General features: G+C 40.9%; 1 long non-coding RNA gene across 1 annotated transcript; it reads left to right on the top strand.

Annotated features, from left to right (window-relative positions):
• The first annotated feature begins 32,398 nt into the window (after positions 1-32,398).
• On the top strand, positions 32,399-33,511 carry LOC134298694 (uncharacterized). Its single transcript, XR_010005806.1, has 2 exons — positions 32,399-32,931; positions 33,018-33,511. It is a non-coding gene; the product is annotated as an uncharacterized LOC134298694 (long non-coding RNA).
• Positions 33,512-72,089: the final 38,578 nt, after the last annotated feature.

The raw sequence follows: 72,089 nt of genomic DNA, 5'->3' as shown, positions 1-72,089 counted from the left end.
ATGAAAACAAGATCCAAATGAACAGAATGCCATGCACTGAGCTTTACAGTATGAACAACTTGCAATGAAAGTAGTATCCACAATAACATAATGCCATGCACTGGGCTTTACAGAATCTACCACTTGCAATGCAATAAGGTTCCACAAACGCCACAATGGATCGTACTGGGCTTTAGAGAATCAACCACTAGCAATGAGAGAAGAGTCCATAATGATCACAATGCTATGTACTGGGCTTTACAGAATCAACCACTTGCAATGCAATAAGTTTCCACAAAGGTCACAATGGTAAGTACTGGGCTTTAGAGAATCAACCACTAGCAATGATTGAACGGTCCATGATGATCACAATGCTATGTACCTGCAATGAAAGCAAGATCCAAATGAACAGAATGCCATGCACTGAGCTTTACAGTACGAACCACTTGCAATGAAAGTAGGATCCACAATGAACATAATGCCATGCACTGGGCTTTACAGTGTGAACCACTTGCAATGAAAGTAGGATCCACTATGAACATAATGCCATGCAATGGGCTTTACAGAATTAACCACTTGCAATGCAATAAGGTTCCACAAAGTTCACAATGGTTCGTACTGGGCTTTAGAGAATCAACCGCTAGCAATGATAGTACGGTCCATAATGAACACATGCTACGTACTGGTCTTTACAGAATGAACCTCTTGCAATGAAAGCCAGATCCAAATGAACAGAATGCCATGCACTGAGCTTTACAGTATGAACCACTTGCAATGAAGGTAAGAAGGGTCCCTAATGATCACAATGCTATGTACTGGTCTTTACAGAATCAACCAGTTGCAATGAAAGCAAGATCCAAATGAACAGATTGCCATGCACTGAGCTTTACAGTATGAACCACTTGCAATGAAAGTAGGATCCACAATGAACATAATGCCATGCACTGGGCTTTACAGAATTAACCACTTGCAATGCAATAAGCTTCCACAAAGGTCACAATGGTTCGTACTGGGCTTTAGAGAATCAACCACTAGCAATGATAGAAGGGTCGATAATGAACACATGCTACGTACTGGTCTTTACAGAATCAACCAGTAGCAATTAGAGAAGGGTCCATAATGAACACATGCTACGTACTGGGCTTTACAGAATGAACCACTTGCAATGAAAGTAGGATCCACAATGACCATAATGCCATGCACTGGACTTTACAGTATGAACCACTTGCAATGAAAGTAGTATCCACAATAACATAATGCCATGCACTGGGCTTTACAGAATGAACCACTTGCAATGCTATAAGGTTCCACAAAGTTCACAATGGTACGTACTGGGCTTTACAGAATAAACCACTAGCAATCAGAGAAGGGTCCGTAATGATCACATGCTACGTACTGGGCTTTACAGAATCAACCACTAGCAATCAGAGCAGGGTCCATAATGATTACATGCTACCTACTGGTCTTTACAGAATGAACCTCTTGCAATGAAAGCAAGATCCAAATGAACATAATGCTTTGAACTGGGCTTTACAATATGAATCACTTGCAATGAAAGTAGTATCTACAATGAACATAATGCCATGCACTGGGCTTTACTGAATTAACCACTTGCAATGCAATAAGGTTCCACAAAGGTCACAATGGTACGTACTGGGCTTTAGAGAATCAACCACTAGCAATGAGAGAAGGGTCCATAATGATCACATGCTACGTACTGGGCTTTACAGAATCAACCACTTGCAATGCAATAAAGTTCCACAAAGGTCACAATGGTTCGTACTGGGCTTTAGAGAATCAACCACTAGCAATGATAGTAGTGTCCATAATGAACACATGCTACGTACTGGTCTTTACAGAATGAACCTCTTGCAATGAAAGCAAGACCCAAATGAAAAGTATGCCATGCATTGAGCTTTACAGTATGAACCACTTGCAATGAAGAAGGGTCCCTAATGATCACAATGCTATGTACTGGGCTTTACAGAGTCAACCACTTGCAATGAAAGCAAGATCCAAATGAACAGAATGCCATGCACTGAGATTTACAGTATGAACCACTTGCAATGAAAGTAGGATCCACAATGAACATAATGCCATGCACTGGGCTTTACAGAATTAACCACTGGCAATGTAATAAAGTTCCACAAAGGTCACTATGGTACATACTGGGCTTTAGAGAATCAACCACTAGCAATCAGAGAAGGGTCCATAATGATCACATGCTACGTACTGGGCTTTACAGAATCAACCAGTAGCAGTCAGAGAAGGGTCAATAATGATCACATGCTACGTACTGGGCTTTACAGAATCAACCACTTGCAATGCATTAAGGTTCCACAAAGGTCACAATGGTTCGTACTGGTCTTTACAGAATGAACCTCTTGCAATGAAAGCAAGACCCAAATGAATAGAATGCCATGCATTGAGCTTTACAGTATGAACCACTTGCAATGAAGGTAAGAAGGGTCCCTAATGATCACAATGCTATGTACTGGGCTTTACAGAATCAACCACTTGCAATGAAAGCAAGATCCAAATGAACAGAATGCCATCCACTGAGCTTTACAGTATGAACCACTTGCAATGAAAGTAGGATCCACAATGAACATAATGCCATGCACTGGGCTTTACAGAATTAACCACTTGCAATGCAATAAGGTTCCACAAAGATCACAATGGTTCTTACTGGGCTTCAGAGAATCAACCACTAGCAATGAGAGAAGAGTCCATAATGATCACAATGCTATGTACTGGGCTTTACAGAATTAACCACTTGCAATGAAAGCAAGATCCAAATGAACAGAATGCCATGCACTGAGGTTTACAGTATGAACCATTTGCAATGTAAGTAGGATCCACAATGAACATAATGCCATGCACTGGGCTTTACGAATTAACCACTTGCAATGAAATAAAGTTCCACAAAGGTCACAATGGTACGTACTGGGCTTTAGAGAATCAAGCACTAGCAATCAGAGAAGGGTCCATAATGATCACATGCTACGTACTGGGCTTTACAGAATCAAGCACTAGCAGTCAGAGAAGGGTCCATAATGATTACATGCTACCTACTGGTGTTTACAGAATGAACCTCTTGCAAAGAAAGCAAGATCGAAATGAACATAGTGCTTTGAACTGGGCTTTACAGAATCAACAACTTGCAATGCAATAAGGTTCCACAAAGGTGACAATGGTTCGTACTGGGCTTTAGAGAATCAACCACTAGCAATGATAGAAGGGTCCATAATGGACACATGCTACGTACTGGTCTTTACAGAATGAACCTCTTGCAATGAAAACAAGATCCAAATGAACAGAATGCCATGCACTGAGCTTTACAGTATGAACAACTTGCAATGAAAGTAGTATCCACAATAACATAATGCCATGCACTGGGCTTTACAGAATCTACCACTTGCAATGCAATAAGGTTCCACAAACGCCACAATGGATCGTACTGGGCTTTAGAGAATCAACCACTAGCAATGAGAGAAGAGTCCATAATGATCACAATGCTATGTACTGGGCTTTACAGAATCAACCACTTGCAATGCAATAAGTTTCCACAAAGGTCACAATGGTAAGTACTGGGCTTTAGAGAATCAACCACTAGCAATGATTGAACGGTCCATGATGATCACAATGCTATGTACCTGCAATGAAAGCAAGATCCAAATGAACAGAATGCCATGCACTGAGCTTTACAGTACGAACCACTTGCAATGAAAGTAGGATCCACAATGAACATAATGCCATGCACTGGGCTTTACAGTGTGAACCACTTGCAATGAAAGTAGGATCCACTATGAACATAATGCCATGCAATGGGCTTTACAGAATTAACCACTTGCAATGCAATAAGGTTCCACAAAGTTCACAATGGTTCGTACTGGGCTTTAGAGAATCAACCGCTAGCAATGATAGTACGGTCCATAATGAACACATGCTACGTACTGGTCTTTACAGAATGAACCTCTTGCAATGAAAGCCAGATCCAAATGAACAGAATGCCATGCACTGAGCTGTACAGTATGAACCACTTGCAATGAAGGTAAGAAGGGTCCCTAATGATCACAATGCTATGTACTGGTCTTTACAGAATCAACCAGTTGCAATGAAAGCAAGATCCAAATGAACAGATTGCCATGCACTGAGCTTTACAGTATGAACCACTTGCAATGAAAGTAGGATCCACAATGAACATAATGCCATGCACTGGGCTTTACAGAATGAACCACTTGCAATGCAATAAGCTTCCACAAAGGTCACAATGGTTCGTACTGGGCTTTAGAGAATCAACCAGTAGCAATTAGAGAAGGGTCCATAATGAACACATGCTACGTACTTGGCTTTACAGAATGAACCACTTGCAATGAAAGTAGGATCCACAATGACCATAATGCCATGCACTGGACTTTACAGTATGAACCACTTGCAATGAAAGTAGTATCCACAATAACATAATGCCATGCACTGGGCTTTACAGAATGAACCACTTGCAATGCTATAAGGTTCCACAAAGTTCACAATGGTACGTACTGGGCTTTACAGAATAAACCACTAGCAATCAGAGAAGGGTCCGTAATGATCACATGCTACGTACTGGGCTTTACAGAATCAACCACTAGCAATCAGAGAAGGGTCCATAATGATTACATGCTACCTACTGGTCTTTACAGAATGAACCTCTTGCAATGAAAGCAAGATCCAAATGAACATAATGCTTTGAACTAGGCTTTACAATATGAATCACTTGCAATGAAAGTAGTATCCACAATGAACATAATGCCATGCACTGGGCTTTACTGAATTAACCACTTGCAATGCAATAAGGTTCCACAAAGGTCACAATGGTACGTACTGGGCTTTAGAGAATCAACCACTAGCAATGAGAGAAGGGTCCATAATGATCACATGCTACGTACTGGGCTTTAGAGAATCAACCACTAGCAATGATAGTAGGGTCCATAATGAACACATGCTACGTACTGGTCTTTACAGAATGAACCTCTTGCAATGAAAGCAAGACCCAAATGAAAAGTATGCCATGCATTGAGCTTTACAGTATGAACCACTTGCAATGAAGGTAAGAAGGGTCCCTAATGAACACAATGCTATGTACTGGGCTTTACAGAGTCAACCACTTGCAATGAAAGCAAGATCCAAATGAACAGAATGCCATGCACTGAGATTTACAGTATGAACCACTTGCAATGAAAGTAGGATCCACAATGAACATAATGCCATGCACTGGGCTTTACAGAATTAACCACTGGCAATGTAATAAAGTTCCACAAAGGTCACTATGGTACATACTGGGCTTTAGAGAATCAACCACTAGCAATCAGAGAAGGGTCCATAATGATCACATGCTACGTACTGGGCTTTACAGAATCAACCAGTAGCAGTCAGAGAAGGGTCAATAATGATCACATGCTACGTACTGGGCTTTACAGAATCAACCACTTGCAATGAATTAAGGTTCCACAAAGGTCACAATGGTTCGTACTGGTCTTTACAGAATGAACCTCTTGCAATGAAAGCAAGACCCAAATGAATAGAATGCCATGCATTGAGCTTTACAGTATGAACCACTTGCAATGAAGGTAAGAAGGGTCCCTAATGATCACAATGCTATGTACTGGGCTTTACAGAATCAACCACTTGCAATGAAAGCAAGATCCAAATGAACAGAATGCCATCCACTGAGCTTTACAGTATGAACCACTTGCAATGAAAGTAGGATCCACAATGAACATAATGCCATGCACTGGGCTTTACGAATTAACCACTTGCAATGAAATAAAGTTCCACAAAGGTGACAATGGTTCTTACTGGGCTTCAGAGAATCAACCACTAGCAATCAGAGAAGGGTCCATAATGATCACATGCTACGTACTGGGCTTTACAGAATCAAGCACTAGCAGTCAGAGAAGGGTCCATAATGATTACATGCTACCTACTGGTGTTTACAGAATGAACCTCTTGCAATGAAAGCAAGATCGAAATGAACATAGTGCTTTGAACTGGGCTTTACAGAATCAACAACTTGCAATGCAATAAGGTTCCACAAAGGTGACAATGGTTCGTACTGGGCTTTAGAGAATCAACCACTAGCAATGATAGAAGGGTCCATAATGGACACATGCTACGTACTGGTCTTTACAGAATGAACCTCTTGCAATGAAAACAAGATCCAAATGAACAGAATGCCATGCACTGAGCTTTACAGTATGAACAACTTGCAATGAAAGTAGTATCCACAATAACATAATGCCATGCACTGGGCTTTACAGAATTAACCACTGGCAATGTAATAAAGTTCCACAAAGGTCACTATGGTACATACTGGGCTTTAGAGAATCAACCACTAGCAATCAGAGAAGGGTCCATAATGATCACATGCTACGTACTGGGCTTTACAGAATCAACCAGTAGCAGTCAGAGAAGGGTCAATAATGATCACATGCTACGTACTGGGCTTTACAGAATCAACCACTTGCAATGAATTAAGGTTCCACAAAGGTCACAATGGTTCGTACTGGTCTTTACAGAATGAACCTCTTGCAATGAAAGCAAGACCCAAATGAATAGAATGCCATGCGTTGAGCTTTACAGTATGAACCACTTGCAATGAAGGTAAGAAGGGTCCCTAATGATCACAATGCTATGTACTGGGCTTTACAGAATCAACCACTTGCAATGAAAGCAAGATCCAAATGAACAGAATGCCATCCACTGAGCTTTACAGTATGAACCACTTGCAATGAAAGTAGGATCCACAATGAACATAATGCCATGCACTGGGCTTTACAGAATTAACCACTTGCAATGCAATAAGGTTCCACAAAGATCACAATGGTTCTTACTGGGCTTCAGAGAATCAACCACTAGCAATGAGAGAAGAGTCCATAATGATCACAATGCTATGTACTGGGCTTTACAGAATTAACCACTTGCAATGAAAGTAGGATCCACAATGAACATAATGCCATGCACTGGGCTTTACGAATTAACCACTTGCAATGAAATAAAGTTCCACAAAGGTGACAATGGTTCTTACTGGGCTTCAGAGAATCAACCACTAGCAATCAGAGAAGGGTCCATAATGATCACATGCTACGTACTGGGCTTTACAGAATCAAGCACTAGCAGTCAGAGAAGGGTCCATAATGATTACATGCTACCTACTGGTGTTTACAGAATGAACCTCTTGCAATGAAAGCAAGATCGAAATGAACATAGTGCTTTGAACTGGGCTTTACAGAATCAACAACTTGCAATGCAATAAGGTTCCACAAAGGTGACAATGGTTCGTACTGGGCTTTAGAGAATCAACCACTAGCAATGATAGAAGGGTCCATAATGGACACATGCTACGTACTGGTCTTTACAGAATGAACCTCTTGCAATGAAAACAAGATCCAAATGAACAGAATGCCATGCACTGAGCTTTACAGTATGAACAACTTGCAATGAAAGTAGTATCCACAATAACATAATGCCATGCACTGGGCTTTACAGAATTAACCACTGGCAATGTAATAAAGTTCCACAAAGGTCACTATGGTACATACTGGGCTTTAGAGAATCAACCACTAGCAATCAGAGAAGGGTCCATAATGATCACATGCTACGTACTGGGCTTTACAGAATCAACCAGTAGCAGTCAGAGAAGGGTCAATAATGATCACATGCTACGTACTGGGCTTTACAGAATCAACCACTTGCAATGAATTAAGGTTCCACAAAGGTCACAATGGTTCGTACTGGTCTTTACAGAATGAACCTCTTGCAATGAAAGCAAGACCCAAATGAATAGAATGCCATGCATTGAGCTTTACAGTATGAACCACTTGCAATGAAGGTAAGAAGGGTCCCTAATGATCACAATGCTATGTACTGGGCTTTACAGAATCAACCACTTGCAATGAAAGCAAGATCCAAATGAACAGAATGCCATCCACTGAGCTTTACAGTATGAACCACTTGCAATGAAAGTAGGATCCACAATGAACATAATGCCATGCACTGGGCTTTACAGAATTAACCACTTGCAATGCAATAAGGTTCCACAAAGATCACAATGGTTCTTACTGGGCTTCAGAGAATCAACCACTAGCAATGAGAGAAGAGTCCATAATGATCACAATGCTATGTACTGGGCTTTACAGAATTAACCACTTGCAATGAAAGCAAGATCCAAATGAACAGAATGCCATGCACTGAGGTTTACAGTATGAACCATTTGCAATGTAAGTAGGATCCACAATGAACATAATGCCATGCACTGGGCTTTACGAATTAACCACTTGCAATGAAATAAAGTTCCACAAAGGTCACAATGGTACGTACTGGGCTTTAGAGAATCAAGCACTAGCAATCAGAGAAGGGTCCATAATGATCACATGCTACGTACTGGGCTTTACAGAATCAAGCACTAGCAGTCAGAGAAGGGTCCATAATGATTACATGCTACCTACTGGTGTTTACAGAATGAACCTCTTGCAAAGAAAGCAAGATCGAAATGAACATAGTGCTTTGAACTGGGCTTTACAGAATCAACAACTTGCAATGCAATAAGGTTCCACAAAGGTGACAATGGTTCGTACTGGGCTTTAGAGAATCAACCACTAGCAATGATAGAAGGGTCCATAATGGACACATGCTACGTACTGGTCTTTACAGAATGAACCTCTTGCAATGAAAACAAGATCCAAATGAACAGAATGCCATGCACTGAGCTTTACAGTATGAACAACTTGCAATGAAAGTAGTATCCACAATAACATAATGCCATGCACTGGGCTTTACAGAATCTACCACTTGCAATGCAATAAGGTTCCACAAACGCCACAATGGATCGTACTGGGCTTTAGAGAATCAACCACTTGCAATGAGAGAAGAGTCCATAATGATCACAATGCTATGTACTGGGCTTTACAGAATCAACCACTTGCAATGCAATAAGTTTCCACAAAGGTCACAATGGTAAGTACTGGGCTTTAGAGAATCAACCACTAGCAATGATTGAACGGTCCATGATGATCACAATGCTATGTACCTGCAATGAAAGCAAGATCCAAATGAACAGAATGCCATGCACTGAGCTTTACAGTACGAACCACTTGCAATGAAAGTAGGATCCACAATGAACATAATGCCATGCACTGGGCTTTACAGTGTGAACCACTTGCAATGAAAGTAGGATCCACTATGAACATAATGCCATGCAATGGGCTTTACAGAATTAACCACTTGCAATGCAATAAGGTTCCACAAAGTTCACAATGGTTCGTACTGGGCTTTAGAGAATCAACCGCTAGCAATGATAGTACGGTCCATAATGAACACATGCTACGTACTGGTCTTTACAGAATGAACCTCTTGCAATGAAAGCCAGATCCAAATGAACAGAATGCCATGCACTGAGCTGTACAGTATGAACCACTTGCAATGAAGGTAAGAAGGGTCCCTAATGATCACAATGCTATGTACTGGTCTTTACAGAATCAACCAGTTGCAATGAAAGCAAGATCCAAATGAACAGATTGCCATGCACTGAGCTTTACAGTATGAACCACTTGCAATGAAAGTAGGATCCACAATGAACATAATGCCATGCACTGGGCTTTACAGAATGAACCACTTGCAATGCAATAAGCTTCCACAAAGGTCACAATGGTTCGTACTGGGCTTTAGAGAATCAACCAGTAGCAATTAGAGAAGGGTCCATAATGAACACATGCTACGTACTTGGCTTTACAGAATGAACCACTTGCAATGAAAGTAGGATCCACAATGACCATAATGCCATGCACTGGACTTTACAGTATGAACCACTTGCAATGAAAGTAGTATCCACAATAACATAATGCCATGCACTGGGCTTTACAGAATGAACCACTTGCAATGCTATAAGGTTCCACAAAGTTCACAATGGTACGTACTGGGCTTTACAGAATAAACCACTAGCAATCAGAGAAGGGTCCGTAATGATCACATGCTACGTACTGTGCTTTACAGAATCAACCACTAGCAATCAGAGAAGGGTTCATAATGATTACATGCTACCTACTGGTCTTTACAGAATGAACCTCTTGCAATGAAAGCAAGATCCAAATGAACATAATGCTTTGAACTGGGCTTTACAATATGAATCACTTGCAATGAAAGTAGTATCCACAATGAACATAATGCCATGCACTGGGCTTTACTGAATTAACCACTTGCAATGCAATAAGGTTCCACAAAGGTCACAATGGTACGTACTGGGCTTTAGAGAATCAACCACTAGCAATGAGAGAAGGGTCCATAATGATCACATGCTACGTACTGGGCTTTAGAGAATCAACCACTAGCAATGATAGTAGGGTCCATAATGAACACATGCTACGTACTGGTCTTTACAGAATGAACCTCTTGCAATGAAAGCAAGACCCAAATGAAAAGTATGCCATGCATTGAGCTTTACAGTATGAACCACTTGCAATGAAGGTAAGAAGGGTCCCTAATGAACACAATGCTATGTACTGGGCTTTACAGAGTCAACCACTTCCAATGAAAGCAAGATCCAAATGAACAGAATGCCATGCACTGAGATTTACAGTATGAACCACTTGCAATGAAAGTAGGATCCACAATGAACATAATGCCATGCACTGGGCTTTACAGAATTAACCACTGGCAATGTAATAAAGTTCCACAAAGGTCACTATGGTACATACTGGGCTTTAGAGAATCAACCACTAGCAATCAGAGAAGGGTCCATAATGATCACATGCTACGTACTGGGCTTTACAGAATCAACCAGTAGCAGTCAGAGAAGGGTCAATAATGATCACATGCTACGTACTGGGCTTTACAGAATCAACCACTTGCAATGAATTAAGGTTCCACAAAGGTCACAATGGTTCGTACTGGTCTTTACAGAATGAACCTCTTGCAATGAAAGCAAGACCCAAATGAATAGAATGCCATGCATTGAGCTTTACAGTATGAACCACTTGCAATGAAGGTAAGAAGGGTCCCTAATGATCACAATGCTATGTACTGGGCTTTACAGAATCAACCACTTGCAATGAAAGCAAGATCCAAATGAACAGAATGCCATCCACTGAGCTTTACAGTATGAACCACTTGCAATGAAAGTAGGATCCACAATGAACATAATGCCATGCACTGGGCTTTACGAATTAACCACTTGCAATGAAATAAAGTTCCACAAAGGTGACAATGGTTCTTACTGGGCTTCAGAGAATCAACCACTAGCAATCAGAGAAGGGTCCATAATGATCACATGCTACGTACTGGGCTTTACAGAATCAAGCACTAGCAGTCAGAGAAGGGTCCATAATGATTACATGCTACCTACTGGTGTTTACAGAATGAACCTCTTGCAATGAAAGCAAGATCGAAATGAACATAGTGCTTTGAACTGGGCTTTACAGAATCAACAACTTGCAATGCAATAAGGTTCCACAAAGGTGACAATGGTTCGTACTGGGCTTTAGAGAATCAACCACTAGCAATGATAGAAGGGTCCATAATGGACACATGCTACGTACTGGTCTTTACAGAATGAACCTCTTGCAATGAAAACAAGATCCAAATGAACAGAATGCCATGCACTGAGATTTACAGTATGAACCACTTGCAATGAAAGTAGGATCCACAATGAACATAATGCCATGCACTGGGCTTTACAGAATTAACCACTGGCAATGTAATAAAGTTCCACAAAGGTCACTATGGTACATACTGGGCTTTAGAGAATCAACCACTAGCAATCAGAGAAGGGTCCATAATGATCACATGCTACGTACTGGGCTTTACAGAATCAACCAGTAGCAGTCAGAGAAGGGTCAATAATGATCACATGCTACGTACTGGGCTTTACAGAATCAACCACTTGCAATGAATTAAGGTTCCACAAAGGTCACAATGGTTCGTACTGGTCTTTACAGAATGAACCTCTTGCAATGAAAGCAAGACCCAAATGAATAGAATGCCATGCATTGAGCTTTACAGTATGAACCACTTGCAATGAAGGTAAGAAGGGTCCCTAATGATCACAATGCTATGTACTGGGCTTTACAGAATCAACCACTTGCAATGAAAGCAAGATCCAAATGAACAGAATGCCATCCACTGAGCTTTACAGTATGAACCACTTGCAATGAAAGTAGGATCCACAATGAACATAATGCCATGCACTGGGCTTTACGAATTAACCACTTGCAATGAAATAAAGTTCCACAAAGGTGACAATGGTTCTTACTGGGCTTCAGAGAATCAACCACTAGCAATCAGAGAAGGGTCCATAATGATCACATGCTACGTACTGGGCTTTACAGAATCAAGCACTAGCAGTCAGAGAAGGGTCCATAATGATTACATGCTACCTACTGGTGTTTACAGAATGAACCTCTTGCAATGAAAGCAAGATCGAAATGAACATAGTGCTTTGAACTGGGCTTTACAGAATCAACAACTTGCAATGCAATAAGGTTCCACAAAGGTGACAATGGTTCGTACTGGGCTTTAGAGAATCAACCACTAGCAATGATAGAAGGGTCCATAATGGACACATGCTACGTACTGGTCTTTACAGAATGAACCTCTTGCAATGAAAACAAGATCCAAATGAACAGAATGCCATGCACTGAGCTTTACAGTATGAACAACTTGCAATGAAAGTAGTATCCACAATAACATAATGCCATGCACTGGGCTTTACAGAATTAACCACTGGCAATGTAATAAAGTTCCACAAAGGTCACTATGGTACATACTGGGCTTTAGAGAATCAACCACTAGCAATCAGAGAAGGGTCCATAATGATCACATGCTACGTACTGGGCTTTACAGAATCAACCAGTAGCAGTCAGAGAAGGGTCAATAATGATCACATGCTACGTACTGGGCTTTACAGAATCAACCACTTGCAATGAATTAAGGTTCCACAAAGGTCACAATGGTTCGTACTGGTCTTTACAGAATGAACCTCTTGCAATGAAAGCAAGACCCAAATGAATAGAATGCCATGCATTGAGCTTTACAGTATGAACCACTTGCAATGAAGGTAAGAAGGGTCCCTAATGATCACAATGCTATGTACTGGGCTTTACAGAATCAACCACTTGCAATGAAAGCAAGATCCAAATGAACAGAATGCCATCCACTGAGCTTTACAGTATGAACCACTTGCAATGAAAGTAGGATCCACAATGAACATAATGCCATGCACTGGGCTTTACGAATTAACCACTTGCAATGAAATAAAGTTCCACAAAGGTGACAATGGTTCTTACTGGGCTTCAGAGAATCAACCACTAGCAATCAGAGAAGGGTCCATAATGATCACATGCTACGTACTGGGCTTTACAGAATCAAGCACTAGCAGTCAGAGAAGGGTCCATAATGATTACATGCTACCTACTGGTGTTTACAGAATGAACCTCTTGCAATGAAAGCAAGATCGAAATGAACATAGTGCTTTGAACTGGGCTTTACAGAATCAACAACTTGCAATGCAATAAGGTTCCACAAAGGTGACAATGGTTCGTACTGGGCTTTAGAGAATCAACCACTAGCAATGATAGAAGGGTCCATAATGGACACATGCTACGTACTGGTCTTTACAGAATGAACCTCTTGCAATGAAAACAAGATCCAAATGAACAGAATGCCATGCACTGAGCTTTACAGTATGAACAACTTGCAATGAAAGTAGTATCCACAATAACATAATGCCATGCACTGGGCTTTACAGAATTAACCACTGGCAATGTAATAAAGTTCCACAAAGGTCACTATGGTACATACTGGGCTTTAGAGAATCAACCACTAGCAATCAGAGAAGGGTCCATAATGATCACATGCTACGTACTGGGCTTTACAGAATCAACCAGTAGCAGTCAGAGAAGGGTCAATAATGATCACATGCTACGTACTGGGCTTTACAGAATCAACCACTTGCAATGAATTAAGGTTCCACAAAGGTCACAATGGTTCGTACTGGTCTTTACAGAATGAACCTCTTGCAATGAAAGCAAGACCCAAATGAATAGAATGCCATGCATTGAGCTTTACAGTATGAACCACTTGCAATGAAGGTAAGAAGGGTCCCTAATGATCACAATGCTATGTACTGGGCTTTACAGAATCAACCACTTGCAATGAAAGCAAGATCCAAATGAACAGAATGCCATCCACTGAGCTTTACAGTATGAACCACTTGCAATGAAAGTAGGATCCACAATGAACATAATGCCATGCACTGGGCTTTACAGAATTAACCACTTGCAATGCAATAAGGTTCCACAAAGATCACAATGGTTCTTACTGGGCTTCAGAGAATCAACCACTAGCAATGAGAGAAGAGTCCATAATGATCACAATGCTATGTACTGGGCTTTACAGAATTAACCACTTGCAATGAAAGCAAGATCCAAATGAACAGAATGCCATGCACTGAGCTTTACAGTATGAACCATTTGCAATGTAAGTAGGATCCACAATGAACATAATGCCATGCACTGGGCTTTACGAATTAACCACTTGCAATGAAATAAAGTTCCACAAAGGTCACAATGGTACGTACTGGGCTTTAGAGAATCAACCACTAGCAATCAGAGAAGGGTCCATAATGATCACATGCTACGTACTGGGCTTTACAGAATCAAGCACTAGCAGTCAGAGAAGGGTCCATAATGATTACATGCTACCTACTGGTGTTTACAGAATGAACCTCTTGCAATGAAAGCAAGATCGAAATGAACATAGTGCTTTGAACTGGGCTTTACAGAATCAACAACTTGCAATGCAATAAGGTTCCACAAAGGTGACAATGGTTCGTACTGGGCTTTAGAGAATCAACCACTAGCAATGATAGAAGGGTCCATAATGGACACATGCTACGTACTGGTCTTTACAGAATGAACCTCTTGCAATGAAAACAAGATCCAAATGAACAGAATGCCATGCACTGAGCTTTACAGTATGAACAACTTGCAATGAAAGTAGTATCCACAATAACATAATGCCATGCACTGGGCTTTACAGAATCTACCACTTGCAATGCAATAAGGTTCCACAAACGCCACAATGGATCGTACTGGGCTTTAGAGAATCAACCACTAGCAATGAGAGAAGAGTCCATAATGATCACAATGCTATGTACTGGGCTTTACAGAATCAACCACTTGCAATGCAATAAGTTTCCACAAAGGTCACAATGGTAAGTACTGGGCTTTAGAGAATCAACCACTAGCAATGATTGAACGGTCCATGATGATCACAATGCTATGTACCTGCAATGAAAGCAAGATCCAAATGAACAGAATGCCATGCACTGAGCTTTACAGTACGAACCACTTGCAATGAAAGTAGGATCCACAATGAACATAATGCCATGCACTGGGCTTTACAGTGTGAACCACTTGCAATGAAAGTAGGATCCACTATGAACATAATGCCATGCAATGGGCTTTACAGAATTAACCACTTGCAATGCAATAAGGTTCCACAAAGTTCACAATGGTTCGTACTGGGCTTTAGAGAATCAACCGCTAGCAATGATAGTACGGTCCATAATGAACACATGCTACGTACTGGTCTTTACAGAATGAACCTCTTGCAATGAAAGCCAGATCCAAATGAACAGAATGCCATGCACTGAGCTTTACAGTATGAACCACTTGCAATGAAGGTAAGAAGGGTCCCTAATGATCACAATGCTATGTACTGGTCTTTACAGAATCAACCAGTTGCAATGAAAGCAAGATCCAAATGAACAGATTGCCATGCACTGAGCTTTACAGTATGAACCACTTGCAATGCAATAAGCTTCCACAAAGGTCACAATGGTTCGTACTGGGCTTTAGAGAATCAACCAGTAGCAATTAGAGAAGGGTCCATAATGAACACATGCTACGTACTTGGCTTTACAGAATGAACCACTTGCAATGAAAGTAGGATCCACAATGACCATAATGCCATGCACTGGGCTTTACAGAATGAACCACTTGCAATGCTATAAGGTTCCACAAAGTTCACAATGGTACGTACTGGGCTTTAGAGAATCAACCACTAGCAATGAGAGAAGGGTCCATAATGATCACATGCTACGTACTGGGCTTTAGAGAATCAACCACTAGCAATGATAGTAGGGTCCAAAATGAACACATGCTACGTACTGGTCTTTACAGAATGAACCTCTTGCAATGAAAGCAAGACCCAAATGAAAAGTATGCCATGCATTGAGCTTTACAGTATGAACCACTTGCAATGAAGGTAAGAAGGGTCCCTAATGAACACAATGCTATGTACTGGGCTTTACAGAGTCAACCACTTCCAATGAAAGCAAGATCCAAATGAACAGAATGCCATGCACTGAGATTTACAGTATGAACCACTTGCAATGAAAGTAGGATCCACAATGAACATAATGCCATGCACTGGGCTTTACAGAATTAACCACTGGCAATGTAATAAAGTTCCACAAAGGTCACTATGGTACATACTGGGCTTTAGAGAATCAACCACTAGCAATCAGAGAAGGGTCCATAATGATCACATGCTACGTACTGGGCTTTACAGAATCAACCAGTAGCAGTCAGAGAAGGGTCAATAATGATCACATGCTACGTACTGGGCTTTACAGAATCAACCACTTGCAATGAATTAAGGTTCCACAAAGGTCACAATGGTTCGTACTGGTCTTTACAGAATGAACCTCTTGCAATGAAAGCAAGACCCAAATGAATAGAATGCCATGCATTGAGCTTTACAGTATGAACCACTTGCAATGAAAGTAGGATCCACAATGAACATAATGCCATGCACTGGGCTTTACGAATTAACCACTTGCAATGAAATAAAGTTCCACAAAGGTGACAATGGTTCTTACTGGGCTTCAGAGAATCAACCACTAGCAATCAGAGAAGGGTCCATAATGATCACATGCTACGTACTGGGCTTTACAGAATCAAGCACTAGCAGTCAGAGAAGGGTCCATAATGATTACATGCTACCTACTGGTGTTTACAGAATGAACCTCTTGCAATGAAAGCAAGATCGAAATGAACATAGTGCTTTGAACTGGGCTTTACAGAATCAACAACTTGCAATGCAATAAGGTTCCACAAAGGTGACAATGGTTCGTACTGGGCTTTAGAGAATCAACCACTAGCAATGATAGAAGGGTCCATAATGGACACATGCTACGTACTGGTCTTTACAGAATGAACCTCTTGCAATGAAAACAAGATCCAAATGAACAGAATGCCATGCACTGAGCTTTACAGTATGAACAACTTGCAATGAAAGTAGTATCCACAATAACATAATGCCATGCACTGGGCTTTACAGAATTAACCACTGGCAATGTAATAAAGTTCCACAAAGGTCACTATGGTACATACTGGGCTTTAGAGAATCAACCACTAGCAATCAGAGAAGGGTCCATAATGATCACATGCTACGTACTGGGCTTTACAGAATCAACCAGTAGCAGTCAGAGAAGGGTCAATAATGATCACATGCTACGTACTGGGCTTTACAGAATCAACCACTTGCAATGAATTAAGGTTCCACAAAGGTCACAATGGTTCGTACTGGTCTTTACAGAATGAACCTCTTGCAATGAAAGCAAGACCCAAATGAATAGAATGCCATGCATTGAGCTTTACAGTATGAACCACTTGCAATGAAGGTAAGAAGGGTCCCTAATGATCACAATGCTATGTACTGGGCTTTACAGAATCAACCACTTGCAATGAAAGCAAGATCCAAATGAACAGAATGCCATCCACTGAGCTTTACAGTATGAACCACTTGCAATGAAAGTAGGATCCACAATGAACATAATGCCATGCACTGGGCTTTACAGAATTAACCACTTGCAATGCAATAAGGTTCCACAAAGATCACAATGGTTCTTACTGGGCTTCAGAGAATCAACCACTAGCAATGAGAGAAGAGTCCATAATGATCACAATGCTATGTACTGGGCTTTACAGAATTAACCACTTGCAATGAAAGCAAGATCCAAATGAACAGAATGCCATGCACTGAGCTTTACAGTATGAACCATTTGCAATGTAAGTAGGATCCACAATGAACATAATGCCATGCACTGGGCTTTACGAATTAACCACTTGCAATGAAATAAAGTTCCACAAAGGTCACAATGGTACGTACTGGGCTTTAGAGAATCAACCACTAGCAATCAGAGAAGGGTCCATAATGATCACATGCTACGTACTGGGCTTTACAGAATCAAGCACTAGCAGTCAGAGAAGGGTCCATAATGATTACATGCTACCTACTGGTGTTTACAGAATGAACCTCTTGCAATGAAAGCAAGATCGAAATGAACATAGTGCTTTGAACTGGGCTTTACAGAATCAACAACTTGCAATGCAATAAGGTTCCACAAAGGTGACAATGGTTCGTACTGGGCTTTAGAGAATCAACCACTAGCAATGATAGAAGGGTCCATAATGGACACATGCTACGTACTGGTCTTTACAGAAAGAACCTCTTGCAATGAAAACAAGATCCAAATGAACAGAATGCCAATGCCTGAGCTTTACAGTATGAACAACTTGCAATGAAAGTAGTATCCACAATAACATAATGCCATGCACTGGGCTTTACAGAATTAACCACTGGCAATGTAATAAAGTTCCACAAAGGTCACTATGGTACATACTGGGCTTTAGAGAATCAACCACTAGCAATCAGAGAAGGGTCCATAATGATCACATGCTACGTACTGGGCTTTACAGAATCAACCAGTAGCAGTCAGAGAAGGGTCAATAATGATCACATGCTACGTACTGGGCTTTACAGAATCAACCACTTGCAATGAATTAAGGTTCCACAAAGGTCACAATGGTTCGTACTGGTCTTTACAGAATGAACCTCTTGCAATGAAAGCAAGACCCAAATGAATAGAATGCCATGCATTGAGCTTTACAGTATGAACCACTAGCAATGAAGGTAAGAAGGGTCCCTAATGATCACAATGCTATGTACTGGTCTTTACAGAATCAACCACTTGCAATGAAAGCAAGATCCAAATGAACAGAATGCCATCCACTGAGCTTTACAGTATGAACCACTTGCAATGAAAGTAGGATCCACAATGAACATAATGCCATGCACTGGGCTTTACAGAATTAACCACTTGCAATGCAATAAGGTTCCACAAAGATCACAATGGTTCTTACTGGGCTTCAGAGAATCAACCACTAGCAATGAGAGAAGAGTCCATAATGATCACAATGCTATGTACTGGGCTTTACAGAATTAACCACTTGCAATGAAAGTAGGATCCACAATGAACATAATGCCATGCACTGGGCTTTACGAATTAACCACTTGCAATGAAATAAAGTTCCACAAAGGTGACAATGGTTCTTACTGGGCTTCAGAGAATCAACCACTAGCAATCAGAGAAGGGTCCATAATGATCACATGCTACGTACTGGGCTTTACAGAATCAAGCACTAGCAGTCAGAGAAGGGTCCATAATGATTACATGCTACCTACTGGTGTTTACAGAATGAACCTCTTGCAATGAAAGCAAGATCGAAATGAACATAGTGCTTTGAACTGGGCTTTACAGAATCAACAACTTGCAATGCAATAAGGTTCCACAAAGGTGACAATGGTTCGTACTGGGCTTTAGAGAATCAACCACTAGCAATGATAGAAGGGTCCATAATGGACACATGCTACGTACTGGTCTTTACAGAATGAACCTCTTGCAATGAAAACAAGATCCAAATGAACAGAATGCCATGCACTGAGCTTTACAGTATGAACAACTTGCAATGAAAGTAGTATCCACAATAACATAATGCCATGCACTGGGCTTTACAGAATTAACCACTGGCAATGTAATAAAGTTCCACAAAGGTCACTATGGTACATACTGGGCTTTAGAGAATCAACCACTAGCAATCAGAGAAGGGTCCATAATGATCACATGCTACGTACTGGGCTTTACAGAATCAACCAGTAGCAGTCAGAGAAGGGTCAATAATGATCACATGCTACGTACTGGGCTTTACAGAATCAACCACTTGCAATGAATTAAGGTTCCACAAAGGTCACAATGGTTCGTACTGGTCTTTACAGAATGAACCTCTTGCAATGAAAGCAAGACCCAAATGAATAGAATGCCATGCATTGAGCTTTACAGTATGAACCACTTGCAATGAAGGTAAGAAGGGTCCCTAATGATCACAATGCTATGTACTGGGCTTTACTGAATCAACCACTTGCAATGAAAGCAAGATCCAAATGAACAGAATGCCATCCACTGAGCTTTACAGTATGAACCACTTGCAATGAAAGTAGGATCCACAATGAACATAATGCCATGCACTGGGCTTTACAGAATTAACCACTTGCAATGCAATAAGGTTCCACAAAGATCACAATGGTTCTTACTGGGCTTCAGAGAATCAACCACTAGCAATGAGAGAAGAGTCCATAATGATCACAATGCTATGTACTGGGCTTTACAGAATTAACCACTTGCAATGAAAGTAGGATCCACAATGAACATAATGCCATGCACTGGGCTTTACGAATTAACCACTTGCAATGAAATAAAGTTCCACAAAGGTGACAATGGTTCTTACTGGGCTTCAGAGAATCAACCACTAGCAATCAGAGAAGGGTCCATAATGATCACATGCTACGTACTGGGCTTTACAGAATCAAGCACTAGCAGTCAGAGAAGGGTCCATAATGATTACATGCTACCTACTGGTGTTTACAGAATGAACCTCTTGCAATGAAAGCAAGATCGAAATGAACATAGTGCTTTGAACTGGGCTTTACAGAATCAACAACTTGCAATGCAATAAGGTTCCACAAAGGTGACAATGGTTCGTACTGGGCTTTAGAGAATCAACCACTAGCAATGATAGAAGGGTCCATAATGGACACATGCTACGTACTGGTCTTTACAGAATGAACCTCTTGCAATGAAAACAAGATCCAAATGAACAGAATGCCATGCACTGAGCTTTACAGTATGAACAACTTGCAATGAAAGTAGTATCCACAATAACATAATGCCATGCACTGGGCTTTACAGAATTAACCACTGGCAATGTAATAAAGTTCCACAAAGGTCACTATGGTACATACTGGGCTTTAGAGAATCAACCACTAGCAATCAGAGAAGGGTCCATAATGATCACATGCTACGTACTGGGCTTTACAGAATCAACCAGTAGCAGTCAGAGAAGGGTCAATAATGATCACATGCTACGTACTGGGCTTTACAGAATCAACCACTTGCAATGAATTAAGGTTCCACAAAGGTCACAATGGTTCGTACTGGTCTTTACAGAATGAACCTCTTGCAATGAAAGCAAGACCCAAATGAATAGAATGCCATGCATTGAGCTTTACAGTATGAACCACTTGCAATGAAGGTAAGAAGGGTCCCTAATGATCACAATGCTATGTACTGGGCTTTACAGAATCAACCACTTGCAATGAAAGCAAGATCCAAATGAACAGAATGCCATCCACTGAGCTTTACAGTATGAACCACTTGCAATGAAAGTAGGATCCACAATGAACATAATGCCATGCACTGGGCTTTACAGAATTAACCACTTGCAATGCAATAAGGTTCCACAAAGATCACAATGGTTCTTACTGGGCTTCAGAGAATCAACCACTAGCAATGAGAGAAGAGTCCATAATGATCACAATGCTATGTACTGGGCTTTACAGAATTAACCACTTGCAATGAAAGCAAGATCCAAATGAACAGAATGCCATGCACTGAGCTTTACAGTATGAACCATTTGCAATGTAAGTAGGATCCACAATGAACATAATGCCATGCACTGGGCTTTACGAATTAACCACTTGCAATGAAATAAAGTTCCACAAAGGTCACAATGGTACGTACTGGGCTTTAGAGAATCAACCACTAGCAATCAGAGAAGGGTCCATAATGATCACATGCTACGTACTGGGCTTTACAGAATCAAGCACTAGCAGTCAGAGAAGGGTCCATAATGATTACATGCTACCTACTGGTGTTTACAGAATGAACCTCTTGCAATGAAAGCAAGATCGAAATGAACATAGTGCTTTGAACTGGGCTTTACAGAATCAACAACTTGCAATGCAATAAGGTTCCACAAAGGTGACAATGGTTCGTACTGGGCTTTAGAGAATCAACCACTAGCAATGATAGAAGGGTCCATAATGGACACATGCTACGTACTGGTCTTTACAGAATGAACCTCTTGCAATGAAAACAAGATCCAAATGAACAGAATGCCATGCACTGAGCTTTACAGTATGAACAACTTGCAATGAAAGTAGTATCCACAATAACATAATGCCATGCACTGGGCTTTACAGAATCTACCACTTGCAATGCAATAAGGTTCCACAAACGCCACAATGGATCGTACTGGGCTTTAGAGAATCAACCACTAGCAATGAGAGAAGAGTCCATAATGATCACAATGCTATGTACTGGGCTTTACAGAATCAACCACTTGCAATGCAATAAGTTTCCACAAAGGTCACAATGGTAAGTACTGGGCTTTAGAGAATCAACCACTAGCAATGATTGAACGGTCCATGATGATCACAATGCTATGTACCTGCAATGAAAGCAAGATCCAAATGAACAGAATGCCATGCACTGAGCTTTACAGTACGAACCACTTGCAATGAAAGTAGGATCCACAATGAACATAATGCCCTGCACTGGGCTTTACAGTGTGAACCACTTGCAATGAAAGTAGGATCCACTATGAACATAATGCCATGCAATGGGCTTTACAGAATTAACCACTTGCAATGCAATAAGGTTCCACAAAGTTCACAATGGTTCGTACTGGGCTTTAGAGAATCAACCGCTAGCAATGATAGTACGGTCCATAATGAACACATGCTACGTACTGGTCTTTACAGAATGAACCTCTTGCAATGAAAGCCAGATCCAAATGAACAGAATGCCATGCACTGAGCTTTACAGTATGAACCACTTGCAATGAAGGTAAGAAGGGTCCCTAATGATCACAATGCTATGTACTGGTCTTTACAGAATCAACCAGTTGCAATGAAAGCAAGATCCAAATGAACAGATTGCCATGCACTGAGCTTTACAGTATGAACCACTTGCAATGCAATAAGCTTCCACAAAGATCACAATGGTTCGTACTGGGCTTTAGAGAATCAACCAGTAGCAATTAGAGAAGGGTCCATAATGAACACATGCTACGTACTTGGCTTTACAGAATGAACCACTTGCAATGAAAGTAGGATCCACAATGACCATAATGCCATGCACTGGGCTTTACAGAATGAACCACTTGCAATGCTATAAGGTTCCACAAAGTTCACAATGGTACGTACTGGGCTTTACAGAATAAACCACTAGCAATCAGAGAAGGGTCCGTAATGATCACATGCTACGTACTGGGCTTTACAGAATCAACCACTAGCAATCAGAGAAGGGTCCATAATGATTACATGCTACGTACTGGTCTTTACAGAATGAACCTCTTGCAATGAAAGCAAGACCCAAATGAAAAGTATGCCATGCATTGAGCTTTACAGTATGAACCACTTGCAATGAAGGTAAGAAGGGTCCCTAATGATCACAATGCTATGTACTGGGCTTTACAGAGTCAACCACTTGCAATGAAAGCAAGATCCAAATGAACAGAATGCCATGCACTGAGATTTACAGTATGAACCACTTGCAATGAAAGTAGGATCCACAATGAACATAATGCCGTGCACTGGGCTTTACAGAATTAACCACTGGCAATGTAATAAAGTTCCACAAAGGTCACTATGGTACATACTGGGCTTTAGAGAATCAACCACTAGCAATCAGAGAAGGGTCCATAATGATCACATGCTACGTACTGGGCTTTACAGAATCAACCAGTAGCAGTCAGAGAAGGGTCAATAATGATCACATGCTACGTACTGGGCTTTACAGAATCAACCACTTGCAATGAATTAAGGTTCCACAAAGGTCACAATGGTTCGTACTGGTCTTTACAGAATGAACCTCTTGCAATGAAAGCAAGACCCAAATGAATAGAATGCCATGCATTGAGCTTTTTAGTATGAACCACTTGCAATGAAGGTAAGAAGGGTCCCTAATGATCACAATGCTATGTACTGGGCTTTACAGAATCAACCACTTGCAATGAAAGCAAGATCCAAATGAACAGAATGCCATCCACTGAGCTTTACAGTATGAACCACTTGCAATGAAAGTAGGATCCACAATGAACATAATGCCATGCACTGGGCTTTACAGAATTAACCACTTGCAATGCAATAAGGTTCCACAAAGATCACAATTGTTCTTACTGGGCTTCAGAGAATCAACCACTAGCAATGAGAGAAGAGTCCATAATGATCACAATGCTATGTACTGGGCTTTACAGAATTAACCACTTGCAATGAAAGCAAGATCCAAATGAACAGAATGCCATGCACTGAGCTTTACAGTATGAACCATTTGCAATGTAAGTAGGATCCACAATGAACATAATGCCATGCACTGGGCTTTACGAATTAACCACTTGCAATGAAATAAAGTTCCACAAAGGTCACAATGGTACGTACTGGGCTTTAGAGAATCAACCACTAGCAATCAGAGAAGGGTCCATAATGATCACATGCTACGTACTGGGCTTTACAGAATCAAGCACTAGCAGTCAGAGAAGGGTCCATAATGATTACATGCTACCTACTGGTGTTTACAGAATGAACCTCTTGCAATGAAAGCAAGATCGAAATGAACATAGTGCTTTGAACTGGGCTTTACAGAATCAACAACTTGCAATGCAATAAGGTTCCACAAAGGTGACAATGGTTCGTACTGGGCTTTAGAGAATCAACCACTAGCAATGATAGAAGGGTCCATAATGGACACATGCTACGTACTGGTCTTTACAGAATGAACCAGTTGCAATAAAAAAGGGTTCCACAAAGGTCACAATGGTTCGTACTGGGCTTTACAGAATCAACCACTAGGAATCAGAGACGTGTCCATAATGATCAAATACTACGTACTGCGCTTTAGAGAATGAACCTCTTGCAATGAGAGAACGGTCCATAATGATCACAATGCTACATACTGGGCTTTACAGCATCAACCACTAGCAATGAAAGGTCCATAATGAACACATGCTACGTACTGGGCTTTACAGAATCAACCACTTGCAATGAAAGAAGGGTCCCTAATGATCACAATGCTATGTACTGGGCTTGAAAGAATCAACCACTAGTAATCAGAGAAGGGTCCATAATGATCACATGCTACGTACTGGGCTTTACAGAATTAACCACTCGCAATGCAATAAGGTTCCACAAAGGTCACAATGGTTCGTACTGGGCTTTACAGAATGAATCACGTGCAATGCAATAAGGTTCCACAAAGGTCACAATGGTACATACTGGGCTTTAGAGAATCAACCACTAGCAATCAGAGAAGGGTCCATAATGATTACATGCTACCTACTGGTCTTTACAGAATGGACCTCTTGCAATGAAAGCAAGATCGAAATGAATATTATGCTTTGAACTGGGCTTTACAGTATGAACCACTTGCAATGAAAGTAGTATCCACAATGAACATAATGCCATGCACTGGGCTTTACTAAATTGACCACTTGCAATGCAATAAGGTTCCACAAAGGTCACAATTGTACGTACTGGGCTTTAGAGAATCAACCACTAGCAATGAGAGAATGGTCCATAATGATCACATGCTACGTACTCGGCTTTACAGAATCAACCACTTGCAATGCAATAAGCTTCCACAAAGATCACAATGGTTCGTACTGGGCTTTAGAGAATCAACCAGTAGCAATTAGAGAAGGGTCCATAATGAACACATGCTACGTACTTGGCTTTACAGAATGAACCACTTGCAATGAAAGTAGGATCCACAATGACCATAATGCCATGCACTGGGCTTTACAGAATGAACCACTTGCAATGCTATAAGGTTCCACAAAGTTCACAATGGTACGTACTGGGCTTTACAGAATAAACCACTAGCAATCAGAGAAGGGTCCGTAATGATCACATGCTACGTACTGGGCTTTACAGAATCAACCACTAGCAATCAGAGAAGGGTCCATAATGATTACATGCTACGTACTGGTCTTTACAGAATGAACCTCTTGCAATGAAAGCAAGACCCAAATGAAAAGTATGCCATGCATTGAGCTTTACAGTATGAACCACTTGCAATGAAGGTAAGAAGGGTCCCTAATGATCACAATGCTATGTACTGGGCTTTACAGAGTCAACCACTTGCAATGAAAGCAAGATCCAAATGAACAGAATGCCATGCACTGAGATTTACAGTATGAACCACTTGCAATGAAAGTAGGATCCACAATGAACATAATGCCGTGCACTGGGCTTTACAGAATTAACCACTGGCAATGTAATAAAGTTCCACAAAGGTCACTATGGTACATACTGGGCTTTAGAGAATCAACCACTAGCAATCAGAGAAGGGTCCATAATGATCACATGCTACGTACTGGGCTTTACAGAATCAACCAGTAGCAGTCAGAGAAGGGTCAATAATGATCACATGCTACGTACTGGGCTTTACAGAATCAACCACTTGCAATGAATTAAGGTTCCACAAAGGTCACAATGGTTCGTACTGGTCTTTACAGAATGAACCTCTTGCAATGAAAGCAAGACCCAAATGAATAGAATGCCATGCATTGAGCTTTTTAGTATGAACCACTTGCAATGAAGGTAAGAAGGGTCCCTAATGATCACAATGCTATGTACTGGGCTTTACAGAATCAACCACTTGCAATGAAAGCAAGATCCAAATGAACAGAATGCCATCCACTGAGCTTTACAGTATGAACCACTTGCAATGAAAGTAGGATCCACAATGAACATAATGCCATGCACTGGGCTTTACAGAATTAACCACTTGCAATGCAATAAGGTTCCACAAAGATCACAATTGTTCTTACTGGGCTTCAGAGAATCAACCACTAGCAATGAGAGAAGAGTCCATAATGATCACAATGCTATGTACTGGGCTTTACAGAATTAACCACTTGCAATGAAAGCAAGATCCAAATGAACAGAATGCCATGCACTGAGCTTTACAGTATGAACCATTTGCAATGTAAGTAGGATCCACAATGAACATAATGCCATGCACTGGGCTTTACGAATTAACCACTTGCAATGAAATAAAGTTCCACAAAGGTCACAATGGTACGTACTGGGCTTTAGAGAATCAACCACTAGCAATCAGAGAAGGGTCCATAATGATCACATGCTACGTACTGGGCTTTACAGAATCAAGCACTAGCAGTCAGAGAAGGGTCCATAATGATTACATGCTACCTACTGGTGTTTACAGAATGAACCTCTTGCAATGAAAGCAAGATCGAAATGAACATAGTGCTTTGAACTGGGCTTTACAGAATCAACAACTTGCAATGCAATAAGGTTCCACAAAGGTGACAATGGTTCGTACTGGGCTTTAGAGAATCAACCACTAGCAATGATAGAAGGGTCCATAATGGACACATGCTACGTACTGGTCTTTACAGAATGAACCAGTTGCAATAAAAAAGGGTTCCACAAAGGTCACAATGGTTCGTACTGGGCTTTACAGAATCAACCACTAGGAATCAGAGACGTGTCCATAATGATCAAATACTACGTACTGCGCTTTAGAGAATGAACCTCTTGCAATGAGAGAACGGTCCATAATGATCACAATGCTACATACTGGGCTTTACAGCATCAACCACTAGCAATGAAAGGTCCATAATGAACACATGCTACGTACTGGGCTTTACAGAATCAACCACTTGCAATGAAAGAAGGGTCCCTAATGATCACAATGCTATGTACTGGGCTTGAAAGAATCAACCACTAGTAATCAGAGAAGGGTCCATAATGATCACATGCTACGTACTGGGCTTTACAGAATTAACCACTCGCAATGCAATAAGGTTCCACAAAGGTCACAATGGTTCGTACTGGGCTTTACAGAATGAATCACGTGCAATGCAATAAGGTTCCACAAAGGTCACAATGGTACATACTGGGCTTTAGAGAATCAACCACTAGCAATCAGAGAAGGGTCCATAATGATTACATGCTACCTACTGGTCTTTACAGAATGGACCTCTTGCAATGAAAGCAAGATCGAAATGAATATTATGCTTTGAACTGGGCTTTACAGTATGAACCACTTGCAATGAAAGTAGTATCCACAATGAACATAATGCCATGCACTGGGCTTTACTGAATTGACCACTTGCAATGCAATAAGGTTCCACAAAGGTCACAATTGTACGTACTGGGCTTTAGAGAATCAACCACTAGCAATGAGAGAATGGTCCATAATGATCACATGCTACGTACTCGGCTTTACAGAATCAACCATTTGCAATGCAATAAGGTTCCACAAAGGTCACAATTGTTCGTACTGGGCTTAAGAGAATCAACCACTTGCAATGATAGTAGGGTCCATAATGAACACATGTTACGTACTGGTCTTTACAGAATGAACCTCTTGCAATGAAACCAAGATTCAAATGAAGAGAATGCCATGCACTGAGCTTTAAAGTATGAACCACTTGCAATGAAAGTAGGATCCACAATGAACATAATGCCATTCACTGGGCTTTACAGAATTAACCACTTGCAATGCAATAAGGTACCACAAAGGTGACAAAGGTACGTACTGGGCTTTAGAGAATCAACCACTAGCAATGAGAGAAAGGTCCATAATGATCACATGCTACCTACTGTTCTTTACAGAATCAACCACTTGTAATGCAATAAGGTTACTCAAAGGTCACAATGGTTCGTACTGGGCTTTACAGAATCAACCACTAGCAATGAGAGAAGGGTCCATAATGATTACATGCTACCTACTGGTCTTTACAGAATGAACCTCTTGCAATGAAAGCAAGATCCAAATGATCACAATGCTTTGAACTGGGCTTTACATTATGAACCACTTGCAATGAAAGTAGTATCCACAATGAACATAATGCCATGCACTGGGCTTTACTGAATTAACCACCTGCAATGCAATAAGGTTCCACAAAGGTCACAATGGTTCGTACTGGGCTTTAGCGAATCAACCACTAGCAATGATAGAAGGGTCCATAATGAACACATGCTACGTACTGGTCTTTACAGAATGAACCTCTTGCAATGAAAGCAAGATCCCAATGAACAGAATGCCATGCACTTAGCTTTACAGTTTGAACCACTTGCAATGAAAGTAGGATCCACTTGCAATGCAATAAGGTTCCACAAAGGTCACAATGGTACATACTGGGCTTTGGATCCAAATGAAGAGAATGCCATGCACTGAGCTTGACAGTATGAACCACTTGCAATGAAAGTAAAAAGGGTCCCTAATGATCACAATGCTATGTACTGGGCTTTACAGAATCAACCACTTGCAATGAAAGGAAGATCCAAATGAACAGAATGCCATGCACTGAGCTTTACAGTATGAACCACTTGCAATGAAAGTAGTATCCACAATGAACATAATGCCATGCACTGGGCTTTACACTGTGAACCATTTGATATGAAAGTAGGATCCACAATGAACATAATGCCATGCACTGGGCTTTACAGAATTAACCACTTGCAATGCAATAAGCTTCCACAAAGGTCAGAATGGTTCGTACTGGGCTTTAGAGAATCAACCACTAACAATGATAGAAGGGTCGATAATGAACACATGCTACGTACTAGTCTTTACAGAATCAACCAGTAGCAATTAGAGAAGGGTCCATAATGAACACATGCTACGTACTGGGCTTTACAGAATGAACCACTTGCAATGAAAGTAGGATCCACAATGACCATAATGCCATGCACTGGACTTTACAGTATGAACCACTTGCAATGAAAGTAGTATCCACAATAACATAATGCCATGCACTGGGCTTTACAGAATGAACCATTTGCAATGCTATAAGGTTCCACAAAGTTCACAATGGTACGTACTGGGCTTTACAGAATAAACCACTAGCAATCAGAGAAGGGTCCATAATGATTACATGCTACCTACTGGTCTTTACAGAATGAACCTCTTGCAATTAAAGCATGATCCAAATGAACAGAATGCCATGCACTGAGCTTTACAGTATGAACCACTTGCAATGAAAGTAGGATCCACAATGAGCATAATGCCATGCACTGGGCTTTACAGAATTAACCACTTGCAATGCAATAAGGTTCCACAAAGGTCACAATGGTTCGTACTGGGCTATAGAGAATGAACCAGTTGCAATGAAATAACGGTCCACAATAATCAGAATTGTATTTAATGGGTTTTGAAGATTGCACCAGTTGCAATGAAATAAGGTTCCACAAAGGTCACAATGGTACGTACTGGGCTTTAGAGAATCAACCACTAGCAATCAGAGAAGGGTCCATAATGATCACATGCTATGTACTGGGCATTAGAGAATGATCCTCCTGCAATAACAGCAAGATCAAAATGAAAGTAATGCTTTGAATTAGGTCTACTGGTCTTTACAGAATTAACCACTTGCAGTGCAATAAGGTTCCACAAAGGTCACAATGGTTTGTACTGGGCTTTACAGAATCAACCACTAGCAATAAGAGAAGGGTCCATAATGATCACATGCTACGTACTGGGCTTTACAGAATCAACCACCTGCAATGAGAGAAGGGTCCATAATAAAAACATGCTACGTACTGGGCTTTACAGAATGAACCTCTTGCAATTAAAGCAAGATCCAAATGAACAGAATGCCATGCACTGAGCTTTACAGTATGAACCACTTGCAATGAAAGTAGGATCCACAATGAACATAATGCCATGCACTGGGCTTTACAGAATGAATCACTTGCAATGCAATAAGGTTCCACAAAGGTCACAATGGTACATACTGGGCTTTACAGAATCAACCACTAGCAATGAGAGAAGGGTCCCTAATGATCACAATGCTATGTACTGGTCTTTACAGAATAAACCACTTGCAATGAAAGCAAGATCCAAATGAACAGAATTCCATGCACTGAGCTTTACAGTATGAACCACTTGCAATGAAAGTAGGATCCACAATGAACATAATGCCATGCACTGGACTTTACAGCATCAACCACTTTCAATGCAATAAGGTTCCACAAAGGTCACAATGGTACGTACTAGGCTTTAGAGAGTCAACCACTAGCAATGAGAGAAGGGTCCATAATGATCACATGCTTCCTACTGCTCTTTACAGAATGAACCTCTTGCAATGAAAGCACGATCGAAATGAATATAATGCTTTGAACTGGGCTTTACAGAAGCAACCACTTGTAATGCAATAAGGTTCCACAAAGGTCACAATGGTTCGTACTGGGCTTTAGAGAATGAACCAGTTGCAATGAAATAAGGTTCCACTAAGGTCTCAATGCTACATACTGGGCTTTACATCATCAACCACTTGCAATGAAAGAATGATCCCTAATGATCACAATGCTATGTACTGGGCTTTACAGAATTAACCACTTGCAATGCAATAAGGTTCCACAAAGGTCACAATGGTACGTACTGGGCTTTAGAGAATCAACCACTAGCAATCAGAGAAGTGTCCATAATGATCACATGCTACCTACTGGTCTTTACAGAATGAACCTCTTGCAATGAAAGCAAGATCGAAATGAAAGTAATGCTTTGAACTGGGCTTTACAGAAGCAACCACTTGTAATGCAATAAGGTTCCACAAAGGTCACAATGGTTCGTACTGGGCTTTAGAGAATGAACCAGTTGCAATGAAATAAGGTTCCACTAAGGTCTCAATGCTACATACTGGGCTTTACATCATCAACCACTTGCAATGAAAGAATGATCCCTAATGATCACAATGCTATGTACTGGGCTTTACAGAATTAACCACTTGCAATGCAATAATGTTCCACAAAGGTCACAATGGTTCGTACTGGGCTTAGGAGAATCAACCACTAGCAATGAGAGAACGGTCCATAATGATCACAATGCTATGTACTGGGCTTTACAGAATGAACCACTTGCAATGAAAGTAGGATCCACAATGAACATAATGCCATGCACTGGCATTTACAGAATGAACCAGTTGCAATAAAATAAGGTTCCACAAAGGTCACAATGGTTCGTACTGGGCTTTAGAGAATCAACCACTAGCAATGAGAGAAGGGTCCATAATGAACACATGCTACGTACTGGGCTTTACAGAATCAACCTCTAGCAATCAGAGAAGTGTCCATAATGATCACATACTACGTACTGCGCTTTAGAGAATATTCCACCTGCAATGACAGCAAGATCAAAATGAACAGAATGCCATGCACTGAGCTTTACTGTTATGATTGAGCCTCATGGCTCTGCTTCTGGCAGACGTGGATGTAAGACTCCTCGAGAGTCAGATACTCTCGAGGAGCGAGAAAGAAAGAGGCTGCGAGATATCTTTGCAGAACCATCTGACGAAGAGTCTTTTAAGGGGTTCACGGAGAGAATGGAGGAAGAGCTGGTTAGCTCGGAAGAGGATGAGATGGATTGGACTCGGGTAAGGAAGGAGTTGGGTGCCACTGGCAATGATGGGATGGAAGATGAATGGGGACCTTCAGGATTAGACCCATGGACAAGCTGGAGGGATGGGACGGGATCCACAGCTGGGGATGCTGTGGGGCGTAGTCAGAGGTGTTCCAGCTCTGATGAGGAAAGTGATGAGGAAACGCCCGGGTTAAGGAGGGCAGCTGATAGTGATGAGGATTTGTAACTGGCATAAAATGAGGCTTGGGAGCAATTGCAAATTGCGTTGGGCAAGGTAATCTGGACGAACGCTTGGGATCTGTGTGGGACGCTTTCCTGAAGACTGGTGTGTTTTCGTGTGCTGATACGTAAGTTGTTTTGGAATTTGGGTTCAGACGGCGGGAGGAATTGTGTGGGCTTTTGTTTGTGCAAAACCTCTGCTTAATCTCAATAGCTTTGACCTTCCGTCGTCTTCTTGACGGACGCCATCTGCTACTCTGGATTTACGGACTGAAAACTGACTACGGGCTCGCTTTCTCCTATTGGACTTGGAAAACTGCAAACGTCTGATTCTGCCTCTCGACCTTCGGAACGAACTGGGACTACGCTACTGCTTCAATCCTTGGCTGCTGAGTTTGTATTGGAAGTTTGCCTTGCTGTGTGAAGGAGTGACTCCTAGTTACTCAAAACATAGTGCTGGCAGCAGAGAAGCATCTGCTGCCAATTAGTTGCATTCTTTTGAACTCTTTGTTTCCCAGCTTCTGTTTGTTTATCCCCAGGCTGAAGCAAGCTGTTTTGATTTTACCCGGATTAAACTCCGGTTTAATCCGGTTTATCTTTTGAACGTTTTTCTTGCCCCTTTTTGTTTTTAAAGGCTAAAGTTGCCTTGCCCTTGTCTTTTACGGGCATTTTGAGTTCTGTAAATCCAATAAACTCTGTTATCTTTGATCTTGTGGCGTTCTGTCCTTGACATTTACAGTATGAACCACTTGCAATGAAAGTAGGATCCACAATGAACATAATGCCATGCACTGGGCTTTACAGAATTAACCACTTGAAATGCAATAAGGTTCCACAAAGGTCACAATGGTTCGTACTGGGCTATAGAGAATGAACCAGTTGCAATGAAATAACGGTCCACAATAATCAGAATTGTATTTAATGGGTTTTGAAGATTGCACCAGTTGCAATGAAATAAGGTTCCACAAAGGTCACAATGGTACGTACTGGGCTTTAGAGAATCAACCACTAGCAATCAAAGAAGGGTCCATAATGATCACATGCTATGTACTGGGCATTAGAGAATGATCCTCCTGCAATGACAGCAAGATCAAAATGAAAGTAATGCTTTGAATTAGGTCTACTGGGCTTTACAGAATTAACCACTTGCAATGCAATAAGGTTCCACAAAGGTCACAATGGAACGTACTGGGCTTTACAGAATCAACCACTTGCAATGAAAGAAATGTCCATAATGAACACATGCTATGTACTGGGCTTTACAGAATTAACCACTTGCAGTGCAATAAGGTTCCACAAAGGTCACAATGGTTTGTACTGGGCTTTACAGAATCAACCACGAGCAATAAGAGTAGGGTCCATAATGATCACATGCTACGTACTGGGCTTTACAGAATCAACCACTTGCAATGGAATATGGTTCCACAAAGTTCACAATGGTACGTACTGGGCTTTACAGAATCAACCACTAGCAATGAGCGAAGGGTCCATAATGAACACATGCTACGTACTGGGCTTTACAGAATCAACCACTTGCAATGGAATATGGTTCCACAAAGTTCACGATGGTACGTACTGGGCTTTAGAGAATCAACCACTAGCAATCAGAGAAGGGTCCATAATGATCACATGCTATGTACTGGGCTTTAGAGAATCAATTGCTCGCAATGAGAGAAGGGTCCATTATGAACACATGCTACGTACTAGCCTTTACAGAATGAACCTCTTGCAATGAAAGCAAGATCGAAATGAACATAATGCCATGCACTGGGCTTTACAGTGAGAACCACTTGCAATGCAATAAGGTTCCACAAAGGTCACAATGGTTCGTACTGGGCTTCTGAGAATCAACCACTAGCAATGAGAGAACGGTCCATAATGATCACAATGCTATGTACTGGGCTTTACAGAATTAACCACTTGCAATGAAAGCAAGATCCAAATGAACAGAATGCCATGCACTGAGCTTTATAGTATGAACCACTTGCAATGATGGTAGTATCCACAATGAACATAATGGAATGCACTCGGCTTTACAGATTCAACCACTTGCAATGCAATAAGGTTCCACAAAGGTCACAATGGTTCGTACTGCGCTTTAGAGAATGAACCTCTTGCAATGAGAGAAGGGTCCATAATGATCACAATGCTACATACTGGGCTTTACAGCATCAACCACTAGCAATGAAAGGTCCATAATGAACACATGCTACGTACTGGGCTTTACAGAATCAACCACTTGCAATGAAAGAAGGGTCCCTAATGATCACAATGCTCTGTACTGGGCTTTACAGAATCAACCATTTGCAATGCAATAAGGTTCCACAAAGGTCACAATGGTACGTACTGGGCTTTAGAGAATCAACCACTAGCAATCAGAGAAGGGTCCATAATGATCACATGCTACGTACTGGGCTTTACAGAATCAACCAGTAGCAATCAGAGAAGGGTCCATAATGATTACATGCTACCTACTGGTCTTTACAGAATGAACCTCTTGCAATGAAAGCAAGATCCAAATGAACAGAATGCCATGCACTGAGCTTTACAGTATGAACCACTTGCAATGAAGGTAAGAAGGGTCCCTAATGATCACAATGCTATGTACTGGGCTTTACAGAATAAACCACTTGCAATGAAAGCAAGATCCAAATGAACAGAATGCCATGCACTGAGCTTTACAGTATGAACCACTTGCAATGAAAGTAGGATCCACAATGAACATAATGCTTTGAACTGGGCTTTACAGAAGCAACCACTTGTAATGCAATAAGGTTCCACAAAGGTCACAATGGTACGTACTGGGCTTTAGAGAATCAACCACTAGCAATGAGAGAAGGGTCCCTAATGATCACAATGCTATGTACTGGTCTTTACAGAATGAACCTCTTGCAATGAAAGCAAGATCCAAATGAACAGAATTCCATGCACTGAGCTTTACAGTATGAACCACTTGCAATGAAAGTAGGATCCACAATGAACATAATGCCATGCACTGGACTTTACAGCATCAACCACTTTCAATGCAATAAGGTTCCACAAAGGTCACAATGGTACGTACTAGGCTTTAGAGAGTCAACCACTAGCAATGAGAGAAGGGTCCATAATGATCACATGCTTCCTACTGCTCTTTACAGAATGAACCTCTTGCAATGAAAGCACGATCGAAATGAATATAATGCTTTGAACTGGGCTTTACAGAAGCAACCACTTGTAATGCAATAAGGTTCCACAAAGGTCACAATGGTTCGTACTGGGCTTTAGAGAATGAACCAGTTGCAATGAAATAAGGTTCCACTAAGGTCTCAATGCTACATACTGGGCTTTACATCATCAACCACTTGCAATGAAAGAATGATCCCTAATGATCACAATGCTATGTACTGGGCTTTACAGAATTAACCACTTGCAATGCAATAAGGTTCCACAAAGGTCACAATGGTACGTACTGGGCTTTAGAGAATCAACCACTAGCAATGATAGTAGGGTTCATAATGAACAAATGCTACGTACTGGTCTTTACAGAATGAACCTCTTGCAATGAAAGATCCACAATGAACATAATGCCATGCACTGGGCTTTACAGAAGCAACCACTTGTAATGCAATAAGGTTCCACAAAGGTCACAATGGTTAGTACTGGGCTTTAGAGAATCAACCACTAGCAATGAAAGAAGGGTGCATAATGAACATATGCTACGTACTGGGCTTTACAGAATGAACCAGTTGCAATGAAATAAGGGTCCACAATCATCTGATTGGTATTTAATGGGCTTTGAAGATTGAACCAGTTGCAATGCAATAAGGTTCCACAAAGGTCACAAAGGTACATACTGGGCTTTAGAGAATCAACCACTAGCAATCAGAGAAGGGTCCATAATTATTACATGCTACCTACTGGTCTTTACAGAATGAACCTCTTGCAATTAAAGCAAGATCCAAATGAACAGAATGCCATGCACTGAGCTTTACAGTATGAACCACTTGCAATGAAAGTAGGATCCACAATGAGCATAATGCCATGCACTGGGCTTTACAGAATTAACCACTTGAAATGCAATAAGGTTCCACAAAGGTCACAATGGTTCGTACTGGGCTATAGAGAATGAACCAGTTGCAATGAAATAACGGTCCACAATAATCAGAATTGTATTTAATGGGTTTTGAAGATTGCACCAGTTGCAATGAAATAAGGTTCCACAAAGGTCACAATGGTACGTACTGGGCTTTAGAGAATCAACCACTAGCAATCAGAGAAGGGTCCATAATGATCACATGCTATGTACTGGGCATTAGAGAATGATCCTCCTGCAATGACAGCAAGATCAAAATGAAAGTAATGCTTTGAATTAGGTCTACAGGGCTTTACAGAATCAACCACTTGCAATGGAATATGGTTCCACAAAGTTCACAATGGTACGTACTGGGCTTTACAGAATCAACCACTAGCAATGAGAGAAGGGTCCATAATGAACACATGCTACGTACTGGGCTTTAGAGAATCAATTGCTCGCAATGAGAGAAGGGTCCATTATGAACACATGCTACGTACTGGTCTTTACAGAATGAACCTCTTGCAATGAAAGCAAGATCCAAATGAACAGAATGCCATGCACTGAGCTTTACAGAATTAAGCACTTGCAATGCAATAAGGTTCCACAAAGGTCACAATGGTACGTACTGGGCTTTAGAGAATCAACCACTAGCAATCAGAGAAGGGTCCACAATGATTACATGCTACGTACTGGGCTTTTCAGAATCAACCACTAGCAATCAAAGAAGGGTCCATAATGATTACATGCCACCTACTGGTCTTTACAGAATGAACCTCTTGCAATGAAAGCAAGATCGAAATGAACATAATGCTTTGAACTGGGCTTTACAGAAGCAACCACTTGCAATGAAAGAAGGGTCCCTAATGATCACAATGCTATGTACTAGGCTTTACAGAATTAACCACTTGCAATGAAAGCAAGACCCAAATGAACAGAAAGCCATGCACTGAGCTTTACAGTATGAACCACTTGCAATTAAAGTAGGATCCACAATGAACATAATGCCATGCACTGGACTTTACAGAATGAACCACTTTCAATGCAATAAGGTTCCACAAAGGTCACAATGGTATGTACTGGGCTTTAGATCCAAATGAAGAGAATGCCATGCACTGAGCTTTACAGTATGAACCACTTGCAATGAAAGTAGGATCCACAATGGACATAATGCCATGCACTGGGCTATACAGAATTAACCACTTGCAGTGCAATAAGGTTCCACAAAGGTCACAATGGTTCGTACTGAGTTTTAGAGAATGAACCAGTTGCAATGAAATAAAGGTCCACAATAATCAGAATGGTATTTAATGGGCTTTGAAGATTGAACCAGTTGCAAAGAAATAAGGTTCCACAAAGGTCATAATGCTACGTACTGGACTTTACAGCATCAACCACTTGCAATGCAATAAGGTTCCTCAAAGGTCAAAATGGTACGTACTGGGCTTTAGAGAATCAACCACTAGCAATCAGAGAAGGGTCCATAATGATCACATGCTACGTACTGGGCTTTACAGAATCAACCACTAGCAATCAGAGAAGGGTCCATAATGATCACATGCTACATACTGGGCTTTACAGAATCAACCACTAGCACTCAGAGAAGGGTCCCTAATGATCACAATGCTATGTACTGGGCTTTACAGAATTAACCACTTTCAGTGAAAGCAAGACCCAAATGAACAGAAAGCCATGCACTGAGCTTTACAGTATGAACCACTTGCAATGAAAGTAGGATCCACAATGAACATAATGCCATGCAATGGGCTTTACAGAATGAACCACTTTCAATGCAATAAGGTTCCACAAAGGTCACAATGGTATGTACTGGGCTTTAGATCCAAATGAAGAGAATGCCATGCACTGAGCTTTACAGTATGAACCACTTGCAATGAAAGTAGTATCCACAATGAACATAATGCCATGTACTGGTCTTTACAGTGTGAACCACTTGCAATGAAAGTAGGATCCACAATGAACATAATGCCATGCACTGGGCTTTACAGAATGAACCACTTGCAATGCAATAAGGTTCCACAACGGTCACAATGGTTCGTACTGGGCTTTAGAGAATGAACCAGTTGCAATGACATAAGGTTCCACAAAGGTCACAATGGTTCGTACTGGGCTTTAGAGAATCAACCCCTAGCAATGAGGGAAGGGTCCATAATGAACACATGCTACGTACTGGGCTGTACAGAATTAACCACCAGAAATGAGAGAAGGGACCGTAATGATCACAATGCTATGTACTGGGCTTTACAGAATGAACCAGTTGCAATGAAATAAGGTTCCACAAGGGTCAAAATGCTACGTACTGGAATTTACAGCATCAACCACTAGCAATGAAAGGTCCATAATGAACACATGCTACGTACTGTTCTGTACAGAATTAACCACTAGCAATGAGAGAAGGGACCGTAATGATCACAATGCAATGTACTGGGCTTTACAGAATTAACCACTTGCAATGAAAGCAAGACCCAAATGAACAGAATGCCATGCACTGAGCTTTACAGTATGAACCACTTGCAATGAAAGCAGGAATTGACCACTTGCAATGCAATAAGGTTCCACAAAGGTCACAATGGTACATACTGGGCTTTAGAGAATCAGCCACTAGCAATGAGAGAAGGGTCCATAATGATCAGAATGGTATTTAATGGGCTTTGAAGATTGAACCAGTTGCAAAGAAATAAGGTTCCACAAAGGTCATAATGCTACGTACTGGACTTTACAGCATCAACCACTTGCAATGCAATAAGGTTCCTCAAAGGTCAAAATGGTACGTACTGGGCTTTAGAGAATCAACCACTAGCAATCAGAGAAGGGTCCATAATGATCACATGCTACGTACTGGGCTTTACAGAATCAACCATTAGCACTCAGAGAAGGGTCCCTAATGATCACAATGCTATGTACTGGGCTTTACAGAATTAACCACTTGCAATGAAAGCAAGACGCAAATGAACAGAAAGCCATGCACTGAGCTTTACAGTATGAACCACTTGCAATGAAAGTAGGATCCACAATGAACATAATGCCATGCACTGGGCTTTACAGAATCAACCACTAGCAATGAGAGAAGGGTCCATAATGATTACATGCTACCTACTGGTCTTTACAGAATGAACCTCTTGCAATGAAAGCAAGATCCAAATGAACATAATGCTTTGAACTGGGCTTTACAGAATCTACCACTTGCAATGCAATAAGGTTCCACAAACGTCACAATGGTTCGTACTGGGCTTTAGAGAATCAACCACTAGCAATGATAGAAGGGCCCATAATGACCACATGCTACGTACTGGTCTTTACAGAATGAACCTCTTGCAATGAAAGCAAGATCCAAATGAACAGAATGCCATGCACTGAGCTTTACAGTATGAACCACTTGCAATGAAAGTAAGAAGGGTCCCTAATGATCACAATGCTATGTACTGGGCTTTACAGAATCAACCACTTGCAATGAAAGCAAGATCCAAATGAACATATTGCCATGCACTGGGCTTTACAGAATGAATCACTTGCAATGGAATAAGGTTCCTCAAAGGTCACAATTGTACGTACTGGGCTTTACAGAATCAACCACCAGCAATCAGAGAAGTGTCTATAATGAAAACATGCTACGTACTGGTCTTTACAGAATGAACCTCTTACAATGAAAGCAAGATCCAAATGAACAGAATGCCATGCACTGAGCTTTACAGTATGAACCACTTGCAATGAAAGTAGGATCCACAATGAACATAATGCCATGCACTGGGCTTTACAGAATGAATCACTTGCAATGCAATAAGGTTCCACAAAGGTCACAATGGTACGTATTGGGCTTTAGAGAATCAACCACTAGCAATCAGAGAAGGGTCCATAATGATCACATGCTACGTACTGGTCTTTACAGAATGAACCTCTTGCAATGAAAGCAAGATCCAAATGAACAGAATGCCATGCACTGAGTTTTGCAGTATGAACCACTTCCAATGAAAGTAAGAAGGGTCCCTAATGATCACAATCCTATATACTGGGCTTTACAGAATCAACCACTTGCAATGAAAGCAAGATCGAAATGAACATAATGCCATGCACTGGGCTTTACAGTGTGAACCACTTGCAATGCAATAAGGTTCCACAAAGGTCACAATGGTTCGTACTGGGCTTTAGAGAATCAACCACTAGCAATGATAGAAGGGCCCATAATGAACACATGCTACGTACTGGTCTTTACAGAATGAACCTCTTGCAATGAAAGCAAGATCCAAATGAACAGAATGCCATGCACTGAGCTTTACAGTATGAACCACTTGCAATGAAAGTAAGAAGGGTCCCTAATGATCACAATGCTATGTACTGGGCTTTACAGAATCAACCACTTGCAATGAAAGCAAGATCCAAATGAACAGAATGCCATGCACTGAGCTTTACAGTATGAACCACTTGCAATGAAAGTAGTATCCACAATGAACATATTGCCATGCACTGGGCTTTACAGAATGAATCACTTGCAATGGAATAAGGTTCCTCAAAGGTCACAATTGTACGTACTGGGCTTTACAGAATCAACCACCAGCAATCAGAGAAGTGTCTATAATGAAAACATGCTACGTACTGGTCTTTACAGAATGAACCTCTTACAATGAAAGCAAGATCCAAATGAACAGAATGCCATGCACTGAGCTTTACAGTATGAACCACTTGCAATGAAAGTAGGATCCACAATGAACATAATGCCATGCACTGGGCTTTACAGAATGAATCACTTGCAATGCAATAAGGTTCCACAAAGGTCACAATGGTACGTATTGGGCTTTAGAGAATCAACCACTAGCAATCAGAGAAGGGTCCATAATGATCACATGCTACGTACTGGGCTTTACAGAATAGACCTCTTGAAATGAAAGCAAGATCGAAATGAACATAATGCTTTGAACTGGGCTTTACAGAATCAACCTCTTGCAATGTAATAAGGTTCCACAAAGGTCACAATGGTTCGTACTGCGCTTTAGAGAATGAACCTCTTGCAATGAGAGAAGGGTCCATAATGATCACATGCTAGGTACTGGTCTTTACAGAATGAACATCTTGCAATGAAAGCAAGATCCAAATGAACAGAATGCCATGCACTGAGCTTTACAGTATGAACCACTTCCAATGAAAGTAAGAAGGGTCCCTAATGATCACAATGCTATGTACTGGGCTTTACAGAATCAACCACTTGCAATGAAAGCAAGATCCAAATGAACAGAATGCCATGCACTGGGCTTTACAGTATGAACCACTTGCAATGAAAGTAGTATCCACAATGAACATATTGCCATGCACTGGGCTTTACAGAATGAATCACTTGCAATGGAATAAGGTTCCTCAAAGGTCACAATTGTACGTACTGGGCTTTACAGAATCAACCACCAGCAATCAGAGAAGTGTCTATAATGAAAACATGCTACGTACTGGTCTTTACAGAATGAACCTCTTGCAATGAAAGCAAGATCCAAATGAACAGAATGCCATGCACTGAGCTTTACAGTATGAACCACTTCCAATGAAAGTAAGAAGGGTCCCTAATGATCACAATGCTATATACTGGGCTTTACAGAATCAACCACTTGCAATGAAAGCAAGATCGAAATGAACATAATGCCATGCACTGGGCTTTACAGTGTGAACCACTTGCAATGCAATAAGGTTCCACAAAGGTCACAATGGTTCGTACTGGGCTTCTGAGAATCAACCACTAGCAATGAGAGAACGGTCCATAATGATCACAATGCTATGTACTGGGCTTTAGAGAATCAACCACTAGCAATCAGAGAAGGGTCCATAATGATCACATGCTACGTACTGGGCTTTACAGAATCAACCACTAGCACTCAGAGAAGGGTCCCTAATGATCACAATGCTATGTACTGGGCTTTACAGAATTAACCACTTGCAATGAAAGCAAGACGCAAATGAACAGAAAGCCATGCACTGAGCTTTACAGTATGAACCACTTGCAATGAAAGTAGGATCCACAATGAACATAATGCCATGCACTGGGCTTTACAGAATCAACCACTAGCAATGAGAGAAGGGTCCATAATGATTACATGCTACCTACTGGTCTTTACAGAATGAACCTCTTGCAATGAAAGCAAGATCCAAATGAACATAATGCTTTGAACTGGGCTTTACAGAATCTACCACTTGCAATGCAATAAGGTTCCACAAAGGTCACAATGGTTCGTACTGGGCTTTAGAGAATCAACCACTAGCAATGATAGAAGGGCCCATAATGAACACATGCTACGTACTGGTCTTTACAGAATGAACCTCTTGCAATGAAAGCAAGATCCAAATGAACAGAATGCCATGCACTGAGCTTTACAGTATGAACCACTTGCAATGAAAGTAAGAAGGGTCCCTAATGATCACAATGCTATGTACTGGGCTTTACAGAATCAACCACTTGCAATGAAAGCAAGATCCAAATGAACAGAATGCCATGCACTGAGCTTTACAGTATGAACCACTTGCAATGAAAGTAGTATCCACAATGAACATATTGCCATGCACTGGGCTTTACAGAATGAATCACTTGCAATGGAATAAGGTTCCTCAAAGGTCACAATTGTACGTACTGGGCTTTACAGAATCAACCACCAGCAATCAGAGAAGTGTCTATAATGAAAACATGCTACGTACTGGTCTTTACAGAATGAACCTCTTACAATGAAAGCAAGATCCAAATGAACAGAATGCCATGCACTGAGCTTTACAGTATGAACCACTTGCAATGAAAGTAGGATCCACAATGAACATAATGCCATGCACTGGGCTTTACAGAATGAATCACTTGCAATGCAATAAGGTTCCACAAAGGTCACAATGGTACGTATTGGGCTTTAGAGAATCAACCACTAGCAATCAGAGAAGGGTCCATAATGATCACATGCTACGTACTGGTCTTTACAGAATGAACCTCTTGCAATGAAAGCAAGATCCAAATGAACAGAATGCCATGCACTGAGCTTTGCAGTATGAACCACTTGCAATGAAAGTAAGAAGGGTCCCTAATGATCACAATGCTATGTACTGGGCTTTACAGAATCAACCACTTGCAATGAAAGCAAGATCCAAATGAACAGAATGCCATGCACTGAGCTTTACAGTATGAACCACTTGCAATGAAAGTAGTATCCACAATGAACATATTGCCATGCACTGGGCTTTACAGAATGAATCACTTGCAATGGAATAAGGTTCCTCAAAGGTCACAATTGTACGTACTGGGCTTTACAGAATCAACCACCAGCAATCAGAGAAGTGTCTATAATGAAAACATGCTACGTACTGGTCTTTACAGAATGAACCTCTTACAATGAAAGCAAGATCCAAATGAACAGAATGCCATGCACTGAGCTTTACAGTATGAACCACTTCCAATGAAAGTAGGATCCACAATGAACATAATGCCATGCACTGGGCTTTACAGAATGAATCACTTGCAATGCAATAAGGTTCCACAAAGGTCACAATGGTACGTATTGGGCTTTAGAGAATCAACCACTAGCAATCAGAGAAGGGTCCATAATGATCACATGCTACGTACTGGGCTTTACAGAATAGACCTCTTGAAATGAAAGCAAGATCGAAATGAACATAATGCTTTGAACTGGGCTTTACAGAATCAACCTCTTGCAATGTAATAAGGTTCCACAAAGGTCACAATGGTTCGTACTGCGCTTTAGAGAATGAACCTCTTGCAATGAGAGAAGGGTCCAAAATGATCACATGCTAGGTACTGGTCTTTACAGAATGAACATCTTGCAATGAAAGCAAGATCCAAATGAACAGAATGCCATGCACTGAGCTTTACAGTATGAACCACTTCCAATGAAAGTAAGAAGGGTCCCTAATGATCACAATGCTATGTACTGGGCTTTACAGAATCAACCACTTGCAATGAAAGCAAGATCCAAATGAACAGAATGCCATGCACTGGGCTTTACAGTATGAACCACTTGCAATGAAAGTAGTATCCACAATGAACATATTGCCATGCACTGGGCTTTACAGAATGAATCACTTGCAATGGAATAAGGTTCCTCAAAGGTCACAATTGTACGTACTGGGCTTTACAGAATCAACCACCAGCAATCAGAGAAGTGTCTATAATGAAAACATGCTACGTACTGGTCTTTACAGAATGAACCTCTTGCAATGAAAGCAAGATCCAAATGGACAGAATGCCATGCACTGAGCTTTGCAGTATGAACCACTTCCAATGAAAGTAAGAAGGGTCCCTAATGATCACAATCCTATATACTGGGCTTTACAGAATCAACCACTTGCAATGAAAGCAAGATCGAAATGAACATAATGCCATGCACTGGGCTTTACAGTGTGAACCACTTGCAATGCAATAAGGTTCCACAAAGGTCACAATGGTTCGTACTGGGCTTTAGAGAATCAACCACTAGCAATGATAGAAGGGCCCATAATGAACACATGCTACGTACTGGTCTTTACAGAATGAACCTCTTGCAATGAAAGCAAGATCCAAATGAACAGAATGCCATGCACTGAGCTTTACAGTATGAACCACTTGCAATGAAAGTAAGAAGGGTCCCTAATGATCACAATGCTATGTACTGGGCTTTACAGAATCAACCACTTGCAATGAAAGCAAGATCCAAATGAACAGAATGCCATGCACTGAGCTTTACAGTATGAACCACTTGCAATGAAAGTAGTATCCACAATGAACATATTGCCATGCACTGGGCTTTACAGAATGAATCACTTGCAATGGAATAAGGTTCCTCAAAGGTCACAATTGTACGTACTGGGCTTTACAGAATCAACCACCAGCAATCAGAGAAGTGTCTATAATGAAAACATGCTACGTACTGGTCTTTACAGAATGAACCTCTTACAATGAAAGCAAGATCCAAATGAACAGAATGCCTTGCACTGAGCTTTACAGTATGAACCACTTGCAATGAAAGTAGGATCCACAATGAACATAATGCCATGCACTGGGCTTTACAGAATGAATCACTTGCAATGCAATAAGGTTCCACAAAGGTCACAATGGTACGTATTGGGCTTTAGAGAATCAACCACTAGCAATCAGAGAAGGGTCCATAATGATCACATGCTACGTACTGGGCTTTACAGAATAGACCTCTTGAAATGAAAGCAAGATCGAAATGAACATAATGCTTTGAACTGGGCTTTACAGAATCAACCTCTTGCAATGTAATAAGGTTCCACAAAGGTCACAATGGTTCGTACTGCGCTTTAGAGAATGAACCTCTTGCAATGAGAGAAGGGTCCATAATGATCACATGCTAGGTACTGGTCTTTACAGAATGAACATCTTGCAATGAAAGCAAGATCCAAATGAACAGAATGCCATGCACTGAGCTTTACAGTATGAACCACTTCCAATGAAAGTAAGAAGGGTCCCTAATGATCACAATGCTATGTACTGGGCTTTACAGAATCAACCACTTGCAATGAAAGCAAGATCCAAATGAACAGAATGCCATGCACTGGGCTTTACAGTATGAACCACTTGCAATGAAAGTAGTATCCACAATGAACATATTGCCATGCACTGGGCTTTACAGAATGAATCACTTGCAATGGAATAAGGTTCCTCAAAGGTCACAATTGTACGTACTGGGCTTTACAGAATCAACCACCAGCAATCAGAGAAGTGTCTATAATGAAAACATGCTACGTACTGGTCTTTACAGAATGAACCTCTTGCAATGAAAGCAAGATCCAAATGAACAGAATGCCATGCACTGAGCTTTACAGTATGAACCACTTCCAATGAAAGTAAGAAGGGTCCCTAATGATCACAATGCTATATACTGGGCTTTACAGAATCAACCACTTGCAATGAAAGCAAGATCGAAATGAACATAATGCCATGCACTGGGCTTTACAGTGTGAACCACTTGCAATGCAATAAGGTTCCACAAAGGTCACAATGGTTCGTACTGGGCTTCTGAGAATCAACCACTAGCAATGAGAGAACGGTCCATAATGATCACAATGCTATGTACTGGGCTTTACAGAATTAACCACTTGCAATGAAAGCAAGATCCAAATGAACAGAATGCCATGCACTGAGCTTTATAGTATGAACCACTTGCAATGATGGTAGTATCCACAATGAACATAATGGAATGCACTCGGCTTTACAGAATCAACCACTTGCAATGCAATAAGGATCCACAAAGGCCACAAAGGTACTGCGCTTTAGAGAATGAACCTCTTGCAATGAGAGAAGGGTCCATAATGATCACAATGCTACATACTGGGCTTTACAGCATCAACCACTTGCAATGAAAGAAGGGTCCCTAATGGTCACAATGCTATGTACTGGGCTTTACAGAATCAACCATTTGCAATGCAATAAGGTTCCACAAAGGTCACAATGGTACGTACTGGGCTTTAGAGAATCAACCACTAGCAATCAGAGAAGGGTCCATAATGATCACATGCTACGTACTGGGCTTTACAGAATCAATCAGTAGCAATCAGAGAAGGGTCCATAATGATTACATGCTACCTACTGGTCTTTACAGAATGAACCTCTTGCAATGAAAGCAAGATCCAAATGAACAGAATGCCATGCAGTGAGCTTTACAGTATGAACCACTTGCAATGAAGGTAAGAAGGGTCCCTAATGATCACAATGCTATGTACTGGGCTTTACAGAATAAACCACTTGCATTGAAAGCAAGATCCAAATGAACAGAATGCCATGCACTGAGCTTTACAGTATGAACCACTTGCAATGAAAGTAGGATCCACAATGAACATAATGCTTTGAACTGGGCTTTACAGAAGCAACCACTTGTAATGCAATAAGGTTCCACAAAGGTCACAATGGTACGTACTGGGCTTTAGAGAATCAACCACTAGCAATGAGAGAAGGGTCCCTAATGATCACAATGCTATGTACTGGTCTTTACAGAATGAACCACTTGCAATGAAAGTAGGATCCACAATGAACATAATGCCATGCACTGGGCTTTACAGAATTAACCACTTGCAAGGCAATAAGGTTCCACAAAGGTCACAATGCTACGTACTGGACTTTACAGCATCAACCACCTGCAATGCAATAAGGTTCCACAAAGGTCACAATGGTACGTACTGGGCTTAACAGAATCAACCACTAGCAATGAAAGAAGAATCCATAATGAAAACATGCTACGTACTGGGCTTTACAGAATGAACCAGCTGCAATGAAATAAGGTTCCACAATCATCAGAATGGTATTTCATGGGCTTTGAAGATTGAACCAGTTGCAAAGAAATAAGGTTCCACAAAGTGCACAATGCTACGTACTGGGCTTTACAGCATCAACCACTTGCAATGAAAGAAATGTCCATAATGAACACTTGCTATGTACTGGGCTTTACAGAATTAACCACTTGCAATGCAATAAGGTTCCACAAAGGTCACAATGGTATGTACTGGGCTTTAGAGAATCAACCACTAGCAATGAAAGAAGAGTCCATAATGAAAACATGCTACGTACTGGGCTTTACAGAATGAACCAGTTGCAATGAAATAAGGGTCCACAATCATCAGAATGGTATTTCATGGGCTTTGAAGATTGAACCCGTTGCAAAGAAATAAGGTTCCACAAAGGTCACAATGCTACGTACTGGGCTTTACAGCATCAACCACTTGCAATGAAAGAAATGTCCATAATGAACACATGCTATGTACTGGGCTTTACAGAATTAACCACTTGCAGTGCAATAAGGTTCCACAAAGGTCACAATGGTTCATACTGGGCTTTAGAGACTGAACCAGTTGCAATGAAATATGGGTCCACAATAATCAGAATGGTATTTAATGGGCTTTGAAAATTGAACCAGTGGCAAAGAAATAAGTTTCCACAAAGGTCACAATGGTACGTACTGGGCTTCACAACATCAACCACTTGCAATGCAATAAGTTTCCACAAACGTCACAATGGTACGTACTAGGCTTTAGAGAGTCAACCACTAGCAATCAGAGAAGGGTCCATAATGATCACATGCTACCTACTGGTCTTCACAGAATGAACCTCTTGCAATGAAAGCAAGATCGAAATGAATATAATGCTTTGAACTGGGCTTTACAGAAGCAACCACTTGCAATGCAATAAGGTTCCACAAAGGTCACAATGGTTCGTACTGGGCTTTAGAGAATGAACCAGTTGCAATGAAATAAGGTTCCACAAAGGTCTCAATGGGCTTTACATCATCAACCACTTGCAATGAAAGAATGATCCCTAATGATCACAATGCTATATACTGGGCTTTACAGAATTACCACTTGCAATGAAAGCAAGACCCAAATGAACAGAATGCCATGCACTGAGCTTTACAGTATGAACCACTTGCAATGAAAGTAAGAAGGGTCCCTAATGATCACAATGCTATGTACTGGGCTTTACAGAATCAACCACTTGCAATGAAAGGAAGATCCAAATGAACAGAATGCAATGCACTGAGCTTTACAGTATGAACCACTTGCAATGAATGTAGGATCCACAATGAACATAATGCCATGCACTGGGCTTTACAGAATTAACTACGTGCAATGCAATAAGGTTCCACAAAGGTCACAATGGTACGTACTGGGCTTTAGAGAATCAACCTCTAGCAATGAGAGAAGGGTCCATAATGAACATATGCTACGTACTTGGCTTCACAGAATGAACCAGTTGCAATGAAATAAGGGTCCACAAAAATCAGAATGGTATTTAATGGGCTTTGTAGATTGAACCAGTTACCAAGAAATAAGGTTCCGCAAAGGTCACAATGCTACGTACTGGCCTTTACAACATCAACCACTTGCAATGCAATCCGTTTCCACAAAGGACACAATGGTATGTACTGGGCTTCACAACATCAACCACTTGCAATGCAATAAGTTTCCACAAACGTCACAATGGTACGTACTAGGCTTTAGAGAGTCAACCACTAGCAATCAGAGAAGGGTCCATAATGATCACATGCTACCTACTGGTCTTCACAGAATGAACCTCTTGCAATGAAAGCAAGATCGAAATGAATATAATGCTTTGAACTGGGCTTTACAGAAGCAACCACTTGCAATGCAATAAGGTTCCACAAAGGTCACAATGGTTCGTACTGGGCTTTAGAGAATGAACCAGTTGCAATGAAATAAGGTTCCACAAAGGTGTCAATGCTACATACTGGGCTTTAGAGAATCAACCACTAGCAATGAGAGAAGGGTCCCTAATGATCACAATGCTATGTACTGGTCTTTACAGAATGAACCTCTTGCAATGAAAGCAAGATCCAAATAAACAGAATTCCAGGCACTGAGCTTTACAGTATGAACCACTTGCAATGAAAGTAGAATCCACAATGAACATAATGCCATGCACTGGGCTTTACAGAATTAACCACTTGCAAGGCAATAAGGTTCCACAAAGGTCACAATGCTACGTACTGGACTTTACAGCATCAACCACCTGTAATGCAATAAGGTTCCACAAAGATCACAATGGTACGTACTGGGCTTTAGAGAATCAACCACTAGCAATCAGAGAAGGGTCCACAATGATCACATGCTACGCAGTGGGCTTAACAGAATCAACCACTAGCAATGAAATAAGGGTCCACAATCATCAGAATGATATTTCATGGGCTTTGAAGATTGAACCCGTTGCAAAGAAATAAGGTTCCACAAAGGTCACAATGCTACGTACTGGGCTTTACAGCATCAACCACTTGCAATGAAAGAAATGTCCATAATGAACACATGCTATGTACTGGGCTTTACAGAATTAACCACTTGCAGTGCAATAAGGTTCCACAAAGGTCACAATGGTTCATACTGGGCTTTAGAGACTGAACCAGTTGCAATGAAATATGGGTCCACAATAATCAGAATGGTATTTAATGGGCTTTGAAGATTGAACCAGTTGCAAAGAAATAAGGTTCCACAAAGGTCACAATGGTACGTACTGGGCTTTAGAGAATCAACCACTAGCAATCAGAGAAGGGTCCATAATGATCACATGCTACGTACTGGGCTTTAGAGAATCAACCACTTGCAATGAAAGCAAGATCCAAATGAACATAATGCCATGCACTGAGCTTTACAGTATGAACCATTTGCAATGAAAGTAGTATCCACAATGAACATAATGCCATGCACTAGGCTTTACAGAATGAATCACTTGCAATGCAATAAGGTTCCACAAAGGTCACAATGGTACATACTGGGCTTTACAGAATCAACCACTAGCAATGAGAGAAGGGTCCTTAATGATTACATGCTACCTACTGGTCTTTACAGAATGAACCTCTTGCAATGAAAGCAAGATCCAAATGAACAGAATTCCATGCACTGAGCTTTACAGCATGAACCACTTGCAATGAAAGTAGGATCCACAATGAACATAATGCCATGCACTGGGCTTTACAGTGTGGACCACTTACAATGAAAGTAGGATCCACTATGAACATAATGCCATGCACTGGGCTTTACAGAATTAACCACTTGCAATGCAATAAGGTTCCACAAAGGTCACAATGGTACGTACTGGGCTTTAGAGAATCAACCACTAGCAATGATAGTAGGGTTCATAATGAACACATGCTACGTACTGGTCTTTACAGAATGAACCTCTTGCAATGAAAGATCCACAATGAACATAATGCCATGCACTGGGCTTTACAGAATTAACCACTTGCAATGCAATAAGGTTCCAAAAGGTCACAATGGTTAGTACTGGGCTTTAGAGAATCAACCACTAGCAATGAAAGAAGGGTGCATAATGAACATATGCTACGTACTGGGCTTTACAGAATGAACCAGTTGCAATGAAATAAGGGTCCACAATCATCTGATTGGTATTTAATGGGCTTTGAAGATTGAACCAGTTGCAATGCAATAAGGTTCCACAAAGGTCACAAAGGTACATACTGGGCTTTAGAGAATCAACCACTAGCAATCAGAGAAGGGTCCATAATGATTACATGCTACCTACTGGTCTTTACAGAATGAACCTCTTGCAATTAAAGCAAGATCCAAATGAACACAATGCCATGCACTGAGCTTTACAGTATGAACCACTTGCAATGAAAGTAGGATCCACAATGAACATAATGCCATGCACTGGACTTTACAGAATTAACCACTTGCAATGCAATAAGGTTCCACAAAGGTCACAATGGTTCGTACTGGGCTATAGAGAATGAACCAGTTGCAATGAAATAACGGTCCACAATAATCAGAATTGTATTTAATGGGTTTTGAAGATTGCACCAGTTGCAATGAAATAAGGTTCCACAAAGGTCACAATGGTATGTACTGGGCTTTAGAGAATCAACCACTAGCAATGAGAGAAGGGTCCATAATGATCACATGCTATGTACTGGGCATTGGAGAATGATCCTCCTGCAATGACAGCAAGATCAAAATGAAAGTAATGCTTTGAATTAGGTCTACTGGGCTTTACAGAATTAACCACTTGCAGTGCAATAAGGTTCCACAAAGGTCACAATGGTTTGTACTGGGCTTTACAGAATTAACCACTTTCAATGAAAGCAAGACCCAAATGAACAGAAAGCCATGCACTGAGCTTTACAGTATGAACCACTTGCAATGAAAGTAGGATCCACAATGAACATAATGCCATGTACTGGTCTTTACAGTGTGAACCACTTGCAATGAAAGTAGGATCCACAATGAACATAATGCCATGCACTGGGCTTTACAGAATGAACCACTTGCAATGCAATAAGGTTCCACAACGGTCACAATGGTTCGTACTGGGCTTTAGAGAATGAACCAGTTGCAATGACATAAGGTTCCACAAAGGTCACAATGGTTCGTACTGGGATTTAGAGAATCAACACCTAGCAATGAGAGAAGGGTCCATAATGAACACATGCTACGTACTGGGCTGTACAGAATTAACCACTAGAAATGAGAGAAGGGACCGTACTGATCACAATGCCATGCACTGGGCTTTACAGAATTAACTACGTGCAATGCAATAAGGTTCCACAAAGGTCACAATGGTACGTACTGGGCTTTAGAGAATCAACCTCTAGCAATGAGAGAAGGGTCCATAATGATCACATGCTACGTACTGGGCTTTACAGAATCAACGACTAGCAATGAGAGAAGGGTCCATAATGATTACATGCTACCTACTGGTCTTTACAGCATCAACCACTAGCAATGAAAGGTCCATAATGAACACATGCTACGTACTGTTCTGTACAGAATTAACCACTAGCAATGAGAGAAGGGACCGTAATGATCACAATGCAATGTACTGGGCTTTACAGAATTAACCACTTGCAATGAAAGCAAGACCCAAATGAACAGAATGCCATGCACTGAGCTTTACAGTATGAACCACTTGCAATGAAAGTAGGAATTAACCACTTGCAATGCAATAAGGTTCCACAAAGGTCATAATGGTACATACTGGGCTTTAGAGAATCAGCCACTAGCAATGAGAGAAGGGTCCATAATGATCACATGCTACGTACTGGGCTTTACAGAATCAACCACTAGCAATCAGAGAAGGGTCCATAATGATTACATGCTACCTACTGGTCTTTACAGAATGAACCTCTTGCAATGAAAGCAAAATCCAAATGAACATAATGCTTTGAACTGGGCTTTACAGAATCTACCACTTGCAATGCAATAAGGTTCCACAAAGGTCACAATGGTTCGTACTGGGCTTTAGAGAATCAACCACTAGCAATGAGAGAAGGGTCCATAATGATCACATGCTACGTACTGGGCTTTACAGAATCAACCACTAGCAATGAGAGAAGGGTCCAAAATGATTACATGCTACCTACTGGTCTTTACAGAATGAACCTCTTGCAATGAAAGCAATATCCAAATGAACATAATGCTTTGAACTGGGCTTTACAGAATCTACCACTTGCAATGCAATAGGGTTCCACAAAGGTCACAATGGTTCGTACTGGGCTTTAGAGAATCAACCACTAGCAATGATAGAAGGGTCCATAATGAACACATGCTACGTACTGGTCTTTACAGAATGAACCTCTTGCAATGAAAGCAAGATCCAAATGAACAGAATGCCATGCACTGAGCTTTACAGTATGAACCACTTGCAATGAAAGTAGGAATTAACCACTTGCAATGCAATAAGGTTCCACAAAGGTCACAATGGTACATACTTTGCTTTAGAGAATCAGCCACTAGTAATGAGAGAAGGGTCCATAATGATCACATGCTACGTACTGGGCTTTACAGAATCAACCACTAGCAATCAGAGAAGGGTCCATAATGATTACATGCTACCTACTGGTCTTTACAGAATGAACCTCTTGCAATGAAAGCAAAATCCAAATGAACATAATGCTTTGAACTGGGCTTTACAGAATCTACCACTTGCAATGCAATAAGGTTCCACAAACGCTACAATGGATCGTACTGGGCTTTAGAGAATCAACCACTTGCAATGAGAGAAGAGTCCATAATGATCACAATGCTATGTACTGGGCTTTACAGAATCAACCACTTGCAATGCAATAAGGTTCCACAAAGGTCACAATGGTTCGTACTGGGCTTTAGAGAATCAACCACTAGCAATGAGAGAAGGGTCCATAATGATCACATGCTACGTACTGGGCTTTACAGAATCAACCACTAGCAATGAGAGAAGGGTCCATAATGATTACATGCTACCTACTGGTCTTTACAGAATGAACCTTTGCAATGAAAGCAAGATCCAAATGAACATAATGCTTTGAACTGGGCTTTACAGAATCTACCACTTGCAATGCAATAGGGTTCCACAAAGGTCACAATGGTTCGTACTGGGCTTTAGAGAATCAACCACTAGCAATGATAGAAGGGTCCATAATGAACACATGCTACGTACTGGTCTTTACAGAATGAACCTCTTGCAATGAAAGCAAGATCCAAATGAACAGAATGCCATGCACTGAGCTTTACATTATGAACCACTTGCAATGAAAGTAAGAAGGGTCCCTAATGATAACAATGCTATGTACTGGGCTTTACAGAATCAACCACTTGCAATGAAAGCAAGATCGAAATGAACATAATGCCATGCACTGGGCTTTACAGTGTGAACCACTTGCAATGCAATAAGGTTCCACAAAGTTCACAATGGTTCGTACTGGGCTTCTGAGAATCAACCACTAGCTATGAGAGAACGGTCCATAATGATCACAATGCTATGTACTGGGCTTTACAGAATTAACCACTTGCAATGAAAGCAAGATCCAAATGAACATAATGCCATGCACTGAGCTTTATAGTATGAACCACTTGCAATGATGGTAGTATCGACAATGAACATAATGGAATGCACTCGGCTTTACAGATTCAACCACTTGCAATGCAATAAGGTTCCACAAAGGTCACAATGGTTCGTACTGCGCTTTAGAGAATGAACCTCTTGCAATGAGAGAAGGGTCCATAATGATCACAATGCTACATACTGGGCTTTACAGCATCAACCACTAGCAATGAAAGGTCCATAATGAACACATGCTACGTACTGGGCTTTACAGAATCAACCACTTGCAATGAAAGAAGGGTCCCTAATGATCACAATGCTCTGTACTGGGCTTTACAGAATCAACCATTTGCAATGCAATAAGGTTCCACAAAGGTCACAATGGTACGTACTGGGCTTTAGAGAATCAACCACTAGCAATCAGAGAAGGGTCCATAATGATCACATGCTACGTACTGGGCTTTACAGAATCAACCAGTAGCAATCAGAGAAGGGTCCATAATGATTACATGCTACCTACTGGTCTTTACAGAATGAACCTCTTTCAATGAAAGCAAGATCCAAATGAACAGAATGCCATGCACTGAGCTTTACAGTATGAAGCACTTGCAATGAAGGTAAGAAGGGTCCCTAATGATCACAATGCTATGTACTGGGCTTTACAGAATAAACCACTTGCAATGAAAGCAAGATCCAAATGAACAGAATGCCATGCACTGAGCTTTACAGTATGAACCACTTGCAATGAAAGTAGGATCCACAATGAACATAATGCCATGCAATGGGCTTTACAGAAGCAACCACTTGTAATGCAATAAGGTTCCACAAAGGTCACAATGGTACGTACTGGGCTTTAGAGAATCAACCACTAGCAATGAGAGAAGGGTCCCTAATGATCACAATGCTATGTACTGGTCTTTACAGAATGAACCTCTTGCAATGAAAGCAAGATCCAAATGAACAGAATTCCATGCACTGAGCTTTACAGTATGAACCACTTGCAATGAAAGTAGGATCCACAATGAACATAATGCCATGCACTGGACTTTAAAGCATCAACCACTTTCAATGCAATAAGGTTCCACAAAGGTCACAATGGTACGTACTAGGCTTTAGAGAGTCAACCACTAGCAATGAGAGAAGGGTCCATAATGATCACATGCTTCCTACTGCTCTTTACAGAATGAACCTCTTGCAATGAAAGCACGATCGAAATGAACATAGTGCTTTGAACTGGGCTTTACAGAAGCAACCACTTGTAATGCAATAAGGTTCCACAAAGGTCACAATGGTTCGTACTGGGCTTTAGAGAATGAACCAGTTGCAATGAAATAAGGTTCCACTAAGGTCTCAATGCTACATACTGGGCTTTACATCATCAACCACTTGCAATGAAAGAATGATCCCTAATGATCACAATGCTATGTACTGGGCTTTACAGAATTAACCACTTGCAATGCAATAAGGTTCCACAAAGGTCACAATGGTACGTACTGGGCTTTAGAGAATCAACCACTAGCAATCAGAGAAGTGTCCATAATGATCACATGCTACCTACTGGTCTTTACAGAATGAACCTCTTGCAATGAAAGCAAGATCGAAATGAAAGTAATGCTTTGAACTGGGTTTTACAGAATCAACCACTTGCAATGCAATAATGTTCCACAAAGGTCACAATGGTTCGTACTGGGCTTAGGAGAATCAACCACTAGCAATGAGAGAACGGTCCATAATGATCACAATGCTATGTACTGGGCTTTACAGAATGAACCACTTGCAATGAAAGTAGGATCCACAATGAACATAATGCCATGCACTGGGCTTTACAGAATGAACCAGTTGCAATGAGAGAAGGGTCCATAATGATCACATGCTACGTACTGGTCTTTACAGAATGAACCTCTTGCAATGAAAGCAAGATCCAAATGAACAGAATGCCATGCACTGAGCTTTACAGTATGAACCACTTGCAATGAAAGTAGGATCCACAATGAACATAATGCCATGCACTGGGCTTTACAGAATGAATCACTTGCAATGCAATAAGGTTCCACAAAGGTCACAATGGTACGTATTGGGCTTTAGAGAATCAACCACTAGCAATCAGAGAAGGGTCCATAATGATCACATGCTACGTACTGGGCTTTACAGAATAGACCTCTTGAAATGAAAGCAAGATCGAAATGAACATAATGCTTTGAACTGGGCTTTACAGAATCAACCTCTTGCAATGTAATAAGGTTCCACAAAGGTCACAATGGTTCGTACTGCGCTTTAGAGAATGAACCTCTTGCAATGAGAGAAGGGTCCATAATGATCACATGCTAGGTACTGGTCTTTACAGAATGAACATCTTGCAATGAAAGCAAGATCCAAATGAACAGAATGCCATGCACTGAGCTTTACAGTATGAACCACTTCCAATGAAAGTAAGAAGGGTCCCTAATGATCACAATGCTATGTACTGGGCTTTACAGAATCAACCACTTGCAATGAAAGCAAGATCCAAATGAACAGAATGCCATGCACTGGGCTTTACAGTATGAACCACTTGCAATGAAAGTAGTATCCACAATGAACATATTGCCATGCACTGGGCTTTACAGAATGAATCACTTGCAATGGAATAAGGTTCCTCAAAGGTCACAATTGTACGTACTGGGCTTTACAGAATCAACCACCAGCAATCAGAGAAGTGTCTATAATGAAAACATGCTACGTACTGGTCTTTACAGAATGAACCTCTTGCAATGAAAGCAAGATCCAAATGAACAGAATGCCATGCACTGAGCTTTACAGTATGAACCACTTCCAATGAAAGTAAGAAGGGTCCCTAATGATCACAATGCTATATACTGGGCTTTACAGAATCAACCACTTGCAATGAAAGCAAGATCGAAATGAACATAATGCCATGCACTGGGCTTTACAGTGTGAACCACTTGCAATGCAATAAGGTTCCACAAAGGTCACAATGGTTCGTACTGGGCTTCTGAGAATCAACCACTAGCAATGAGAGAACGGTCCATAATGATCACAATGCTATGTACTGGGCTTTACAGAATTAACCACTTGCAATGAAAGCAAGATCCAAATGAACAGAATGCCATGCACTGAGCTTTATAGTATGAACCACTTGCAATGATGGTAGTATCCACAATGAACATAATGGAATGCACTCGGCTTTACAGAATCAACCACTTGCAATGCAATAAGGATCCACAAAGGCCACAAAGGTACTGCGCTTTAGAGAATGAACCTCTTGCAATGAGAGAAGGGTCCATAATGATCACAATGCTACATACTGGGCTTTACAGCATCAACCACTTGCAATGAAAGAAGGGTCCCTAATGGTCACAATGCTATGTACTGGGCTTTACAGAATCAACCATTTGCAATGCAATAAGGTTCCACAAAGGTCACAATGGTACGTACTGGGCTTTAGAGAATCAACCACTAGCAATCAGAGAAGGGTCCATAATGATCACATGCTACGTACTGGGCTTTACAGAATCAATCAGTAGCAATCAGAGAAGGGTCCATAATGATTACATGCTACCTACTGGTCTTTACAGAATGAACCTCTTGCAATGAAAGCAAGATCCAAATGAACAGAATGCCATGCAGTGAGCTTTACAGTATGAACCACTTGCAATGAAGGTAAGAAGGGTCCCTAATGATCACAATGCTATGTACTGGGCTTTACAGAATAAACCACTTGCATTGAAAGCAGGATCCAAATGAACAGAATGCCATGCACTGAGCTTTACAGTATGAACCACTTGCAATGAAAGTAGGATCCACAATGAACATAATGCTTTGAACTGGGCTTTACAGAAGCAACCACTTGTAATGCAATAAGGTTCCACAAAGGTCACAATGGTACGTACTGGGCTTTAGAGAATCAACCACTAGCAATGAGAGAAGGGTCCCTAATGATCACAATGCTATGTACTGGTCTTTACAGAATGAACCACTTGCAATGAAAGTAGGATCCACAATGAACATAATGCCATGCACTGGGCTTTACAGAATTAACCACTTGCAAGGCAATAAGGTTCCACAAAGGTCACAATGCTACGTACTGGACTTTACAGCATCAACCACCTGCAATGCAATAAGGTTCCACAAAGGTCACAATGGTACGTACTGGGCTTAACAGAATCAACCACTAGCAATGAAAGAAGAATCCATAATGAAAACATGCTACGTACTGGGCTTTACAGAATGAACCAGCTGCAATGAAATAAGGTTCCACAATCATCAGAATGGTATTTCATGGGCTTTGAAGATTGAACCAGTTGCAAAGAAATAAGGTTCCACAAAGTTCCCAATGCTACGTACTGGGCTTTACAGCATCAACCACTTGCAATGAAAGAAATGTCCATAATGAACACATGCTATGTACTGGGCTTTACAGAATTAACCACTTGCAGTGCAATAAGGTTCCACAAAGGTCACAATGGTTCGTACTGGGCTTTAGAGACTGAACCAGTTGCAATGAAATATGGGTCCACAATAATCAGAATGGTATTTAATGGGCTTTGAAAATTGAACCAGTGGCAAAGAAATAAGTTTCCACAAAGGTCACAATGGTACGTACTGGGCTTCACAACATCAACCACTTGCAATGCAATAAGTTTCCACAAACGTCACAATGGTACGTACTAGGCTTTAGAGAGTCAACCACTAGCAATCAGAGAAGGGTCCATAATGATCACATGCTACCTACTGGTCTTCACAGAATGAACCTCTTGCAATGAAAGCAAGATCGAAATGAATATAATGCTTTGAACTGGGCTTTACAGAAGCAACCACTTGCAATGCAATAAGGTTCCACAAAGGTCACAATGGTTCGTACTGGGCTTTAGAGAATGAACCAGTTGCAATGAAATAAGGTTCCACAAAGGTCTCAATGGGCTTTACATCATCAACCACTTGCAATGAAAGAATGATCCCTAATGATCACAATGCTATATACTGGGCTTTACAGAATTACCACTTGCAATGAAATCAAGACCCAAATGAACAGAATGCCATGCACTGAGCTTTACAGTATGAACCACTTGCAATGAAAGTAAGAAGGGTCCCTAATGATCACAATGCTATGTACTGGGCTTTACAGAATCAACCACTTGCAATGAAAGGAAGATCCAAATGAACAGAATGCAATGCACTGAGCTTTACAGTATGAACCACTTGCAATGAATGTAGGATCCACAATGAACATAATGCCATGCACTGGGCTTTACAGAATTAACTACGTGCAATGCAATAAGGTTCCACAAAGGTCACAATGGTACGTACTGGGCTTTAGAGAATCAACCTCTAGCAATGAGAAGGGTCCATAATGAACATATGCTACGTACTTGGCTTCACAGAATGAACCAGTTGCAATGAAATAAGGGTCCACAATAATCAGAATGGTATTTAATGGGCTTTGTAGATTGAACCAGTTACCAAGAAATAAGGTTCCGCAAAGGTCACAATGCTACGTACTGGCCTTTACAACATCAACCACTTGCAATGCAATAAGTTTCCACAAAGGACACAATGGTATGTACTGGGCTTCACAACATCAACCACTTGCAATGCAATAAGTTTCCACAAACGTCACAATGGTACGTACTAGGCTTTAGAGAGTCAACCACTAGCAATCAGAGAAGGGTCCATAATGATCAAATGCTACCTACTGGTCTTCACAGAATGAACCTCTTGCAATGAAAGCAAGATCGAAATGAATATAATGCTTTGAACTGGGCTTTACAGAAGCAACCACTTGCAATGCAATAAGGTTCCACAAAGGTCACAATGGTTCGTACTGGGCTTTAGAGAATGAACCAGTTGCAATGAAATAAGGTTCCACAAAGGTGTCAATGCTACATACTGGGCTTTAGAGAATCAACCACTAGCAATGAGAGAAGGGTCCCTAATGATCACAATGCTATGTACTGGTCTTTACAGAATGAACCTCTTGCAATGAAAGCAAGATCCAAATAAACAGAATTCCAGGCACTGAGCTTTACAGTATGAACCACTTGCAATGAAAGTAGAATCCACAATGAACATAATGCCATGCACTGGGCTTTACAGTATGAACCACTTGCAATGAAAGTAGGATCCACAATGAACATAATGCCATGCAATGGGCTTTACAGAATGAACCACTTTCAATGCAATAAGGTTCCACAAAGGTCACAATGGTATGTACTGGGCTTTAGATCCAAATGAAGAGAATGCCATGCACTGAGCTTTACAGTATGAACCACTTGCAATGAAAGTAGTATCCACAATGAACATAATGCCATGTACTGGTCTTTACAGTGTGAACCACTTGCAATGAAAGTAGGATCCACAAGGAACATAATGCCATGCACTGGGCTTTACAGAATGAACCACTTGCCATGCAATAAGGTTCCACAACGGTCACAATGGTTCGTACTGGGCTTTAGAGAATGAACCAGTTGCAATGACATAAGGTTCCACAAAGGTCACAATGGTTCGTACTGGGCTTTAGAGAATCAACCCCTAGCAATGAGAGAAGGGTCCATAATGAACACATGCTACGTACTGGGCTGTACAGAATTAACCACTAGAAATGAGAGAAGGGACCGTAATGATCACAATGCTATGTACTGGGCTTTACAGAATGAACCAGTTGCAATGAAATAAGGTTCCACAAGGGTCAAAATGCTACGTACTGGAATTTACAGCATCAACCACTAGCAATGAAAGGTCCATAATGAACACATGCTACGTACTGTTCTGTACAGAATTAACCACTAGCAATGAGAGAAGGGACCGTAATGATCACAATGCAATGTACTGGGCTTTACAGAATTAACCACTTGCAATGAAAGCAAGACCCAAATGAACAGAATGCCATGCACTGAGCTTTACAGTATGAACCACTTGCAATGAAAGTAGGAATTGACCACTTGCAATGCAATAAGGTTCCACAAAGGTCACAATGGTACATACTGGGCTTTAGAGAATCAGCCACTAGCAATGAGAGAAGGGTCCATAATGATCAGAATGGTATTTAATGGGCTTTGAAGATTGAACCAGTTGCAAAGAAATAAGGTTCCACAAAGGTCATAATGCTACGTACTGGACTTTACAGCATCAACCACTTGCAATGCAATAAGGTTCCTCAAAGGTCAAAATGGTACGTACTGGGCTTTAGAGAATCAACCACTAGCAATCAGAGAAGGGTCCATAATGATCACATGCTACGTACTGGGCTTTACAGAATCAACCACTAGCACTCAGAGAAGGGTCCCTAATGATCACAATGCTATGTACTGGGCTTTACAGAATTAACCACTTGCAATGAAAGCAAGACGCAAATGAACAGAAAGCCATGCACTGAGCTTTACAGTATGAACCACTTGCAATGAAAGTAGGATCCACAATGAACATAATGCCATGCACTGGGCTTTACAGAATCAACCACTAGCAATGAGAGAAGGGTCCATAATGATTACATGCTACCTACTGGTCTTTACAGAATGAACCTCTTGCAATGAAAGCAAGATCCAAATGAACATAATGCTTTGAACTGGGCTTTACAGAATCTACCACTTGCAATGCAATAAGGTTCCACAAAGGTCACAATGGTTCGTACTGGGCTTTAGAGAATCAACCACTAGCAATGATAGAAGGGCCCATAATGAACACATGCTACGTACTGGTCTTTACAGAATGAACCTCTTGCAATGAAAGCAAGATCCAAATGAACAGAATGCCATGCACTGAGCTTTACAGTATGAACCACTTGCAATGAAAGTAAGAAGGGTCCCTAATGATCACAATGCTATGTACTGGGCTTTACAGAATCAACCACTTGCAATGAAAGCAAGATCCAAATGAACAGAATGCCATGCACTGAGCTTTACAGTATGAACCACTTGCAATGAAAGTAGTATCCACAATGAACATATTGCCATGCACTGGGCTTTACAGAATGAATCACTTGCAATGGAATAAGGTTCCTCAAAGGTCACAATTGTACGTACTGGGCTTTACAGAATCAACCACCAGCAATCAGAGAAGTGTCTATAATGAAAACATGCTACGTACTGGTCTTTACAGAATGAACCTCTTACAATGAAAGCAAGATCCAAATGAACAGAATGCCATGCACTGAGCTTTACAGTATGAACCACTTGCAATGAAAGTAGGATCCACAATGAACATAATGCCATGCACTGGGCTTTACAGAATGAATCACTTGCAATGCAATAAGGTTCCACAAAGGTCACAATGGTACGTATTGGGCTTTAGAGAATCAACCACTAGCAATCAGAGAAGGGTCCATAATGATCACATGCTACGTACTGGTCTTTACAGAATGAACCTCTTGCAATGAAAGCAAGATCCAAATGAACAGAATGCCATGCACTGAGCTTTGCAGTATGAACCACTTGCAATGAAAGTAAGAAGGGTCCCTAATGATCACAATGCTATGTACTGGGCTTTACAGAATCAACCACTTGCAATGAAAGCAAGATCCAAATGAACAGAATGCCATGCACTGAGCTTTACAGTATGAACCACTTGCAATGAAAGTAGTATCCACAATGAACATATTGCCATGCACTGGGCTTTACAGAATGAATCACTTGCAATGGAATAAGGTTCCTCAAAGGTCACAATTGTACGTACTGGGCTTTACAGAATCAACCACCAGCAATCAGAGAAGTGTCTATAATGAAAACATGCTACGTACTGGTCTTTACAGAATGAACCTCTTACAATGAAAGCAAGATCCAAATGAACAGAATGCCATGCACTGAGCTTTACAGTATGAACCACTTCCAATGAAAGTAGGATCCACAATGAACATAATGCCATGCACTGGGCTTTACAGAATGAATCACTTGCAATGCAATAAGGTTCCACAAAGGTCACAATGGTACGTATTGGGCTTTAGAGAATCAACCACTAGCAAATCAGAGAAGGGTCCATAATGATCACATGCTACGTACTGGGCTTTACAGAATAGACCTCTTGAAATGAAAGCAAGATCGAAATGAACATAATGCTTTGAACTGGGCTTTACAGAATCAACCTCTTGCAATGTAATAAGGTTCCACAAAGGTCACAATGGTTCGTACTGCGCTTTAGAGAATGAACCTCTTGCAATGAGAGAAGGGTCCAAAATGATCACATGCTAGGTACTGGTCTTTACAGAATGAACATCTTGCAATGAAAGCAAGATCCAAATGAACAGAATGCCATGCACTGAGCTTTACAGTATGAACCACTTCCAATGAAAGTAAGAAGGGTCCCTAATGATCACAATGCTATGTACTGGGCTTTACAGAATCAACCACTTGCAATGAAAGCAAGATCCAAATGAACAGAATGCCATGCACTGGGCTTTACAGTATGAACCACTTGCAATGAAAGTAGTATCCACAATGAACATATTGCCATGCACTGGGCTTTACAGAATGAATCACTTGCAATGGAATAAGGTTCCTCAAAGGTCACAATTGTACGTACTGGGCTTTACAGAATCAACCACCAGCAATCAGAGAAGTGTCTATAATGAAAACATGCTACGTACTGGTCTTTACAGAATGAACCTCTTGCAATGAAAGCAAGATCCAAATGGACAGAATGCCATGCACTGAGCTTTGCAGTATGAACCACTTCCAATGAAAGTAAGAAGGGTCCCTAATGATCACAATCCTATATACTGGGCTTTACAGAATCAACCACTTGCAATGAAAGCAAGATCGAAATGAACATAATGCCATGCACTGGGCTTTACAGTGTGAACCACTTGCAATGCAATAAGGTTCCACAAAGGTCACAATGGTTCGTACTGGGCTTTAGAGAATCAACCACTAGCAATGATAGAAGGGCCCATAATGAACACATGCTACGTACTGGTCTTTACAGAATGAACCTCTTGCAATGAAAGCAAGATCCAAATGAACAGAATGCCATGCACTGAGCTTTACAGTATGAACCACTTCCAATGAAAGTAAGAAGGGTCCCTAATGATCACAATGCTATGTACTGGGCTTTACAGAATCAACCACTTGCAATGAAAGCAAGATCCAAATGAACAGAATGCCATGCACTGAGCTTTACAGTATGAACCACTTGCAATGAAAGTAGTATCCACAATGAACATATTGCCATGCACTGGGCTTTACAGAATGAATCACTTGCAATGGAATAAGGTTCCTCAAAGGTCACAATTGTACGTACTGGGCTTTACAGAATCAACCACCAGCAATCAGAGAAGTGTCTATAATGAAAACATGCTACGTACTGGTCTTTACAGAATGAACCTCTTACAATGAAAGCAAGATCCAAATGAACAGAATGCCTTGCACTGAGCTTTACAGTATGAACCACTTGCAATGAAAGTAGGATCCACAATGAACATAATGCCATGCACTGGGCTTTACAGAATGAATCACTTGCAATGCAATAAGGTTCCACAAAGGTCACAATGGTACGTATTGGGCTTTAGAGAATCAACCACTAGCAATCAGAGAAGGGTCCATAATGATCACATGCTACGTACTGGGCTTTACAGAATAGACCTCTTGAAATGAAAGCAAGATCGAAATGAACATAATGCTTTGAACTGGGCTTTACAGAATCAACCTCTTGCAATGTAATAAGGTTCCACAAAGGTCACAATGGTTCGTACTGCGCTTTAGAGAATGAACCTCTTGCAATGAGAGAAGGGTCCATAATGATCACATGCTAGGTACTGGTCTTTACAGAATGAACATCTTGCAATGAAAGCAAGATCCAAATGAACAGAATGCCATGCACTGAGCTTTACAGTATGAACCACTTCCAATGAAAGTAAGAAGGGTCCCTAATGATCACAATGCTATGTACTGGGCTTTACAGAATCAACCACTTGCAATGAAAGCAAGATCCAAATGAACAGAATGCCATGCACTGGGCTTTACAGTATGAACCACTTGCAATGAAAGTAGTATCCACAATGAACATATTGCCATGCACTGGGCTTTACAGAATGAATCACTTGCAATGGAATAAGGTTCCTCAAAGGTCACAATTGTACGTACTGGGCTTTACAGAATCAACCACCAGCAATCAGAGAAGTGTCTATAATGAAAACATGCTACGTACTGGTCTTTACAGAATGAACCTCTTGCAATGAAAGCAAGATCCAAATGAACAGAATGCCATGCACTGAGCTTTACAGTATGAACCACTTCCAATGAAAGTAAGAAGGGTCCCTAATGATCACAATGCTATATACTGGGCTTTACAGAATCAACCACTTGCAATGAAAGCAAGATCGAAATGAACATAATGCCATGCACTGGGCTTTACAGTGTGAACCACTTGCAATGCAATAAGGTTCCACAAAGGTCACAATGGTTCGTACTGGGCTTCTGAGAATCAACCACTAGCAATGCAATAAGGATCCACAAAGGCCACAAAGGTACTGCGCTTTAGAGAATGAACCTCTTGCAATGAGAGAAGGGTCCATAATGATCACAATGCTACATACTGGGCTTTACAGCATCAACCACTTGCAATGAAAGAAGGGTCCCTAATGGTCACAATGCTATGTACTGGGCTTTACAGAATCAACCATTTGCAATGCAATAAGGTTCCACAAAGGTCACAATGGTACGTACTGGGCTTTAGAGAATCAACCACTAGCAATCAGAGAAGGGTCCATAATGATCACATGCTACGTACTGGGCTTTACAGAATCAATCAGTAGCAATCAGAGAAGGGTCCATAATGATTACATGCTACCTACTGGTCTTTACAGAATGAACCTCTTGCAATGAAAGCAAGATCCAAATGAACAGAATGCCATGCAGTGAGCTTTACAGTATGAACCACTTGCAATGAAGGTAAGAAGGGTCCCTAATGATCACAATGCTATGTACTGGGCTTTACAGAATAAACCACTTGCATTGAAAGCAAGATCCAAATGAACAGAATGCCATGCACTGAGCTTTACAGTATGAACCACTTGCAATGAAAGTAGGATCCACAATGAACATAATGCTTTGAACTGGGCTTTACAGAAGCAACCACTTGTAATGCAATAAGGTTCCACAAAGGTCACAATGGTACGTACTGGGCTTTAGAGAATCAACCACTAGCAATGAGAGAAGGGTCCCTAATGATCACAATGCTATGTACTGGTCTTTACAGAATGAACCACTTGCAATGAAAGTAGGATCCACAATGAACATAATGCCATGCACTGGGCTTTACAGAATTAACCACTTGCAAGGCAATAAGGTTCCACAAAGGTCACAATGCTACGTACTGGACTTTACAGCATCAACCACCTGCAATGCAATAAGGTTCCACAAAGGTCACAATGGTACGTACTGGGCTTAACAGAATCAACCACTAGCAATGAAAGAAGAATCCATAATGAAAACATGCTACGTACTGGGCTTTACAGAATGAACCAGCTGCAATGAAATAAGGTTCCACAATCATCAGAATGGTATTTCATGGGCTTTGAAGATTGAACCAGTTGCAAAGAAATAAGGTTCCACAAAGTTCACAATGCTACGTACTGGGCTTTACAGCATCAACCACTTGCAATGAAAGAAATGTCCATAATGAACACTTGCTATGTACTGGGCTTTACAGAATTAACCACTTGCAATGCAATAAGGTTCCACAAAGGTCACAATGGTATGTACTGGGCTTTAGAGAATCAACCACTAGCAATGAAAGAAGAGTCCATAATGAAAACATGCTACGTACTGGGCTTTACAGAATGAACCAGTTGCAATGAAATAAGGGTCCACAATCATCAGAATGGTATTTCATGGGCTTTGAAGATTGAACCCGTTGCAAAGAAATAAGGTTCCACAAAGGTCACAATGCTACGTACTGGGCTTTACAGCATCAACCACTTGCAATGAAAGAAATGTCCATAATGAACACATGCTATGTACTGGGCTTTACAGAATTAACCACTTGCAGTGCAATAAGGTTCCACAAAGGTCACAATGGTTCATACTGGGCTTTAGAGACTGAACCAGTTGCAATGAAATATGGGTCCACAATAATCAGAATGGTATTTAATGGGCTTTGAAAATTGAACCAGTGGCAAAGAAATAAGTTTCCACAAAGGTCACAATGGTACGTACTGGGCTTCACAACATCAACCACTTGCAATGCAATAAGTTTCCACAAACGTCACAATGGTACGTACTAGGCTTTAGAGAGTCAACCACTAGCAATCAGAGAAGGGTCCATAATGATCACATGCTACCTACTGGTCTTCACAGAATGAACCTCTTGCAATGAAAGCAAGATCGAAATGAATATAATGCTTTGAACTGGGCTTTACAGAAGCAACCACTTGCAATGCAATAAGGTTCCACAAAGGTCACAATGGTTCGTACTGGGCTTTAGAGAATGAACCAGTTGCAATGAAATAAGGTTCCACAAAGGTCTCAATGGGCTTTACATCATCAACCACTTGCAATGAAAGAATGATCCCTAATGATCACAATGCTATATACTGGGCTTTACAGAATTACCACTTGCAATGAAAGCAAGACCCAAATGAACAGAATGCCATGCACTGAGCTTTACAGTATGAACCACTTGCAATGAAAGTAAGAAGGGTCCCTAATGATCACAATGCTATGTACTGGGCTTTACAGAATCAACCACTTGCAATGAAAGGAAGATCCAAATGAACAGAATGCAATGCACTGAGCTTTACAGTATGAACCACTTGCAATGAATGTAGGATCCACAATGAACATAATGCCATGCACTGGGCTTTACAGAATTAACTACGTGCAATGCAATAAGGTTCCACAAAGGTCACAATGGTACGTACTGGGCTTTAGAGAATCAACCTCTAGCAATGAGAGAAGGGTCCATAATGAACATATGCTACGTACTTGGCTTCACAGAATGAACCAGTTGCAATGAAATAAGGGTCCACAAAAATCAGAATGGTATTTAATGGGCTTTGTAGATTGAACCAGTTACCAAGAAATAAGGTTCCGCAAAGGTCACAATGCTACGTACTGGCCTTTACAACATCAACCACTTGCAATGCAATCCGTTTCCACAAAGGACACAATGGTATGTACTGGGCTTCACAACATCAACCACTTGCAATGCAATAAGTTTCCACAAACGTCACAATGGTACGTACTAGGCTTTAGAGAGTCAACCACTAGCAATCAGAGAAGGGTCCATAATGATCACATGCTACCTACTGGTCTTCACAGAATGAACCTCTTGCAATGAAAGCAAGATCGAAATGAATATAATGCTTTGAACTGGGCTTTACAGAAGCAACCACTTGCAATGCAATAAGGTTCCACAAAGGTCACAATGGTTCGTACTGGGCTTTAGAGAATGAACCAGTTGCAATGAAATAAGGTTCCACAAAGGTGTCAATGCTACATACTGGGCTTTAGAGAATCAACCACTAGCAATGAGAGAAGGGTCCCTAATGATCACAATGCTATGTACTGGTCTTTACAGAATGAACCTCTTGCAATGAAAGCAAGATCCAAATAAACAGAATTCCAGGCACTGAGCTTTACAGTATGAACCACTTGCAATGAAAGTAGAATCCACAATGAACATAATGCCATGCACTGGGCTTTACAGAATTAACCACTTGCAAGGCAATAAGGTTCCACAAAGGTCACAATGCTACGTACTGGACTTTACAGCATCAACCACCTGTAATGCAATAAGGTTCCACAAAGATCACAATGGTACGTACTGGGCTTTAGAGAATCAACCACTAGCAATCAGAGAAGGGTCCACAATGATCACATGCTACGCAGTGGGCTTAACAGAATCAACCACTAGCAATGAAATAAGGGTCCACAATCATCAGAATGATATTTCATGGGCTTTGAAGATTGAACCCGTTGCAAAGAAATAAGGTTCCACAAAGGTCACAATGCTACGTACTGGGCTTTACAGCATCAACCACTTGCAATGAAAGAAATGTCCATAATGAACACATGCTATGTACTGGGCTTTACAGAATTAACCACTTGCAGTGCAATAAGGTTCCACAAAGGTCACAATGGTTCATACTGGGCTTTAGAGACTGAACCAGTTGCAATGAAATATGGGTCCACAATAATCAGAATGGTATTTAATGGGCTTTGAAGATTGAACCAGTTGCAAAGAAATAAGGTTCCACAAAGGTCACAATGGTACGTACTGGGCTTTAGAGAATCAACCACTAGCAATCAGAGAAGGGTCCATAATGATCACATGCTACGTACTGGGCTTTAGAGAATCAACCACTTGCAATGAAAGCAAGATCCAAATGAACATAATGCCATGCACTGAGCTTTACAGTATGAACCATTTGCAATGAAAGTAGTATCCACAATGAACATAATGCCATGCACTAGGCTTTACAGAATGAATCACTTGCAATGCAATAAGGTTCCACAAAGGTCACAATGGTACATACTGGGCTTTACAGAATCAACCACTAGCAATGAGAGAAGGGTCCTTAATGATTACATGCTACCTACTGGTCTTTACAGAATGAACCTCTTGCAATGAAAGCAAGATCCAAATGAACAGAATTCCATGCACTGAGCTTTACAGCATGAACCACTTGCAATGAAAGTAGGATCCACAATGAACATAATGCCATGCACTGGGCTTTACAGTGTGGACCACTTACAATGAAAGTAGGATCCACTATGAACATAATGCCATGCACTGGGCTTTACAGAATTAACCACTTGCAATGCAATAAGGTTCCACAAAGGTCACAATGGTACGTACTGGGCTTTAGAGAATCAACCACTAGCAATGATAGTAGGGTTCATAATGAACACATGCTACGTACTGGTCTTTACAGAATGAACCTCTTGCAATGAAAGATCCACAATGAACATAATGCCATGCACTGGGCTTTACAGAATTAACCACTTGCAATGCAATAAGGTTCCAAAAGGTCACAATGGTTAGTACTGGGCTTTAGAGAATCAACCACTAGCAATGAAAGAAGGGTGCATAATGAACATATGCTACGTACTGGGCTTTACAGAATGAACCAGTTGCAATGAAATAAGGGTCCACAATCATCTGATTGGTATTTAATGGGCTTTGAAGATTGAACCAGTTGCAATGCAATAAGGTTCCACAAAGGTCACAAAGGTACATACTGGGCTTTAGAGAATCAACCACTAGCAATCAGAGAAGGGTCCATAATGATTACATGCTACCTACTGGTCTTTACAGAATGAACCTCTTGCAATTAAAGCAAGATCCAAATGAACAGAATGCCATGCACTGAGCTTTACAGTATGAACCACTTGCAATGAAAGTAGGATCCACAATGAACATAATGCCATGCACTGGACTTTACAGAATTAACCACTTGCAATGCAATAAGGTTCCACAAAGGTCACAATGGTTCGTACTGGGCTATAGAGAATGAACCAGTTGCAATGAAATAACGGTCCACAATAATCAGAATTGTATTTAATGGGTTTTGAACATTGCACCAGTTGCAATGAAATAAGGTTCCACAAAGGTCACAATGGTACGTACTGGGCTTTAGAGAATCAACCACTAGCAATGAGAGAAGGGTCCATAATGATCACATGCTATGTACTGGGCATTGGAGAATGATCCTCCTGCAATGACAGCAAGATCAAAATGAAAGTAATGCTTTGAATTAGGTCTACTGGGCTTTACAGAATTAACCACTTGCAGTGCAATAAGGTTCCACAAAGGTCACAATGGTTTGTACTGGGCTTTACAGAATTAACCACTTTCAATGAAAGCAAGACCCAAATGAACAGAAAGCCATGCACTGAGCTTTACAGTATGAACCACTTGCAATGAAAGTAGGATCCACAATGAACATAATGCCATGTACTGGTCTTTACAGTGTGAACCACTTGCAATGAAAGTAGGATCCA

Source organism: Anolis carolinensis, chromosome 4 (genome assembly GCF_035594765.1).
Source record: "Anolis carolinensis isolate JA03-04 chromosome 4, rAnoCar3.1.pri, whole genome shotgun sequence".
NCBI lineage: Eukaryota > Metazoa > Chordata > Lepidosauria > Squamata > Dactyloidae > Anolis > Anolis carolinensis.
The sequence above is the reverse complement of the archived record's forward strand: the minus strand, read 5'-3'. Positions and strand labels throughout refer to the sequence as shown.